General features: G+C 41.3%; 4 protein-coding genes and 1 long non-coding RNA gene across 6 annotated transcripts; 2 read left to right on the top strand and 3 right to left on the bottom strand.

Annotated features, from left to right (window-relative positions):
* Window positions 1–18,633: 18,633 nt before the first annotated feature.
* On the bottom strand, window positions 18,634–24,100 carry LOC306996628. 2 transcript variants are annotated; one of them, XR_013797132.1, is made up of 4 exons: window positions 23,147–24,100; window positions 20,636–22,506; window positions 19,658–19,677; window positions 18,634–19,283 (listed from the first exon to the last, which is right to left on the bottom strand). It is a non-coding gene; the product is annotated as an uncharacterized lncRNA (long non-coding RNA). The 2 variants fall into 2 exon arrangements; XR_013797131.1 differs by having other exon boundaries at window positions 18,634–19,677.
* Window positions 24,101–34,374: 10,274 nt separating this feature from the next.
* LOC306996836 (olfactory receptor 52L1-like) lies at window positions 34,375–35,052 on the bottom strand (the record flags this gene model as incomplete). Its single annotated transcript, XM_079609740.1, has 1 exon — window positions 34,375–35,052. One exon carries the CDS (start codon window positions 35,050–35,052, stop codon window positions 34,375–34,377), a length of 678 nt encoding a protein of 225 aa, XP_079465866.1.
* A 6,171-nt stretch (window positions 35,053–41,223) lies between these two features.
* or60a1 (odorant receptor, family 60, subfamily A, member 1) lies at window positions 41,224–42,213 on the bottom strand (the record flags this gene model as incomplete). Its single annotated transcript, XM_079610667.1, has 1 exon — window positions 41,224–42,213. The coding sequence occupies one exon, from the start codon at window positions 42,211–42,213 to the stop codon at window positions 41,224–41,226; it is 990 nt and encodes a 329-aa protein (XP_079466793.1).
* Window positions 42,214–57,533: 15,320 nt separating this feature from the next.
* On the top strand, window positions 57,534–58,511 carry LOC306996835 (olfactory receptor 6N1-like; the record flags this gene model as incomplete). The annotated part of the gene is made up of 2 exons (XM_079609739.1): window positions 57,534–58,209; window positions 58,498–58,511. 2 exons carry the CDS (start codon window positions 57,534–57,536, stop codon window positions 58,509–58,511), a joined length of 690 nt encoding a protein of 229 aa, XP_079465865.1.
* A 5,156-nt stretch (window positions 58,512–63,667) lies between these two features.
* On the top strand, window positions 63,668–64,621 carry LOC306996834 (olfactory receptor 52K1-like; the record flags this gene model as incomplete). The annotated part of the gene is made up of 1 exon (XM_079609738.1): window positions 63,668–64,621. One exon carries the CDS (start codon window positions 63,668–63,670, stop codon window positions 64,619–64,621), a length of 954 nt encoding a protein of 317 aa, XP_079465864.1.
* Window positions 64,622–72,089: the final 7,468 nt, after the last annotated feature.

The following is a 72,089-nucleotide window of genomic DNA, read 5'->3' as shown; positions in this document are numbered from 1 at the left end:
AAATTTTCTTTTTTTTTTACTGAACATTAATAAAACTTGTACACAGGCTGAGTTTAGCTATATTTATAATGATGTATTTAAATGCTAAATAAATAATATAGAAAGATTGATTGATTGATGCCAGAGAACCCATTTCATCACACAATCAAATTGAGCAAAAATAAGGGACTATAATATTTCATTTTCATGAGTGTTTGTGGTGCTTAGCTTAAGTTAGCCAGCAGGTTGTTGCATTGTGCTATAATGACATACTACTGAAAACAAGAAGCATATTATAATAATAAAAAAAAGTCCTTGATAACCAACTTTCTTCCAAAAAATTAAAATAATTAAGTAATGTATTATACTTACAGTACATCACATAACAAAAAGAATCTATTTTGAGTTGTACAATACTTTCTATGTTACAATAAGTTTCTACAGATATCCGTTCTGGATGTTTAGAAAGAGAACATTTTATTTCAAAATATATTAATGATTAAAAAAATAATAATTGTAACATTTGAATTACTATTTTGATATATTTTCTGTGAATTTATCACTGTGTCCAAACGCAAACATAAGGCCCTGCAGGTCAAAGATCACTCTATGTTAATGGTACAAAATGTGTATAACACACCACCAAATGATGTAACTCAACAAAGATAAACTCGTTATTAACAGGTCGTTAAGTTGTGTTCACTTCTTATATGTTCCCTTGGCCATCCCAGGAAAGAACACTGTTAACTACGTCTCCCAGTGGTCCAAGGTAAATGGACCTCCAGGTTAATTAGATGTAAAACATTTTAATTAAGTCCCTTGGTCAAAAGGCCAAGACTAGTACCAATAAGGCTTGTGATTGTTGTGACATTAAGAGGAGAATGGTGGTGGAAAATATGAAGACTGAAAATCATTTTTGTGACTTAGTACAATATCTTTCTCCAAACTATCTGTTGTTGTTGTTTTTTAAAGACAGATAGTTTGTGTAGTATTCCTATATTGTGCTATAAGACAGTCAGATGTCAGAGGTAACATATGTTTCTCAAAATAAAACTGAACACCTCAAAATTGCAATAAATCATGGTTAACACAACAGTCTCTTAAATGCCTACAAACACTCAAGCTCAAGTGTTCAAAAAGGTCATAAGTATATCCTTCAAAAATGTATCTTCAACATAATGGATAAATAAAAAAAATTAAAGTAAAGTTAAACAGTCAAAGCCTACGTGCCGGTTTTGGCCTCATTATCGGCATCATTAAAACCTACTTATTCAAAAATAATCAAGTAGAGAGTAAAAGTTGCTAATATCTTTGATACTCAGTCAAAGTACAAAGTAGCCAAAAATTTATTAAAGTACAGTAACTAATTACATTTACCCAAAAACTTTACACCACTGCAAAGATGAGTGTGGTGATATGTTTTCCTCACATTCATGTCTGGTTTTAATGAATCCATACAACCAAATGGATACATACAAAAAAGTACAATCAAAACGTGCACTAAAGGAATAGTTCATCCTAAAATGATAATTATCCCATGTCCCATTATACACCTAGGATGGCATGAGGGTGTATAATACCATATATTTTCTTAAACTTTCAGGAGAAAGCAAACTACTAGCCATGGCCTACACACGATAGCTCAGAAGCGCCTGAACATACAGCGTCAATGGCAAGCTAAGTTCTCTCAAGTCCCCCACCACTGCTTGCTGAGACAGCAACCAAGCATTACAGCAGGCAGAACGACACCAAATGCTGGGAAATAACACTGCCACATCTTTTCTTGAAGAGGAAGACCACCTCCCTCAAAGGTTGGGAAGAGCACAGCAAGTGATTCGGTGAGGTCTGCAACAATCTGACAGACCTTTTCCCAAACAGGGACTTGAAGATTAAAAGTCTGATGCTCCACAATTTATAAAGGGATGAGAGAGATAGGCTGCTCCTGGCAAGCTAGGAACACTGAAATTGAAAGAGTGGGATTTTTTTTGTATTGCTCACTTCATGCTTGAAAAGAGATGTGGGATGCCCAATTTCCGTGTTAGAGAAACAAGCAGCTCTTACAAAGCTCCTGGATGTCACAATTCATCTCGCAAACAGACAAAGTGACAAGGAGCCACATAGTCGGCAGGGGTCGAACTTACACAGGGAGACCCCAATGGATTTCAAGTCCATCGCCTTACATACGACTACTTTTTCCAGTGCTAATTTCTTTTCAGGATGTGAGCAGCAGAGGACACCAGGGTCAACCATCAATGTGTATTAGAGGATGGATACCCGACCCGAGCCCGACGGGACCCGCCGGTACCCGGGCCGGGCCGGGTTCGGACAGATATTTAGAAATGATGTTCGGTTTCGGGTCGGGCTCGGTCACATCAGCGCGATAAGGCATTGAACTTTTTAAATTTAAAACAGCTTATTATGTAGGTAGCCGATGTGCCTGATGCTTTCACTTGATGCAAACGTTCGTTTTTGTGATTAAAATACATGTAAAATATTACCATAACATCCGTCTTCCTGTGTGCGGACATTTGTTTATGTAGCCGTGACAACGAAACACGTGCATATGTGCGCGCGCCAGGTGTTAAGAGCGCTTGTTGCTCCGCGCGCTGATGCGCTTGTCCTGTTGACATTTCCAATTGCCTTCCTACTTAATAAAATAAAAGTTGCTTAATAAAAGCGGGCTTTCCACACAAACTAACGTACAATTGTCATTAGTATGAGAAAAAAATGGGATTTTAACTGCCGGTCTCGGGTCGGGCTCGAACATAAATATCTTTATGCCTGTCGGGCTCGGGTCGGGTTCAGTTACTGCTCTGTCGGACGTGGGCCGGGCTCGGACTGAAAAATTCGGCCCGATCCGCACTCTAATGTGTATGTGAGCAGCAGAGGATGCACCCAGCTAAAATATTGTGTTGGCAAAAAGGAGTTCAACAACGTCTTCCTCTACACGAAAAGACTGCCATGACCCAGATTTGGACTGGGGATGCTACGGGCACAACGTAGAGTACTAAATGCTATACAGAGGAAGGAGAAAAGACACCTTTTGTTGAGATTAAAGTCTGTGTGTCCAAAAAAGGGTTTTTTGTTTTTGAGTGGATCAGCTCAACTCTTTCCACTTCGACAGCGTACAAGGCCACAGCCCTTCTCTCTCCCGTCTCTCACTCCACAGCGGCTTATATCCGGTCTCTCCATGCCAATTACTGCAACAAGACCGTCATTTGCACTTGACCTACTTACGCACCGCTCGTCAACTTTCTCTCTCTCCCGTTACAGACCTCGCGGAACCACGCCCCCCTCGCCACAAGTACCTTAATGGGAGACCTCCTGGGGGAAACTAGGTTGCTGTTGGAAGAGGTGTCATTAGGGGCTTTCGCACCGGAAGAACCTTTTCATAGTTAGAACTACCGGTATATTGACGGAAGTTTTTGGCTATTGACACGATTATTGGCGTGTTCGCACCACAGGAATTAGGAACTATTTTAGTTCTAGGAATTATATTTAGATTATATTTAGCCTTTATCCTATAGCCTTTATATTTACTCCATAAACTAACTCTACGAACATAGGAAACAGTGATAGATGGAACTCTTAACATTTACGCTGAGGAGAAAATCCGTATTAGACAGGACTGTTAGACAGATCGTCAATTAATGAACACGTAGAATGTGTGGCGTTCTCAGAGTTGTGAAAATAAAGGTCTGCCGTGCCTTACGTCACGTCAGAGTTCTACTAGTGGTGCGAATGCAACCAGGAAAATGTTTTTAAGGGAACCATTAGTTCCTGGTGGCTAGTTCATAGAACTAAGTTCCTAGAACTACCCGGTGCTCACCCTGTGGTCTGTGTGGGTCCTAATATGCCACAGTAAAGTGACAGGGACACTATACTGTAACAAGCACCATCCTTCGGATGAGGTGTTAAACTAAGATCCTGACTCTCCTCTGTGGTCATTCAAAAATCCCATGGCACTTCTCGTAAAGAGTAGAAGTGTAACCCGATGTCCTGGCCATATTCCTTTCATTGGCCCTTATCAATCTTCTAATGGCCTTCTAATAATCCCCATCAACAGAATTGGCTCGACCACTCTCTCTCCTCTCCACCTATAGCTGATGTGTGGTGAGCACACCGGCGCATTGTACTATGGCTGCCGTCGCATACGCATGGCATGTACCCATGCACACTAGCGGTGGTTAAGGAGAAACCCCTAACATGATTGCAAAGCACTTTGGGTGTAAAGTGGTACATAGGAAAGGGGCTATATAAATACTTTGTTTAAATATCATATCTTGTTAGTTCATTCATTCATTCATTCATAATAACTCAGGTGAAAACATACAATATAAACATATTTCAGGTACATTTGTATTCACTTGAAATTTCTAAGGGTGCTAATAACTAGCACATTTTTTGGATAAAAAGTGTTTTTACAAAAACAATCCTGTAATTTTGCTTCAATTGAACATGTGATTTTAGATGTTAGATCAATTAAGATTAAAGTTGAAATGAAAGATTCAATTAATTAGAGATATATTCAGGCTGAAGAGCACACAACATTAATAGGCCGTAGTTTATCAGCAAATGATGTAACAAAGAAAAACATGTTATTAACAGGTCGTTAATTTTTTCCACTCTCAATATTGTCCCTTGGCTATCACAGGAAAACATCTTCTCCACCACATATTCCAGAGGGCCAAGATAAATTGACCTTCAGGTTTAATTAGACTTTGCAACACTTTGATTAAGTCCCTTTGGTCAAAGGGCCAGTCCCAGCGAGGCTTATGACTGATGTTGTAATTAAAGAAGATTGCATCATTTCAATGGAAGGTCAAGCACATGACACAGATATGACAAGAGCGTTGACAACAGTGCACATAACAACTGTGGTGGAAAATGATGAAAATGAATCGCTAGTTAAATAATGTACAAACCAAGGTGACATAAAAATTTCAAATCAAAAGTTTATTTCAAATCATGTATAAATGAAGATGTTAGTGTGTCCCATGTATTGGATATTGTATTATCTTTTGCCAATCATATTCGCAATCTAACATTTTTGAACATTATTGCAATGAGCTTCACATGCTTTCATGTCATTTTGAGTTTATATTACTTCTATTCAGCACTCCAAATAAAATGCTATTGTCTTGCGAGGCGCATAGTCTGTTTTGTAACACTTTTATTAAAATAAATGTTGTTTCTTCATATTTGAAAGGATGCTGTCTAAAGGGATATACAGGGGAAGCTTGCATAATATGGAAGATTATTACAGAATAATGGCTTACCGTAAACAAGTTTTAATGAATGATTAACCTCCTTCGATTTTTTCACTTAACCCTAATGTTGTGTTCGGGTCATTTTGACCTGGAGAAAATTTTATTTACTAGTACTAATACTAGTTAATGTTATTATAGGGTTTTGAACACCACACAATGGTTAAGCCTTTATTAACCTGCTAATTATGTGCATGCAATCAGCCTGTCAGGGCTCTCAGAACTACCAAGTCGTTACGTGGAAGGGCGAAGAGGATTCAACCACCTCGTACCTTTCAGGAATTTACTCACTGACTGTATCATTGACTATGATAAACGTATAGCGGGCAAATACATTTGTATTAGTGTAGAATGTGCACAGCTGCCACTCTTGTGCTTTCCACTTCTGAGCATAAAGGCGCCTGGTTGAATGGGCCTGTTCCTCCTTTCGGTGCTACCAACCAAGACCCAATGCAAGATTTTCACCAGAGGAAATTAATCGGTGATGGGAAGTCCAGCTCTTTTCAAAGATTCGCCTCTTTTGGCTGGGCTCCCTGAGAAGAGCCGGCTCTTACGGCTCCCATGGCTCTTCATTTAGATTCACTCGGAGGCTTCTATTTTAGCCCAATTTAGCAATTGTGAATGATTTGTGTTGGTTTGCAATTTTTTATTAAAGGTGGGGTATGTGATTCTCTTTTTTGTCATTTTTTTCAAAATAACTTGAAATCCTATTCCTAACCCATTTACAGCCACTGAGTTAGCACTGAAATGAAAATTAAGCAATTTAATCATCTGTGGAACGGGCAGGACTCATTTCCAAGACCACCTAGAATCATTGCACAGTAAGTTCGTCAATCAAACGGTCGTACCATACCCCCCCCTCCCCCTCGCGCGCGTGACCCCTTCGTGCGTATACTCAAAGCTCGTGACCCAGTCACAGTAAGTGCAAGTCGCCCCGTTACATCTGAGTTTTCGCTCATGAATGATTGTGCGTCCATATTCTTCGAATGGGTGGAGTCAGGGCCAGTGTTGGAGGAAAGAAGGTAGGACCATTTGAGTCATTTTGCAAATCCCATACCCATACCTTTAAGTGTTTTCATAAAAGCCTTATTTTTATGTATTTTTTTCGTCACCAAACACACAGTTACTATTTAACATTTGAATAAATATTTAACTGAACAATTGAAAAGAACCACCGCAACCACAGCAAACAAATAAAGTAAAATAAATAAAGGCAAAAGTCTTAACATTATGACACATTAGTCTTTAGTGCAGGTTGGCATTCAACAATTTGCAAAGGTCTCTCCCCTATTGTGGACCTGGGCCTGGACCCATCCCAACGCATCCCTGAAGTGCCAGCCTCATCGACACGAAAGCCATCGGCACTGATCCTCAACAACTCGTCTCCATACCGACTTCCAACCAGATTGAAATGAATAAATACTCTGAATGTTCTGATACAATATGACTTCTGACCTGTAATGCTGCCCGAATCATAATCATACACTATTCGTTCGTTGGCCAGAGGAGAACTGGCCACCGACTGAGTCTGGTTTCTCCCAATGTTTTTTTCTCAATTCCGTCACCTGATGGAGTTTTGGTCCCTTGGCGCTGTCGCCTTGGCTATTGGCTTGCTTAATTGGAGACATTTAATAATCAATAATATTATTGATCTGCCTAACTTAAGGTGAACGATGATGCAATTTTTTTCTAGAAACAAACTTTGTTGTATTATTTTCATGTTATCATTGTGAATCTGCTTTGATACAATCTGTATAGTAAAAAGTGCTGTATAAATAAAGGTGACTTGACTTGACTTGACTCCTGTTGCTCATTTGTCAAAGATCCTCCACACAGCAGAAGCTTATGGTTCCTTTGAACCCGCCCCTGCTCCAACTACTTCTGGCCCTCTGATGGAGCAGCCCGGCCAGCCTGGTCTCACCCTAAAACGTCATATACTGACGGGTCTTGACCATACGTCAACATACGATGAAAAGGGTACCCCTATAACGTCAATATGAGACGCAGACATAAGCGCACCAGCAGCGCCTCCTAGCGGTACCCTAACGCATACCTAAACCCAACCATACCCGAATCGTCACATATGGACGTTAAAGGGTACCCTTTTCGCCGTATGTTGCCGTATGGTCAAGACCCGTCAGTATGTGACGTTTTGGGGTGAGACTGTGTTAGATGGAGGAGCTGACAGGCTGCTGGGGTTGCATCTTGCTGCCTCTGCAGTTATCCTTTGAAGTGCCTCATCCAAAGCTTTGTTGCCGCTAAATGCTAAGTTTTTAAACCGTGGGTCCAGTGCAGTGGTTTCTGAAAGCACAGTGTTTTACTCCATTCTCAGAAATTTTCTGTCAATGGATGAACAAAGAGTGTTGGCCAGCTCCTACTTTATCCATTGTTACACACCGTTGGTGGTGGGCTGTTACCCACTGCAGACCCTTGCAGAGAGGAAGCATTTTGGAGGCTGTGACATTGCTGAAAAATAGAAAATTGGAAATATGAAAATTAGGCTTTGTTTGTTATGTGATACATTGCTCTTTTTACAATTAAGAAATAATTTGTCTGTTATAGTATATTTACTACAATCTTTAACTGTAAGTAAAAACCAAATTGTTCAAGGTACCTTTCTGTACTTATCTCCACAGTTACCTCCTCAAATGGATCCAGAATGGTGCAGACCTCTTTCATTGTCTCCCATTCCTCTTGACTTAGAGTATCAACAGGAGCGCTGATGACAGCCAGGGTGGAGATGGTGGCCTCTCTTGAGTCAAGGATGCGTTTTGACATGTAAAATGTTGAGTTACATCTTGTAGCACACTTGTTTAGGCCTTAGCTCTGGCATCCCCATCTGGCGTTGTGTGGATTTCAGCTTCTCTGAGGCGAACTTGCTTTTGTGTAAAAACTCTACAAAAGCCTTCACCTTGTCTACAGTTGGTTTCAACACCTTCCGTGCATCTTTAATCATCAGGTTTATTGTGTGTGCAAGACATGGGTGGTGGGTTCACTGCAAAAATGTTATGGCTTTTGTTATGTTTGCTGCATTATCAGTAACACAGCTCTCCACTTTGTTGTCTACTTGCCACTCTTTTGCCACTTTTAGTAGCTCCTCTGCCAGATTTTCTGCTGTGTGTCTCTCTCTGCAAACTCAAAACAGTCAAGAAGGCAAGATGTTATCTTAAAGTTTTCAATAAAGTGACAAGTGAACTAACGGATATGTATGGATGTCCAGCAGTCAGTTGTCAGCCAAACTGCTGAAGCTTTGTTGACCCTGTCTTACCACAATGCACTCTCTGTGTTATATAGTCGTGGAATAATTGTTTGGGACAAGGTTTTTCTACTGGGGAGAACATACATGGGGTTTAAGGCCTGGACAAAAGGTTTAAATCCTTTGACCTCCACAATGGAAAATGGCTGTAAGTCACTGGCTATAATTTTAGCCAGCTCCTCATCAACACTTATCCGTTTGGCTGGGGTCATATTTGTATACATTAGAATAAATGAGCTCATCTGAGTTTGACTTGCAGAAGGACATAGTCAATCTACAGTTTTCTGCAAGACAGTGCACCACAGATGCTGCAGCAGAAGTACTTGCTCTCTCTCTCTCCTCCAGCTGCACTGATAGGTGGGCGGTTCTTAATTGCCCGGGGAAGGTTTGTTGTTGACCCTTCTCTGATGGATATTTTAATTTGACAAATTCTGCACTCAGTCTCCAATATCATTGAAATGCAGCCGGATGCTGCTTCTTTTTCGGTTTTTGCTCATTTCTTCACTTTATCCCAACACGCTTGTATTTAAATCTGGCTCCCCCGCCTCTCTCTGTTGCTCTGTGTACCTAGCCTGTACCACTACACTCGCTATTTTCATGTGCCCATCCAAATAAAGTCCCGCCCCTGCCTACGGCTGAAGATTCGGCTCTCCCCGACGGGAGTCGGCTCTTCTCGTTTGCTACAAAGAATCTGCTTTTAGAGCTGGCTCGTTCGCGAACAACACAATACCTAAAATTAATACCACCGGCCAGTGGTGAGTGAGCGCATGGTTTCGGCCTCATAAATCGCCACCACCGCCATGTTGTGTGTTTAATGAGAACATGGTGGTGATGAACATCCGTGAGGAAGCACCTGCTTCCTGAAGCCATGCTTTCTCCGCACCTGTTCAGGGGGCGAAAGCTGGCCTGCCATCACAAAGGGCTCCCCAGCCCATGCCTGATGCATCCATTGTGACTGTTTTCTATTTGCCCAGATGTCTTTGTCCCTGTTCCTGGAGACCCACTGTCCTGCAAGGTTTGTATCCAACCTGCTTCCGCACACATTTTCAAGAAATCCTGATGAGCTTGATTAGTTGGTTCAGGTTTGTTTGATTAAAGTTGTAGCTACACTACACTTTGTAAGACAGTGGTTCCCCATGTGCAGGGTTGAAGACCTCTGCATTTGACAGTCTTTCCCATCACTACGCCCTGCATTTGACAGTCTTTCCCATCACTACGCCCTGCATTTGACAGTCTTTCCCATCACTACACCCTGGCTGTACAATGCCCTGTTGTACCAGGGAGCCTGAGCATCAAGTCCAGGGTTCCTCAAATCCGGAGAGCCATTGCAAAATAGTTTTGTTACGACTCTAATCAAAGACACCTAAGCAAGCAAATAAAGGTCTTCAGAGATACTGCAAAAATACAAGTTAGAGAATTTTGTTATATTATGCTGAAATATTAAACCTGTTAGAGCACAATATATGGATTTATTGTTATTATTATTGGGACATAACAGGCATTGACTTTATACTGTATCCTACTGGCAATAGCTATTGGTTCCCCTGGACCTAGAATGTGGTGTGCCTAGAATCAATCTTATGTTTGACCTACATGAACTGTAAAAATAGTCTACTTTTAATTCACTATTTACCAGAATTGTCAGACACTGGAATATCTTCTCCTTAATATATCAAGAAACTGTACCCCAATGGCATATCGCATAACTGTTAGTTACTGTGCATTATTTAATTATGCATTATCTAAGACAGAAGCATTGTATTTCATCTCATAACCTTATACTCCAGTTATATCAAATGCACTTGATTAAGTGTTTTGCTAAATGTTATGAATAGAAGCTAAGCTAATTATTTTCCATTTGCTTTTCTGTTTTATCTCGGAATATCCATCCTGAGGTAAGTAGAGAGTATGTCAGCTCCAGTTTGAACCCAGCCTCTTATGAAGACTTCAGATGCCCCACCACCTGTGAAGTGAAGAGAGAGAGCCAACTCCTGCGAAATATTTAAGTAGACAAAATAAGGAAATACAAAGAAAGTACTACACGAAGAGTGTAGGTCACATGGTCAAGTGTGAATGTCAAAATGTCAAGTCATCTTCATTTATATAGCGCTTTTAACAATGTAGATTGTTTCAAAGTGGCTTTACAGTGATAAGCAGATAATTTAAGGTAACAGAGATTGTTTTGTCTTTATAGCAGTTGTTACATGGGTCAAATACAATCGGCTTTGGAAAGTTCAATGGAACTCCCAATGATGAAGTTCAATAATGCCATTAGATGTGGGACACATGTGCTAAAGATTTTGATTTGTCCTCTCCTTGTCAGTTTTAAACAGATGAAGATGATCCTTGAATATGAGTAGAAAATTATTTAAAAAATGGGAGTACAACTGAAAAAATATATAAATGTTGTGCCAAATATGTTGTAATATGAAATATCAAAGCATGCTAGTTTCACTACTGAATAATTGTCACAGTAAACTTTTTCAATGATGATACAACAGATGTAAATTTTTGCTGTAAGTAAGACAATGATGGTACATCGGAAAAAAGGGAAAAGCCAAGTGAATGCAATACCTATAATCACTATTGTAGGAGTGACTTTATTTTCATACAGTAAAGGATAACATAGAATATATTGATCATAAGCCATAAGTGTTAGGTTTGTTATGTCACATCCACCATATGTATATAAAAAAAGATATGTACAATACAAGAAAGCCATGATATTTGATAATCCTCTATTTATAAAGCCCAGCAAGCACATATGCAATAAAGTTCTTTGGCATAGGCCCCGTCCGTAACTCGCAATCCGAGGGTACAGATTCAGCATTTCCCGCCTGAAGATGGCGGGGGCGCAGCCGACCCCCTGTGCGGTATTGTAAGGGACCATCCTGGTGGTGGTGGGGAGGTTGAAGGGGGAATCCTATGGTGATAGGGAGGATAGACGGAGGAACCCATCTTTTTGGTGGAGGGGAGAAATCATCTTGTTGGTGGAGGGGAGAAATCATCTTGGTGGTGGAGGGGAGAAATCATCTTGTTGGTGGAGGGGAGAAATCATCTTGGTGGTGGTGGGGTGGGGTGAGTGAAGCATCTGCGAACTCAGACAAGTGTAAGTACGGGTCTTTTATACTTCTAGTATAAAAACGTGATTGGATAGATGAGAAGATAATAAGTGACGCAACAATTGAGTCTTCCCGGCAGAACTTACGCCAAAGCTTTCATTTCATGAGTTCTAATGTATGCATCCAGTATAAAGGAGATATTAGACTTTGTGATTTGTGTCATGACCCTGCAATATCAAGAATGGGAAGGAAAACAGTGCATAATTGTTATTCACACATATTTCATACTATAGCAAATCTATAAATCAATATAAAAAATTGATAAAGCAACTTCGGACAGAGGACAACTCACCTTGCCAGTTTGAAGATGGATGTAGATAATGTGAGATGGGGCTGCACTTAAAAGACATGTCCCCCAAAGACACGGTTAATGCTAAATGAATCGTGTTGGTCACATGGTTGTAAAATAAGTATAACATTAATTCAGCCTAACATGGTGACTTTTAAAAATACAAACTGTCAGAAAGAATTCACTAAGAATAAATTCATAATTGCACTTGTTATGTTCATGTTTAGTTTAGTTACATTATCTTGCTCTGTTTAGTTCTAAATCAGTCAGTCACGTTCAACGTTAAAGGAGAACTCCGGCGTAAAATGAACCTTTGGTCTAATTACATATTGTTACCTAGTCAACCGTTATCTGAGATTTGTTTTCATGATTATCGAATGTAAATAGTTTTATCTCTAAAAACAGTTTAACCTATAACGCTAGTATAACGCTAGTATATAGGGCATTGAGAAATGACAAATAAAAATCGCTTGTTAATACCACTAACAAGGCTCAAAATAGCCCCACACTAACACGGTAGCAGAATGAGGGTCCCTACCTTCAAACCGAAGCATTGAGAACTGTGTAAGTGTACAGACAATTTAATAAGAAGATATTTTATACATACAGTCAACTTCGCGAATACAGGCAGAAGCCATCTTTGAAAAACAGTCTCTATCAGTCGATCTCCGAAACGCCGATCCAAATGCGCTGGACCATATGAGATTCTACACAGTTCAGCCCATTTGGATCGGCGTTTCGGAGATCGACTGATAGAGACTGTTTTTCAAAGATGGCTTCTGCCTGTATTCGCGAAGTTGACTGTATGTATAAAATATCTTCTTATTAAACTGTCTGGACACTGTCAAAGTTCTCAATGCTTCGGTTTGAAGGTAGGGACCCTCATTATGCTACCGTATTAGTGTGGGGCTATTTTGAGCCTTGTTAGTGTTATTAACAAGCGATTTTTATTTGTCATTACTCAATGCCCTATATACTAGCGTTATACTAGCGTTATAGGCTAAACTGTTTTTAGAGATAAAACTATTTACATTCGATAATCATGAAAACAAATCTCAGATAACGGTTGACTAGGTAACAATGTGTAATTAGACCAAAAGTTCATTTTGCGCTGGAGTTCTCCTTTAACGCCAGTGACTGATGAATTGGGATCTCGCCTGAGACACACTTGTTCTGGATGAGTTTGACTTTGCGTCACAAGATGTGGGTTCTCAATTCTCATTTGGGTCTCCAGATGAGGATGATGTATCGATAGCAGCATCTGGTGGTGGGCATTTGCCTTCTGATGCTGAAGACTCGGCTGACCCACACTCCTTCGGGAGTAGCGGCCCAGTTTAAGTCAGATGCTGAGTTGGCAGCCATGCTTGCCTGGGCTGCCGTGAGGATCAGACTAGAGTGGAATCCTTTATCCTGTCCTGAACGCTCACGGTTGGATGACTGATCTGAACTTGGAGCATGACTCACAGCCGTGCCCCAATGCCTTTCTTTCCAGAAATGCATGATGAGCTCAAAACATTCTTGAATGGCACCCTTCACTGCCCGGTCTCACTTTGTGAGCTCATCCACACTCACTACCCTTGATGGTCGGGCAGCCAAAGGATACACAGAGGTTTCCCAGTGGAATCTTCCGACGTGGCAATCGTCCCTCCACTTTGCAGGCCATCACTGTCAAGCACTTCCAAAGAGTTCTGGGGCTCCTAGTAGCAGCGTCCAACGCAGTACCTGACTACCTGACATCCATGACTATGGATGCATCCCTCACGGGCTGAAGAGCGGTCATAGAAGGCCGCTACACCAGGGGTTTATAAAAATACCATTATCTTTTGTGGCACATCAATTGCCTGAAGATATTGGTGGTATTTCTGGCTCTGAGACATTTCCTTCCAGACCTCAGAAGCCATCATGTTTTAGTTCAAACAGACAATATCGGTAGTCTCATGTATAAATCGGCAGGTGGGTCTCAGGTCGCGCCCTCTATGCAGACTGGCGCATCAGGTTCTTCTGTGATCCCAGGGCAAACTACTCTCACTCAATGTTTATTCCCAGGGACAAAAATGTGGGGGCAGACATCCCGTCAAGGCAGGGGCTGAAAACTCTGGTTTTCCCTCACACATGGCCGAGGCAACGTTTGTACGCATTTTCCCCGATCGCTCTGCTCCCAAGAGTTCTAGAGAGGGTCCGGCATCATGGGGTTAGTCTTTTTCTAGTAGCCCCGAACCGGCTGGCCCGAGAATGGTTTTCAAACATCATAGCAGGCCCTCCGTGTCAGATTCCAATCAGGGTGGATCTTCTTCCTCAGGCCGAGGCTCAATACTTCACACTGTCGTCCAACCCAGGGTTCTTTTGAGGGGCAGTATTTCTTAAAGGGTTATCCCTTGCACCCTTCGAACCCATTGACGAGGTGTCTGATAAATTTATATCCCTGAAAGTAGCCTTCCTGCTAGCCATTACGTCCCTTAAAAGAGTTAGGGACTTGCAGGCGCTTTCTGTCACTCCCTCTTGCCTCGAGTTTGCTCCTGGCTGAGTGAGTGCAATTCTCCACCCTAGACCTGGCTATATGCACAAGGTGCCATCGAGTGTGGTATGGTCTGTAATCCTGCAGGCTTTTCATCCTCCACCATATGTGTTGGCTGATCAAAAAAAGCTACATTTGTTATGCTCTGTCAAAGCCTTGGAGGCCTCCTCGGGCTGGAGGAAGTCGGACCAGTTGCTCGTATGTTTTGAGTTACCTAAGAAGGGTTCCACTGCCTCTAAACATACTATTAGCAGGTGGATTGTAGAGGCTATCTCTTCAAGGCTGTCACCTTTTTCACCTTTGTTGCCATTGGCTTTTGGCTTGCTTAGTTGGGGACATTAAATTTAACATTCAATTGAATATTCAACAATAATATTTGTCTCCCTGCTGTAGTGTTACAAATGTATTAAATGTTTAATTTAGATTCCAATAGAATCGTATATAAACTAAGAAAGTTCTGTTCATTGAATTTAGCATTTAAGATTATGATGATGGTATCAGCTGAGATTCCTGGCAGTCCTGTTCTCTCTATTGTGAGTTAAATGAGTCAGATTACTCACCCTTTGTCCTTTGCCCTGGCCCAGTCATTGACTAGTTAGGCTGATTGCATCATTTGAATGACACTGTTATTCTGATGATATCAGGAAATCTCTGTAAATGAGCTGACTCATGCAGACTACTGTAAGATGCAACTGCTGTGCCACAATATACATTTATACATGTAAAATGCTTTGTTCTCATCACAATGTAAATCCCTCCCCCTTGGAATGTATATAAACTACAATGTATACTGTTTTAGATTCAGACTTTTGGACGACCTGCAGCAACGCACAGCGAAGTCCTCAATAAAGAATAACTTCTGCTTGAAAGATATCCCAACGTATCCTGGTCACTGCTTTGACGAAGGAAAAAGTTTCCTACACTGCATTGACACCATTATATGAGAACTGAACTTAGCTGGACGATGACATCACGGTTTTATCCAAAGCGGCTATATATATGTATTAATTAACTAAATGAATAATTTTTTTACAACAAAATGAAACATCACTGAACTTACTTAAGCTGGACTGTGACGCTATTTTCTTCTAGAAACAAACGTTGTTGCATTATTTCCTTGTGATCTCTGTAAAGCTGGTTTGAAACATTCTGTATATTATTATTTATTATTTCTTTATTTCAGACCCATGGGTCCATATAAACATACAACATAAATTAATTGTATAGTAAAAAGTGCTATATAAATAAATGTGACTTGACTTCAGCATATGGTGGTGCGCGATTTGCCTTCGCCTCTCCTGATAAGAGCCCACTCGACTAGAGGAGTGGTATCCTCGAAAGCCCTGCTATCAGGGGTCTCCCTTTAAGAGGTCTGTGATAATGCTGGCTGGAACTCCTCACACACCTTCATAAGATATTATATTGACAATAGACTTGACTTGACTATTTCGTTCCCCAAAGTGTTGTCTTTCGACACAGTCCGAGTTCCCTCGAAAGGGAACGTCTCGGGTTATGACTGTAACCCTTGTTCCCTGAAAAGGGAACGAGACGCTGTGTCCCTTTGCCACACTTCCTGCGTGCCTGAGAATAACTTGCTTTGACCTATCAGAAGCTGATGCTGTTATGAGCCGGCGTCTCTTTATAGCTTTGCAACGCAATCACATGTGACATCATGATGCAACACCAATCGAGGACTAGTGCCAACAGGCTTCAGACACAATCACGCTAAAGGCGTTCCCCAAAGTGTCGTCTTTCGGCGCAAAATCTCGTTCCCTTCTCAAGGAACAAGGGTTACAGTCAGAAATTCAAATGTAATCAAATGTAAAATAACACTGCATATTTGGCTGTGTATATTAAAGTTACAAAAGCTATTCAATCAAGAGCAGTGAGTGAATTCCTTGTCTCATAAAGACGGACATGCCGACATAGTTTTTGTGTGAATTTGTCCATTTAAGCGCAAGACTCAAGTCCATTGAAAGAGAACTCAATATTTGCGCCAATTCTCTTTCACGTCTTCCTCTTGGAAGTCACAATATAGTATTTGGCTTTCATCTCTCGAGAAGAAAGTCAAGGGCGTGAGGCTGAAACACACGACGCACGGCTGCGTCGAGATATTTCTCAATGAACACAGCCAGCACCCTCAGAAGCTGACTGTGCATGCCTGCCTCGCACCCACACATAATATTTATTGCAGAGTAGACCCATAATCTACGCGCTGCCTCGGCAAACGCGAGATCCCAGCTACAGAATCTTTATTGCAGAGTAGACGCGCAATCTACGCCCTGCCTCGGCAAACGTGAGATCCGAGCCACTAGATTCCATATTGCAATGCAGACCTTTATTTGGGACAATTCGTATTGGACAAACAACACAAAATATGACAGACAGTTTGACACAGAGCACTTGCTGAAGAGCAAAAAGCTCTGTTGTGTGCCGGCGTCCCTTTGTAGCTTCCGTGTATGCCGTCACATGATGCAGCACCAATCAGGATTGGATTAGTTTCATTCATACTTCAGATGCGTTACGCTAAGGGCATTCCCCAAAGTGTCGTAGTCGACACAGTTCGAGTTTCCTCCAAAGGAAAGAACTGAGTCTGAAGTAGCTGCTCGCTTATAAGAATTTGCTTGCCTCTAAATCATCCAATTATCAAAACGGTTTTCACAGGATGACTTTTGAGTTTTGAGCTTTCGAATGATGCTTTTCTATGATGATTACTATATGTGATATGAAAAAAGGCAATAAAAAAAATAGCGCCAATCGTCCCGCTAGCAGGACGTGACAGTTAATTAAACTTGTTTTTCTCAAAATTCGATTCCTGAAAATCATAGCGATCAGCCAACTTCAGATAACCATAACTTTTGTTTGCGACAAAAAAAATTTTATTGCCTTTTTTCATATTTTTTATTGCTTTTTTTCAAGCTCTTCCTGTCATACAGTTGTAAAGCACTGCAATAGTATTTGAGGGAGAATAATTGAGTCATAAAATATTGTCAAAGGTTGTACGCTTACAATTATATGTCTGATGCTTTCGATTTCCTCAGTGAAGAAATTCATAAAGTCTTTACTACTAAACTATGATGGATTATCTAATTCAGGTGACAACTGCTTATTTATTAATCTAGCCACTGTACTGAATAGTGTTTTGATTATTTCTTATGAGTTTCCGGAGATGCTTGGCCCTTAAAGCTTTTAGATCCTTTTCATAATACTTCCTTTCCACACGATTCTTAAGACCTTGAAATTAGATTGTTTCTATTTGCGCTTTAGGTTACTTTGTCTAACGAATCAGCAAGGTGCTAATTTGCATACACCATGTGTTAAGGACCCTGTCATAAATACAACCCCATCCTTTAATCTCCACATTCATTTTTCAACAGATAAAGAACAACTGTCTTCAAACTGATGCTTGATAGACACATGATAAATTGTAAGATGTATATACTGTATACTGCACTGTGTATTTACTGTATATTTATTCTGATTTTTGTTATTCATATTTCAGCCTATTGTGGTGAAATTATATGCTCAAAATATTGTGCACAAATGTTTTTCTCTGTTCCAGTAGCATTTATTTAACCTGGTTTTTCTTCTGTTGTTCATGTTATTACAGGGCCATGCTGAAAAGTACAAATATTTCCTTCACACTGGATGCATATAACAAAATACATGACTTGAAATTTGTTTTTGTTGTTGTGCTGGGTTTACTTTTCCCAGTCATCATCATTGCTAATGGACTGATCATCTGTGTAGTATGTCTTGAAAGAAAACTACATAAGCCAATGTACGTCTTTATCTGCCATCTGGCATGTATAAATGTATATGGTGGCACAGCAGTTGCACCTTTTATCATAAGTCGTTTCTTGACGGAGGATTATCAAATAACATGGCTTTCTTGTCTTGTGCAAATCTACTTTATATATTCCTATGTTAGTTGTGACATAACAAACCTAACACTTATGGCTTATGATCGATATATTTCTATATGTTATCCTTTACAGTATGACAAAATAGTCACCCCCACAAAGGTGATTTTGGGTATTGTATTCACTTGGCTTTTCCCGCTTTTCAGAGTGACCATATCTCTCTCATTTACAGCCAACATTGACATTTGTGGAGTTATCATTGAAAAAGTATATTGTGATAATTATTCAATAGTGAAACTAGCATGCTCTGATATTTCTACCAGAAAGACTCGGGAGAGAAAATATAGTGACAATTATCCATTTATTAACAACCCAGCAAGCAATAAAGTTCTTTGGCGTAGGCCCCGTCCGTAGCTCGCAATCTGAGGGTCCGGACTCTGCATATCCTGCCTGAAGATCAAGGCAGGGGCGCAGCCGACCCCCTGTGAGGTATGGAAGGGACCATCCTGGTGGTGGTGGGGAGGATGGAGGGAAGGATTCCACTTGGAGGTGGAGGGGAGGATGGTGGTGAATTGGCGCGTCAGCATCTGCGAACTCAGACAAGAGTAAGTGACCAATCTTTTATACCACGAGTATTGGAATGTGATTGGATAGATAGATAAAGGTAAAGTGACGTAACAATTAAGTCTTCCCGGCAGAACTTTATGCTAAGCATCCATTTCTACCAGAAAGACTCGGGAGAGAAAATATAGTGACAATTATCCATTTATTAACAACCCAGCAAGCAATAAAGTTCTTTGGCGTAGGCCCCGTCCGTAGCTCGCAATCTGAGGGTCCGGACTCTGCATATCCTGCCTGAAGATCAAGGCAGGGGCGCAGCCGACCCCCTGTGAGGTATGGAAGGGACCATCCTGGTGGTGGTGGGGAGGATGGAGGGAAGGATTCCACTTGGAGGTGGAGGGGAGGATGGTGGTGAATTGGCGCGTCAGCATCTGCGAACTCAGACAAGAGTAAGTGACCAATCTTTTATACCACGAGTATTGGAATGTGATTGGATAGATAGATAAAGGTAAAGTGACGTAACAATTAAGTCTTCCCGGCAGAACTTTATGCTAAGCATCCATTTCTACCAGAAAGACTCGGGAGAGAAAATATAGTGACAATTATCCATTTATTAACAACCCAGCAAGCAATAAAGTTCTTTGGCGTAGGCCCCGTCCGTAGCTCGCAATCTGAGGGTCCGGACTCTGCATATCCTGCCTGAAGATCAAGGCAGGGGCGCAGCCGACCCCCAGAAATTTAGGTGGAATAATGCTTCCACCAGGACGGAGCCTACCCCCCAAAACGATAAATAAAATTGACCCACCATTCTGTGTCCTGGAGTTCCTAGAAAGTAGAAGAACAAGAGTTAGCATGGTAAGTGTGGACATAGAACGCCATAAGCTGGAAGCTACATTATAGAAGGCCATTTCGTAATTAAACGGAACCTGAGGATAACATGTAGAGTGTAGTAGACGAGGCCGCAGGGCCACACGGCCTTTAAGACAATGGGACGAAGACGGTCTGATAGACCACAGAGACATACACGGTCTGTTAGACCGCAGAGACAAGGCCGCCGGGCCACACGGTCTGTTAGACCACAAAGACAAACATGGTCTGCTAGACCATAGAGACAAGGCCGCCGGGCCACACGGCCTTAAAGACCACAGAGACAAGGCCGCCGGGCCACACGGCCTTTTAGACCACAGAGACGGTCTGTTAGACCACAAAGACAAACACGGCCTGCTAGACCATAGACAAGGCCGCCGGGCCACACGGCCTTAAAGACCACAGAGACAAGGCCGCCGGGCCACACGGCCTTTTAGACCACAGAGACGGTCTGTTAGACCACAAAGACAAACACGGCCTGCTAGACCATAGACAAGGCCGCCGGGCCACACGGCCTTAAAGACCACAGAGACAAGGCCGCCGGGCCACACGGCCTTTTAGACCACAGAGACGGTCTGTTAGACCACAAAGACAAACACGGCCTGCTAGACCATAGACAAGGCCGCCGGGCCACACGGCCTTAAAGACCACAGAGACAAGGCCGCCGGGCCACACGGCCTTTTAGACCACAGAGACGGTCTGTTAGACCACAAAGACAAACACGGCCTGCTAGACCATAGACAAGGCCGCCGGGCCACACGGCCTTAAAGACCACAGAGACGAGGCCGCCGGGCCACACGGCCTTAAAGACCACAGAGACAAGGCCGCCGGGCCACACAGTCTGTTAGACTACGGAACAAACACTTTTTTTTTTTTTTTAATAACCACCACCACCAGTAGTTGCATAGGGATTTACCTGGACCATTTACTGGAGAGCTTGCTGAGCTTCAAGGATGATTCTTGAATCAGGTCTTATATATGACTCGAATGAGGAGGAAGACCATCTGCCTAGGATCTTGATGGCTGCAGTAGAGATGCCGCGTTCGGCAGCTGTAGTGGCTGCCCCGATCCTGAAGGAATGTCCGGTATACTGGGAGGGAGATAGGCTGCAGCTTTTGAGGACAGCAACTAAATGAGCCCTGAACCAGGCTTTAGATAGAGGTGCTTCGTTAGGTTGGAAAATAGGGGGGGGAAAGATCTGAGAATCTTGGGCAGATTTTTAGGAATTTAATCAGAGGAGAAGGAACAGAATTTATTGCTAATTTTTGAAATTGTTAATGTGATAACATAACTTGAATCATTCTAGAGTACATTCTGCAAAGTTACAATACTCAAGGTCAACCATGGAAGATTTTCATTTAACAAGATTGCTTAAGGACTACGACAAACGCTGAGAGGGACTGAGCGGCATTCCTCCCGGGTTAGTGGCATCACAAACCCTAAAATACATGAGACCAGCCCCCGGAATATGATTTACAGAATGAGCTGATCAATGAAGATAACTACAATAAGCTGCATAATCATGAAATAACCATCCTGAAGTGAGGTCTACATGTTTACACTTCTTGGTTCTCTCCGTCTTTGACTGACTCTGATTTGAACAAGCTAAAAGTTTTGAAATTTGTCTGTGAGGGGTAAGCGAAGCTGTAGTACGAGCGGTTGAAACTCCGCCCCTGTGCCGGGAGCAGCAGCCTGACTGCATCCGAGGGATAGACAAAAACTATGCACTTCACTCACCCTCAAATGACAATTACGGCATCCTATACAAAAATAACTGTGGGGCTTTCCGAGCCAAACCCCTCGCACACGCCCTGGGGACACCGGAGACCTACCACCACATAGATTTCGTAATTGTAGACGAGGAAGGAACACCCAGCCGGGATCAGGATGGGAAATAAGAGGAATCTGAAAAGAGAACCGAAACATTATAACAAATACGGAGTTAAAGTATTGAGCTTTTAAGGTGTTGGGAGTCACGCCTTCAGTGAAATATGGTCTAGCTGGATTGACTTAATTTACATGATCTCTGTTAGAGGAGGGCAGGGTGATGGATCCGGGTTGCTGAAGGCGAAGCCGTCTGAAGCCTGAAGACTAAAGCTTGAAAGCACGTATATGGCATTGGAGTGGCCATGAATGAGCGCGACCTTAATCATGAAATTAGAGACTACTGATTGCCAGATACACGTTCAGAGATAGAATGACCGCCTGACGAGAAGATCTGCCTTAATGACGCAACAGAGCTTTAGCACATACAAGTTTTACCGCCACTTCGACCCAAAGGATGTTAGCAGCCGCTATAGGATAATTATGTGAAGCGTGGATGAACGAAGCCTGAGTAGGCTTGGTAATATGTCTGACCTTTGCTGTTCCAAATGCCCAAATCTGAGATTGGACATGCACCCTTCGTCTAGCTGAACGGGTCGCTTAATTAGCCACTGAGTGGGCCAGCGTTAACAGACAAGTTAGATGCCCGGCTTAGAATGGAGATACTCAGTGAATTTCGATGACCGAGCAGTATACAATACAATTATTATTATTTTATTTTATTTATTTTTTTATCACTAAATCTTAATCTTGTTCATCTTAGTACGATACTTACCTGAAGTAAGGTAGCGGTATACAGATTAGATACTACCTCAATACACTTGATATTATGTTGTTGACTTGAGCGTAGAATCAATTTCTCAGCTGCGCAGCATATACCTGACATTACTCTTGAGTTGCTCTTGTAGGAATTGAGTTTTATACACGGCCGGGAGATGCTGGCCATGACAACCAAGTGAGTCCCTTGGATAGGAAAGAAATACATTAACATTTAAATCATGCAGAAGAGTAAAACATAATGTCACTTGAGTCTCTTGACTGTGATTTGTTCTGGTGATTGGTTTGATAAAATAGTCTAACATATAGCGGTTAGTTATACGGTGTTAAGCATGTTGACCTTGACCTGAGCATCCTAAGAATGGCTTCTCTGTAAATTCGTATCAATTACATAAATATTTCTATGACACATGCTATCAGTGAATTAGTCACCAGAAAAACTTGTTACAACGATTGTACCATATTTCTGTTATTGTAGAACTTAATTTTTGGTATTAAAAGATTTTAATTTAAAAAATATATATATACACTTTTTTTTTTTTTTTTTTTTGCACTTGTAAATGTATAATATACTGTCTTTGTATAACATACTCCTACTATGTACACATACCTAAATAGCCATATTACTACTGCATATGCATAAATATAAGACCAACTGTTCTCTTAAGCTCAGCTTAATATATATGGTCATATATATTGTCATATATTAACATGTAAAAATAAAATAGCCGGACATCTCTGTAAATGAGACCCACCGGTGCACACAATCCAACAAAGAACTGAGCCTACTTCCTAAACAAGACATTACAAGCATGTTCAAACTTACTGTACGAACGATTCAGACTAGAGGTCACTCCAGACATGGAAAGACAAAGCTTTTTCATATGCACAAATGATGAATTAAGAGAATACATGCGAGTTGAATTAGGTAGGCTACTGCTCCTTTAAGTGGAACGCACTCTCTGGTGAGTGGGCAGACGGTATGAGAGCGCGAGCTGTGAATATAGCATAATGTAACCCAGTTAATATTTTGGTTACTCTTATGCTGGATTATTTCTATTCAGTAACGCAGTTGTCGTGAAGTATTTGCTAACTGTGTGCATGGGATCGACGACGATGCTGAAAATACATTAACACTGCGCTGCCTGTCTTGCTTACGCATGCTACAACCATTCAGCGAGCTATCCAGCCCTACTGAAAAGCGTTACAGTATGTTGCGTTGAAGACTGCAATCTATATCTGCAGTTAAGAAAACTGCCACGTCACCACAGTCACGAATGAACTCTACCGCTGGTGAAGGAAGCAGCAGAAAAGCCAAATTAATATACTTACCTGAATGAAGTTTGAATGTTTGATCATAAGAGAGTACATGTTAACGTGGCTGCTGGAAGCGCAAACGTGAGAACTGTCTTGAAAGCATTGAAAGTGAAATTTGAACTTGAACTGAAAACCATGTTAGAAGATCGTCTGTCATGAGATTATTTAAAAGGTTTCCTACACGCGCTGGTTTCCTACACGCGCTGGTTTCCTACACGCGCTGGTTTCCTACGCGCGTGTCTCGCGCGCCGTCAGAGTTGGTAAAATCAACAATAAGATTTTGTGTTGTAATGATTGGAATCGAGACGCAGGTGAGGAATTGGCGCGTCAGCATCTGCGAACTCAGACAAGAGTAAGTGACCAATCTTTTATACCACGAGTATTGGAATGTGATTGGATAGATAGATAAAGGTAAAGTGACGTAACAATTAAGTCTTCCCGGCAGAACTTTATGCTAAGCATCCATTTCATATTACAACATACATAGCACAATAATATTTTTCTTTGTGGTTGTACTCCCATTTTTTGTAATATTCTACACTTATTTAAGAATAATATTAATCTGTTTGACACTGTCAAAGAGAGGACGAGTCAAACTCTTTAGCACTTGTGTCCCACATCTAATGGCACTATTTAACTTTATTATTGGGACTTCTTTTGAACTTTTGCAAAGCCGATTTGATATGAGACACGTACCCTACATAATTCGTGTAATACTGTCTTTGTATTTCCTTATTCTTTCCCCATTAATAAACCCAATCATTTATGGGATGGGAACTCAAGCAATAAAGGAAGCTATATTGAGAATGCTTTGTCATAAGTTTTACCAAAGGCACGCTGTTGTAAGATGTGTAACTTAAAACACTTTTTCACGGAGGTAACAGTAAGGCTAACATATTCATACTAAAAGCCAAAAAAAAAAAAATTTGATTTCATGGGGACTTTAATCTGTTTGAAATTGTCAAAGAGAGGATGAGTCAAACACTTTAGAACTTGTGTCCCACATCTAATGGCATTATTTAACTTTATCATTGGAAGTACCTTTGAACTTCTGCAAAGCCGGTTTGATATGAGAAGTTCCCTACATGCTTCATGTAATACTCTCTTTGTATTTTCTGATTTTCTTATCCATTATTAAACCTTGTGATTTATATGGTATACAAAGTCATGTAATAAAGGAAGCTATAATTAGAAAATGTTATACCAAAGGCAAGCTCTGCAAGTTGTGAATGTTAAATACTTTTTATGTGCTCCAAATCATACTGTATGTAGACCTATTGATATATTATAATATATTATACACTATCATGTGATTAATTTTCAAAATAATTAATATAATCATACACTACAGTTAAGAGCGATCTGCTGTGATATCACAATCAAGTTGAATTGTGGGGTGAATTCTGGAGTTGACTCGGTCCCTCTGTCAAAATCGAGGGGCCGAGGGCCTATCCACATAAACTATTATGTGCAGTGGTCCCCAACCTTTTTTGCGCCACGGACCAGTTTAATATGAGACAATATTTTCACGGACCGGCCTTTAAGGTGTGACAGATAAATACAACAAAATAAAATGATACAACCTGCATAAAAACTGGGGTATTTTTAAAATATAATAATAAACGTGAATCCAATGTGTAGGCCTACTCGTAACTTTATTAGCAGCGTCATCGTAACATCGCGCCAACAACATGAGTAACATCCTCTCTGCCGCCTAATGCCTGGCTCACACTACAGGAGTTTCGGTCCGATTTATGCCCGTTTTACCCCTCCCGAGAATCGGAGAAAAAATCTTGACGAGGACCTCGATCGGTTCCGATGTTCGGCGCAGATTATCTGGTAATGAGAGCCGTTCAAAGATCGAATCTGGCCCCTCCCGATCTTCTCTCACACAAATCGGGCCTGCCCCGATCATATCAAACACATGTTTGATATTTATCAGGATGAGCAAGATTGTGATTATGTCCGTACTGTCAAAATAAGAAACAATAGGGCTGTGCGATATGCGGTATTATCTCCATTTATTTATTTATTTATTTATTGCTAAATAAATATGTGTTACGCTGTGGTCATCAGGCACGAAGTAATGAGACATAATAAGTCGTTATTTCGACATAATATCTGTTATTTCGACATAATAAGTTGTTATTTCGACACAATAAGTCGTTATTTCTACATAATATCTCTTTATTTGGACATAATAAGGGGACATTCTGCATTAAGTCTTATAAATAATGGTTTTATATAGGAGGAAAATGCTTAACGTGTAATTAAACACGTTGCGTTCATATTCAGAGCTCATCTGAATTTTTTGTGCATAGCATACTTTATTTTGATTTTAGTATCATAATAATTAATTAATGCACGCACAATTATCCGTGAACTTGATAAATGTTGCATATATGTTTTTCTATGCAAGTAAAAAAATGCCTTTCAACTTATGAAACTGTCTCCTCTCCACCAGTAAGCTGGTGTGTGGTGGGTGTTCTGGCGCAATATGGCTGCCGTCGCATCATCCAAGTGGATGCTGCACATTGGTGGTGCTTGAGGAGATCCCCCCCTTCCATATGTGAAGTGAAAATTATTATTATTATTATTATGAGTGCAAAATTCCGAATTAAATGAATGTGCAGCAATTTGTACAAATAGAGTCTGTAGGCCTATTATACGTGTTGTAGCCATTAAATAAGCGCATTTAGTTTCATATTTGTTAAAATATTATTTTTAATATAAATTTCATCTGATTATCTATGTTGATTATGAAAAGTGAACCGCATGAGTAGGATGCGCAATATATCGGGAGGCATGGTGGGTCAGATATGATTTTGACCACTTCATTAAGTTTTGTTTTGTAGAAAGCCTTTCTTTAAAGTGAATTTTGTTTTGTATAAATTGTATCTTAATTTTAATATTTTTTTCATCAACCAATTGCCTGGATTTAATAAATAAGATGCAAATATATCAGACAATATAGCCTAATCATGACGGAGACGCGGGCAGAGTCACTTGCATTGCATGTGAACTGGAGCGCACCTCATCATAAATTAACCGAAACTCAGCCTCACAGACATAATGCATATAAAAAAAGCATATAAAAAAGCTTGAAATGTCTTTAAACGAAACAATTCAAAACGAAAAGAAATAGGCTACTCTCTGAATAATCCATTATGTGCGTTTCTATAGGCACATTCACTATGGAGATGGCGATCGTCCACTTCATCTTTGCAGCCGACACTGACTCAAAAACCTTAGTTTATTAATAAAAATCAATGCACTTGTGTAACCGGATTTACAAATGCACATCTTGTATAATAATAGGCTACGCACATATTATGTCGAAATAATACTCTAATAAATAAAACGGAAATAATGTAAGTTATTTATTCTTTTTGTGCGGCCTGGTACCAAATGACCCGTGGCTTTAGTGGCTGCGTTCCAGTCTACTTTTAGACATGCACTTGCGAACTTCCCTAAGCACTTCCCCTCGGGGGTATCCCTGCCCCCATTTTGAAGTGTGTTCCACCTCGTGAAGTGGACGAGGGAAGTTTATATGGACAGACCCTTGTTTTCTCGATTTTTACAGAGGGGGCGAGTCTACTTCATATGTACACTTCAGGAAGCTCCATATACCACAATGTAACACGATTGTGACATCAACGCATATTGCGTTTAATTTACCCCACCACAAACAAATATCACTCTATGATATATATATTTTTTTTTAAACAAGTCAAACAGACCTATATACATGTAGCATGCTGCATTAAACAATTTTGTAAGGGAAAAAATAAATCAACCCCATAGTGGATTCCAAGGTATCAAGGGCTTAGCACGTTCCAATTCAGCCTATTGAAAAGGTTCCGCCAGTAGTGGGCACTCATGCAACGTAAGCAATGACAAACATCCAAGTGAACGATGCATTATTTAAGAAGATACAGACTAGAAACAAGTCAAATTATCTGCCAGTGCAGTAAGATAATTACACTTGGTAAGATTTCTTGAAATAAGAAAAAAATATCTAGGCTACAGAAAAGTGTAAAATCTCTTGAAAGTAGTAGTAAAATACTTATTCCAAGCAGTCCATTTAGTCAAAATAACTTAAAACTAGCTTGCAAATTCTTTTTTCTTTTCAAAAGCGTTTTTTTATTTCTTAATTTGTGAGAAAATATCTTAAAACCAGAGCCACTGAACAAGAGATTTCTTCTTAATTTAAGAATAGTCAAAATTAGCTTTTCTGTCTTAAAATGAGTCAAAGCATTTAAACTTAAAACAAGATTACTTAATCATTAGCTAAAGATTTGCAAATGTATCATTATGTTATGACTTTACTTGTTGAGGCACATGACTATTAACTAATTGTTAAGTAATATGTCATTTATGGGTTTTGACAGTTGCACATGCAGTGAATGTAATGTCAGAGAATGTGTTTGAAGGATGGGTGAGTTGGGCTGCACACCAGAATCTGAACTCCTGACCGCTGTTACACTGTGTTTAAACTGGACACGAGACCACCTCTACACTGGACATGACAGACCATTGCAAGTCGTCCATCGTAACAGAACTAGCGCAAGAGCTCGGAGTACGTCAGAAATAGAGTGTGGCATCAGTTTACTGTCGGGGTTTTGTCGTGTAGCGTCATGCCGCATCCAGTGTGGTATCACTGATTATAATGGGTACTATTGTCTTTGTCCAGTCTAGACACAGAGTTATGAAATAGCAGTGCTCGGCTGCATGTTCTCTGTGTTCCACGACCTCAAGCTTAACCTGATATATTCCTGTGCATGAACAACAAGGTACTGGATGCGGCAGGTCATCGGACTCAGTGAAATCTTGGTTGTAGATGGTTGGAAATTGAAATCCATGGCTTAGTGTGTCAAAACCAAAATGACATTAACAGTTAGTTAATAGTCATGTGCCTCAACAAGTAAAGTCATAAGATAATGATACATTTGCAAACCATTAGCTAATGAATAATTAAAGCAGACAATGCGAAGTTGAAGTACATGGCTTACAACCCATTGTGGTAATTAACGCATTAATTTACACTATTAGTTTATAAAATACGTTATTAAGGAATTAATACATTATGACACATTTAATTAATAACAATTCATATATTACTTAATCTATTAAACATTTAGAACCTTTATTTGTTACCGATGCAGTAGTCAGGGTACCATGCCAGGGTACTGGAGAGGAGAATACGGCCGTGTAACAAGGTTAGATGTTATGGGAAGAAGGAGGCGGGAACCGGCGAACATTCAACAACTTTAATTAATAGATAAATAAACAAATACAAAATGAAAGTATAAGCCAGCCGTCCCTCGCGGACGACTGCTGGCTACAGAAACAAAACATAACATAAAATCAGGCCTGTTCCTCTCTCGATCTTCACTGTCATCGCTCCTCCTTTTATTCCTCCGCTCCTCCGTGAGAGATACGAGACCGGTGCGTCGCGCAGGTGTCGCTCATCAGTAATCACGCCACCGGTCTCGCGCCGCTCTCACGTCCCTCGACCTCGTCCTGCTCGCCACACACCCCCATTGCCCCTCGCAGGCCGGGGGGTACCCACGAGACTGCGCTCAACTCCCCCCCTCCCCCTCCCTCCGGGGGAACCGATCACGGTGGCCGCAGGACGTGGGGGTATGGATAGACGAGGCGAGTGAAAGGAGACGGAAGCATGGAGCGACAGTGACGAGAGGGGAGAGAGGAAAAAAAAAATATTGGTCCGGTTCCCACAACGCGCTGTCATCTGGACCTCCACCAGCTGGGCGATCTTCTCCGCGGTGCCTGGCAGTGACGCTGGATAGCCCTCAGTGGACGGCTCGACACTCCGGCCGCTGCCTGGTGGACGGCGACAGCTCCTCCAGATTCGGGCAGACGGCCGGAGTCCCCCGTTCCCTGCTCCTCCCCGTCATGGCGGATGGCAGCAGGCTCCGGCCCACGGCGAACGGCGGCGACCCCTCCACTCCCCCACGGACGGCAGCAGCCCCTCCAGCACCCAGGCGGCCGGCGGCCGGCTGCGAGCTCGACCGTCTCCCCGGCAACTCCAGCGCGCCGCCTCGAGCGTCCATGGTGACGGAAACTGCCCACCATGCTCGATGGCACCGCGGATTCCACAGCGGCGAGGACTCTTTGACAGCACGTTCCTCCTTCTTCCCGGGTTTCGGCACCAGTGTAACAAGGTTAGATGTTATGGGAAGAAGGAGGCGGGAACCAGCGAACGTTCAAACACTTTAATAGATAAATAAACAAATACAAAATGAAAGTATAAGCCAGCAGTCCCTCGCGGACGACTGCTGGCTACAGAAACAAAACATAAGATAAAATCAGGCCTGTTCCTCTCTCGATCTTCACTGTCGTTGCTCCTCCTTTTATGCCTCCGCTCCTCCGTGAGAGATACGAGACTGGTGCGTCGCGCAGGTGTCGCTCATCATTAATCACGCCACCGGTCTCGCGCCGCTCTCACGTCCCTCGACCTCGTCCTGCTCGCCACAGGGCGATAGTAGAACCTCGGATTCAGGAGGAACAGTGCGGTTTTCGTCCCGGCCGTGGAACACTGGACCAGCTCTATACCCTCTCTAGGGTGCTGGAGGGTTCATGGGAGTTTGCCCAACCAATCCACATGTGGATTTGGAGAAGGCATTCGACTGTGTCCCTCGTGGCGGCCTGTGGAGGGTGCTCCGGGAGTATGGGGTCCGGGGTCTTTTGCTAAGGGCTGTCCGGTCCCTGTACGACCGAAGCAGGAGCTTGGTTCGCATTGCCAGCAGTAAGTCAGACTTGTTCCCGGTGCATGTTGGACTCCGGCAGCGCTGCCCTTTGTCGCCGGTTCTGTTCATAATATTTATGGACAGAATTTCTAGGCGCAGCCAGGGGCCGGAGGGTGTCGGGTTCGGGGACCACACAAATTCGTCTATGCTATTTGCGGATGATGTTGTCGTATTGGCCCCTTCAGACCAGGACCTTCAGCATGCACTGGGACGGTTTGCAGCCGAGTGTGAAGCGGCTGGGATGAGAATCAGCACCTCCAAATCCGAGGCCATGGTCCTCAGTCGGAAAAGGGTGGCTTGCTCACTTCAGGTTGGTGGAGAGTTCCTGCCTCAAGTATCTTGGGGTCTTGTTCACGAGTGAGGGAAGGATGGAACGGGAGATTGACAGACGGATCGGTGCAGCTTCCGCAGTAATGCGGTCTTTGTACCGGTCTGTCGTGGTGAAGAAAGAGCTGAGCCGCAAGGCGAAGCTCTCGATTTACCGGTCAATCTACGTTCCTACTCTCACCTATGGTCATGAGCTTTGGGTCATGACCGAAAGGACAAGATCCCGGATACAGGCGGCCGAAATGAGCTTTCTCAGCAGGGTGGCTGGGTGATCCCTTAGAGATAGGGTGAGGAGCTCGGTCACTCGGGAGGAGCTGAGAGGAGAGTCGCTGCTCCTCCACATCGAGAGGGGTCAGCTGAGGTGGCTCGGGCATCTGTTCCGGATGCCTCCTGAACGCCTTCCTGGGAAGGTGTTCCGGGCACGTCCCACCGGGAGGAGACCCCGGGGAAGACCTAGGACACACTGGAGAGACTATGTCTCCCGGCTGGCCTGGGAACGCCTCGGTGTCCCCCCGGAAGAGCTAGAGGGAGTGTCTAGGGAGAGGGAAGTCTGGGCATCTCTGCTTAGACTGCTGCCCCCGCGACCCGGCCCCGGATAAGTGGAAGAAGATGGATGGATGCAGTAATCATTAATTAATGGTTTAGTTATTCATGAGTAATACATTAACACATGATTATCTGTGCACTAGTTAAGCATGAATTAATGCATATTAGTGCACCTGTATTGTAAAGTGTTACCGTTTTTTTATGTAAAGAAAATGTGTAGTTAGATTTCTACAGTTAACTTAAACTTGATTTTGTGAATAAACTACAAACAATGCATTCAATCATTAAGTCTCCTCACATTCATTCTCTGTAGTTCCCTCTGTCACATTCCTCATTGATATTCCTAGGGGAGGGTCTTTGTCTCTTTAGGTGTGAATCACTGCATTATTAATGATTTGTCACGCCTCCTCGCATACAGCCATTCTGAAACTAAAAGTGTCTTACAAAAGTTAAATGACTATATTGTTTTGTATGAGTGAGTGCTCAGAATAATTTTCACATCATTTTGAAGAAAAAACTCTAGGCTACATGATGCAGTTCTGAAAAGTCTTGTGAAAAAATGTTTACTATGTGTTATATGGCATTATTTCAGTGACTTAACATTTAGTTGTTGTTTTTTTCAACAAACACACATAAACATTATTTTCTCATAAATACACACATGTACATAAATGCTGCTCACATATGATTGTAGCCCTGTTTGTGCTGAATACAGTGTAATTAGATTAGCCATTAATATGTTGTAAAGCAACTGAAAAAAAGCACAAATGTCAAAGCATGTCAAAACTTCTCCAGGGCCCCAAAACCCCCTCAGACCCCAGAGGGTTAATAAAACCGACAACTGGAAGTTGAAGTACATTGATTTGACCAATAGTGGAAATTAACGCATTCATTTACACTAGTTAATAAAATATGTTATTAAGAAATTAATACATTATGACATATTTAATTAATAATAATTCATATATTACTTAATCTATTAACCATATATAATCTTTATTAGTTGCTGATTAATGGTTTAGTTCTTCATGAGTAATACATTAATGGGTGGCAGAGGTACATGCATTGACACTGCATCAATAGCTGACACACAGGAACTGTATGTCGCTCCCACCTGTGAAACAGACCAGCTGCCATTCAGATGACTGCCAAAGGGTTGGTTGATTAGGGTTGGAGCTAAACTCTGCAGGACAGTGGCCCTCCAGGGCCGGTTTTGAGGAACACTGATGTACCTTTCCAAAACCAATTGTAAGTGTTTTCATGAAAGTGCAATCTATTAAATGTAATGTACAACAACTATGTACAACTTTTTGTAGTGTATTTTTAGGCAGGGTGGCTAACTTGGTCAATTAGCAACAATTAACTGCCACTTATCCTTTTTTTAATTACACATACATGTGAATTAAATGTATTTAATAATTAAAGATGAACCTTATTATAAAACTGACCAGAGATCAGTTAAATCATAGTGGTTTTCAATCCTGGTCTGGACCCACCCCTCTGCACATTTTGTATGTCTACCTTATTTAACACACCTGATTCAGATCATCACAGCATTAGGAGAGAGCTCCATGAACTCAGCTGAGTGAGTCTGGTGGGTCCCCAGGACCATGAAAACCACTGATATAATAGACACTGGTTCATGGGTTCACCAAACCAATGCCCACTAATGGCAAATCATCAAAAAAGTTTTGAAACTGACCCTGCATCCCAATTTGCATATCAATCACCCTAAAAATAGTAGATTAGGATTAATGTGTCTCAAATCATATTATGTTGAAGTAAGTATGAAAAAGATACCCCAATGGTCTAATTTCTGTTGGTGTTTCTGTGCAAATACATGCACTCATTAATGGTTAATATTTCCCAAAACCCACTGCACACCGGAGGCAGAGTTGGGTCAGAACTACAAACATGGTGAGAAAACTAGAACATCACAAAAGTGTAATGCTTGAATGTTGTATACAATACACTCAAAAACATGTACATTTTCTTCACAAAAATAATATATGTATACCTTTAGGGCATAGAATATATAGGGCATATTATAAAGAGTTGTAATGGGTTTCATGAAGGAGGGGATTACTGAGAATATATATTGCAAGTGAAGGTCTCAAAAATTAAAGTGGATTTTGTTGTTTTATGGACATTTGAAGAAATTTGAATTTCATTACAATATATGTATCAACAATAACTATAATGACAACCTAGTGTGCTCTTTCCACGAGCCTGAGGCCTATTTTGAAATGAGCTGGTTGGATTTACCCAACACTAGCCCATGCTATAGTTGTCTCAAAAAGGTGCGACGATTTAGAATTATAAGGTTTTATTTTAGAAAAAGTACATGAGTATTCCTATTATAGGCATCTATTAACAACATTAACAACATTACAGATATCTTAAAAAAATCTAGAACATGTTTCAGAAATTATAAATTAAACCGTAAAGTTTGTGGTTTAAAAAACAACAACTGATCATGCAATTGACATCAAAAGTTTATAGTTTGAAAATGCTTATACTACAAAACAATATAAATCAGTTACACAACAAAAGCACTCTGTAAGGCATCTATGTAGACATAAGCCACTGGTTCTGATTTGTGTAAAAAAAATAAAAAATAAAAAAATAAAGGCAGATTGACAACAGTAGGTAATAATACACTCTAAAAAATGCTGGGTTATTTCAACCCAAATTTGGGTCAAATATGGACAAACCCAGCCGTTGGGTTAATTTTTTTTTATTAAAAATGTTAACCCAATGGTTGGGTTAGTCCATATTTGACCCAGATTTGGGTTAAAACAACCCAGCATTTTTTAGAGTGTACAGTGAGTTATACAGTATTTGTCAGTGCACTTCTGAGCAAATTATGTAAACCTCAAAACTGCTCATCAACCCTTAGACTGTCGAAATAACAAAGCCCTTACACTGCATTTACATATAACAGACTCAAGTTTTATGTACATTAAGTTTTAGGTAATAGCAGAAAACAGTATGCTATCACTTATTTGTTTTACCATTTACAAATAAGTTCATAGCAAGTTTCCTCGGAGATAGAGAGCACACAGAACTTGTTCCACAGATTCCAGAGGCTTCCTTAAGTGTAACTTACAACAATTCTTTTAATTATGTTCTCTCTTATTTTTTTAGTTTTTACTCCATACATGATTGGATTTATAATAGGGGACAGAATAAGAACATACAATGACAGTATGACACGAACAGTGTAAGGCACATGACGCATATTGAATCGACTTTGGAACAATTCAAAGCAACTACCAATTACAAAGTTTAGTAATGCTATTAAGTGTGGGACACATGTGCTGAATTTAACTCGACCTCCTTTTGACAACTTCAAGCAGATAAAGATGATCCTTACATAAGTGTAGAAAATGATGACAACCAGCAGGGAGGTAAGGAACATCATAAATGCACCATATATATTATTACTTAAAGTGTCAGAGCATGCTAGCTTCACCACAGAAAAATTATCACAGTAGACTTTTTCGATAATTACTCCACAAATGTAAAGATTCGCTGTAATTGAGATAGTGATAGTAGATCGCAAAAAGGGCAAAAGCCAAGAAACTGCAACACATATAACCACTTTTTTAGGTGTGATTATTTTGTCATATTCTAAAGGATAGCATATAGATATATACCGATCATAAGCCATAACTGTTAAGTTTGTTAGGTCACAGCCACCATAGGTAAATATACTAAAGATTTGCACAAGGCAATTGAGCCATGTTATTTGATAATCTTCTGTAATCATCTTAGTCAAAATAAAAGGGGTAACAGCAGATCCGCCATATAAATTAATACATGCCAAATTGCAAATAAAGATGTACATGGGCTTATGTAGCCCTCTTTCAACACATATTACATAGATGAGTACACCGTTAGAAATGATCATGACTGGGTATAGTAAAGACAGCACAAACACAAAAATATATCTCTGGTCATATATTCCTCTGTATCCGTCCAGTAAGAAAGAAATATTTTTCATGATAGCTTGATTTCCTAAATGAAGAGACAAAATAAATGAGAAGGAAGCTTAGAGAAAAGAGTTATTGAAAAGCTGTTTTTAAACAAATGTACATCTCATTCTTTGCACAAAATGTCAATGTGCATGTCAATACAATAGAGTGTATACAATAAATGTATACACTAAATAAATAAAAATATAACTTCACATATATCTTGCTTAAAATATTAAATAAAAAAACTAACCCTAACCCTAATTCAAGTAACACAATATAACATATTGACAATGTTTCTTTAAAAATTCATTGAATGTACCTTGCAATATTTGTGTATTTGTATATTTTTGCTGTATGTGCAGAATGACTGCCTTCAACCTGAAACAGGTCTATTTATACTATGGCAACTGGGGAATTTTTTTTTATGCAAATCTGTGATGCCTAGGTCACAAAATAAAGTGCCTTTCAATCATGTAAAGCCTCAAAATGTCTTCTCCCTAGTTGATTTAGTTGCATCATTACATTTGCTCTCCTCATCATCAACTTATTCCAATCATTAAGGGAAATAAGCTTTGTCAAAAGTGTATGATGTTTTGCCGAATGTTTTGAATAAAAGGAAAAAAACATACAAAAAGCAACAATACAAAAATAGCCCCATACTGTAACAGAGAATGCAAAAACAAAAATAGTGTCCAGTAAAAACATAAAATTTACATTTAATCGTTTAGCAGAGGTTTTTATTCAAAGTGACTTACAAATGAGGAAAGCAATAGAAGGAATCAAACCAACAATAGGGCAACAATATGCCATGACCAGTCCCAGTTAGTCCAGCACAGTTAGTGATGTTACATTATTGAATTAATCGTTCTTTTGAACAAATCTTTTAACGAATCGTTCTCGGTCACGTAATCCACTGACTCGTATTTCTCGTTCACTGAAATTCCTCCCTCCACATGGCACTATTAGCAGCGCATGCGCAGCGCAGCTCAGTAGATCTTTGGGCTTTTTCAACCTGTCAAAGAATGACTAAACCTCGAGCCAATAGCCTTCGAGTGAAAGAATGCGCCCTTCATTGACCATGACCGAGTTGCTTTTGCTAAACGAACTGGTACATGTCGTTCGTGAATGAAAATAACCAGTTGTTTGAACGATAATGGTGGCGAACAGATAGAGCTAGGCTCGTGTAGTTGGCATATTATATCAAAGAAATAAATTTACACTTTACCATTGTAATGAAAACTGTTTAATAATGCAAGCTGATGGTTAAATGTAACAAAGACAAATTAATATTGTATTTTTTTACTTGGTTTGAGCTAAGTGGGCAGGGGGCACTTGATTTAAATTTACACTACTCTTTACCTGCTTTTCTTATATTTTATGTGTGTGTTTTAGACTTAGTTTTGTGGTAGGCTATTTTGCACGTTGAACAATTTACCTGACTACTGTAGGCCATAGTATAGGCTATGTAAGCACTGGTGTTATAGGCTATGTGTTCATTTTGTATTATCAAAAAATGAATTAATTAGCCTACGTTTTATTCATGTCATGCATTTCTCTAAAAACTGTAAAACAAACAAAACAATATGACAGTATTGGTTAGGTCTCATTTGCGTAACGTCAGCAAATAGCATTTCAGTTCGGGCTGTGAAGGGGCATGTAATTGGTTGGATCTACTGAACGAATACGCCCATCACTCACTCAGACTCTGTTTTGAGTCTGAACAGGAGAGAGATATCGTTCGTGAACGAACTGGTAGGCTACATTTAATTTGTGAATGAAACGAATGAGAGTACCGGGTAGATCGGTCATTTAGCATGTGATTCAATCTCATTCAGCAATCAGCAGAAAGCGGATGTAAAGCGCAGTTATAGGTGTGCACATACGATTGTTCATATTTAACATACAGAACGTAACTCAACGTTTAATATAATCCCAGATTTATGAATGTGTAAATATCTGACCAAACAATTAAAATGTTATGCAAGAAAACCTTGTGCTTTGGTCATCTGAAGCACTTATTTAGACTTATTTGATTAATTTAATGAAATGATTTAGTAAATACGTTCGTTGAGACATACTGTAGCACAAAATACACTCTTTTTCGCCAAGAAATTTTCTGAACCCCCACCGTGTGCTAGCAATCTTCCGTCTTCTCCCTGTCATCGGTTCCGCCTCTGTCTGTCATCGCCACCAAACCCCTTGCACTTCAGCCTCCGTGGCTCCTCCCTCCATCGACTCCACCATGGCCGCCCGAAGGGTCATCTCCGCCATTGTCGCCTGCACGGCCTGCTCCGCCCTTTGATGGCTTCCTGCCTCAGATAGGCCACCCACTGGTCAGCCTTCAGGCCGTCCTCCTCTTCTTCTGCATGCATACACCCGTGATACTTTCCACATTGCCAGATATGGGCCGGATCTGGAACCTCACAATGTTGTTATGTGGGGACAGATTTTCCCAATGGCCAACCTCCAATCTCAAACAGTGGCAATAGCACTGGTTTGTGTAATGTCTGTAGATATCCTATACAGGCACATAATAATACTTAGAAGACAACCACACGTGAGTTCTCTCTGTGTCCATTAGCTTGCCAGCATGAACACCGTGAACCTCAACAACCAAAAAATCCGGTCTCTCTTCTTCGGCTCTTCATGGCCTAGGTTATAACAATGACACCTCTAGGTCACTATTTGTAGTGACAACTGACAAGGCACACTATTTTATCATCTGCTTACCTTGATTGTGATCCAAACTTTCAAACGCGCATCAGTGGCTCCGACTCCGAACCTATGCTCTGAACTTTTCACACGCAACTGATGTATCAGGTGCAAGGGTTTCAGCAAATCAACGATCAGAGAATCCTGCCGTGAGAACGTTGTAGGCTGATGTTACAGCTGTGGGCTCCTCTCCTGTTAATACGCTGTGGTCTAGGCCCCGTTTACATGTACATGGTTATTTTGAAAAACGGAGACATTTCCCTTCGGTTGTGCCCATCGTTTACACGCAAACGGAGAATTCTCCTCTGAAAACGATTCTTTCTAAAAACTCCGGCCAGAGTGGAGATTTTGGAAAACTCCGTTTGCATGTAAACTGAAAAAAAAACTGAGTTTTAGGCAGTCGACGTCACAGTATGCGACAGAACTTTCACTGCGTCAAAAGTGCGACCTATATTTTCGGGATTCTGATTGGCTAACGTGAGCTTGAGCTTCTCGTTACACTGCCACCTATAGGTTTGGCATGCTCTTGACGGCATATACACGGGTTCGTGTAAACGAACACTTTTCTGAAAACGGAGAGGGTGAAATGTCAGTTTATGAAAATAACCGGCCACGTGTAAACGTAGCCCTATTCATCAACAGAAAATGTATGGATTGATAGGGAAGAAAAATGGAATTTGGCGTGACATTTCTTGTGTGAGAGCGTGAGATTGATACTGAAAGTGTGAGTGTCACACCAGATGCGTGAGAGTTGGCAACCCTGACACTGTTGCCAGCAGTTTACTGTAAAATTTAGTTTTTTGGGGTCACCATTGTGCTGAAGAGTAGAGGCTGTGTTTGAGTCCAGGAGAAGACCATGAAACATTGATGATAAGCTGCATGTTGCTTTATTTAACAGGCGGTGACTGTGTAGTTGTTGGTCCAGTGGAAATCTCTTTATTTACTATATTTTTCATTTTGAATGGTTTTAAATTAAATAAGTTCACAGTAATACTTTGCTCACATTATTAGTGCATTATAAATTTTAGATAGTAGCGGGAAAAAAAACTTATAGTCCATTATAACATCAACAAAGACACCATGCATGCTTTCAATATGGAACTAGGCAAAGCTAGACAGACTTTCTTCTGAAATATTATAAACAGCAACTTAAACAACACACACACTCTTTTTGCTACTGTTGAGAGATTAACAAACCCCCCGAGCCAGATTCCCAGTGAAATGCTCTCAGACAGCAAGTGCAGTGAGTTTGCTTCTTTCTTCTCTGAGAAAATCAATAATATCAGAAAGGTGATCAGCACATCCTTGAGTTGCACTGGGGTCAGACAGATTAGACCACAACCTGAGAAAGTAGTTACTATGTCTGATTTTGAAGAAATTGATGGCAAAATTTTGGAAGAAACCGTACAGCACCTTAAAACATCAACCTGCGCCCTTGACGCTCTTACCACATCTTTCTTCAAAAGTGTGTTAAACAGCTTAGAAGCAGATCTGCTAGAAGTGGTAAATGCCTCACTTCTCTCTGGTAGGTTTCCAAACTCCCTGAAAACTGCAGTTGTCAAACCCCTCCTGAAAAAGAGCAATCTGGATAAGACTATATTAAGCAACTATAGACCGATCTCAAATCTTCCTTTTATAGGCAAGATCATTGAAAAAAGGTACTCTTTAATCAGCTGAACAAATACTTGCTTAGATGCATACTTTGAAAATGTTCAATCTGGTTTCCGATCGCATCACAGCACAGAGACAGCGCTCATAAAGATAATAAACAAATAATGAGAAAGAACCAAATCTCTTACCACAGCTCTGCAGACGACACACAGATCTACTTAGCCCTATCGCCTAACGATTACAGCCCCATTGACTCCCTGTTCCAATGCATTGATGAAGTAAACAGCTGGATGTGCCAAAACTTTCTTCAGTTAAACAAAGACAAAACTGAAGTCATTGTGTTTAGAAACAAAGATGAAGTTCTCAAGGTGAACGCATACCTTCACTCTAGAGGTCAAACAACTAAAAATCAAGTCAGGAATCTTGGTGTGTCTCTAGAGTCAGACCTTAGCTTCAGTAGTCATGTCAAAGCAATAACTAAATCAGCATATTATCATCTGAAAAATATTGCAAGAATTAGACGCTTTGTTTCCAGTCAGGACTTGTGCATGCTTTCATCACCAGCAGGGTGGATTATTGTAATGGACTCCTCACTGGCCTTCCCAAAAAGACCATAAGACAGTTGCAGCTCGTACAGAACGCTGCCGCCAGGATCCTGAGCAGAACCAGAACATTTTAACATATCACACCAGTCCTCAGGTCTTTACACTGGCTCCCAGTTACATACAGTATATGATTGATTTTAAAGTATTATTACTGGTATATAAATAATTTAATGGCCTAGGACCTCAATACATTGCAGATATACTCACTGAATATAAACCCAACAGATCACTCAGATCATTAGGATCACATCAACTAGAAATACCAAGGGTTCACTCAAAGCAAGGAGAGTCTGCTTTTAGATATTATGCCAGCCACAGCTGGAACCAGCTTCCAGAAGAGATCAGGTGTGCTCCTACTGTAGCCACATTCAAATCCAGACTCAAAACACTTCTTCTTTAGCTGTGCATTTACTGAATGAGCACTGTGCCACTGTTCGTCCGACTGTTTGTACTGTATTTTATTTTATTTTTTGTTTTTTTAATTCACTTTGAATTACCATTGTGTATGAAATGTGCTATATAAATAAACTTGCCTTGCCTTAACACAAACATTTGGATGCCAGTATTTTACTGTAAAAAAAGTCTGGTATGAGGTCTAACAGTGCGGGAATAAAAAAAAAAACAGAAAAGCGGTTACATAAAAAGATGAACAGGTTTGTAGAATAAAGTATCAAAGTTTTGAATATGAAAAGAATTGTTTTACATTCTTTTTTTTCATCTGTGTAAATAGGTGTCTTCTCACCTATATAAACATTTGAATAACATTTTCTATTTGACACATTTTAATAACACTACAAAGGAGAAGGAATCTATGTGCAGTATGCATATAAATATGTTGCTTTTATAAAATGGCTGCAACATCAATAGGATAAAAGTATGTGAAATTTGTTCCGAAATTTAAGGTAATTTGAAGTGGATTATTTGCATAGACCAATGTATATAAGAGTTATGTAAATATCAGCAACTCTAATGCCATTAAACAATGTACACAATGTAATATAAGACATTCAAATGTGTTCATATAGGCATTGCCATTTATTTAGTAGAAATAAAAAGTGCATCATTACACCTTTGTTCAGTCTTTAAATTAAAACCAAGTGCAAGTATTTTTCTGTGTAACATTTTTGTGAGGCTATTGCTGATCTCCTTTGTTCTAATTCCATAAATAAGTGGATGCAGAAGTGGAGGGATCAGGATAAAATGAATTGACATAAACACATTAACTTCTTTTGAAAGACTGAAATTAAATCGATTGTATATCACAGAAAAAAGAGAGGCCAATGAAAAATTAATAAAAGTAATCAAGTGTGGTGTGCATGTTTTTAGAGCCTTCTTTCTGGCGTTTTCTGATGCATTCAAAGAGACAAATAATATCCGCACATATGATAAGATGACAAAGATTAGAGGTAGAACAACAAAAGCAAGTACCAGACATATGCCATACAGATCTCCCCAGGTATTTTTGGCACAGGAGAGATTAACAACAGCCAAATTGTCACAAAACAACTTGTTTATTGTATACCTGCACATAGGTAACCTTGATGTAAGGTACACCTGTACAGCTAGAGAGCAGATAGGAACACAGTACACAATAAAAAGCAGAAGTCTTATTTTACCCGGAGTCATGATATTGTGATATTGTAGAGGTTTGCAAATTGAAACATACCTGTCATATGCCATAAGTGTCAGTATTGCATAAGCACATGTTCCATAAATATTAATAAAAAAAACTTGCAGAATACAGTCAGTATACAGAATGTCTTTCATATCATCAACAAGATTCTCCATTATTTTAGGAAGTACAGCAGATGATCCGATTAGTCCATTAATAGCTAGGTTGAATAAAAATATGTACATGGGCTTATGGAGAGATGTGTCCAAGCAGATCACCAGCATCAGTGTAACATTTGCAAAAACAGTTGTAAGATAGACTGCCAGAGAGATTACAAAAACTCCATAATTCAGAGCACCAGGTGGGCCATAACTGGTAAAAATCAGAGTGATGTTCAAACTTGGCAGAATCATTTTCCTGGTGGAGAGAAAGAAAGGCATTTCACTTATACAACAAATATGCAGTAAACAATTGTATACAAAGTATACAAAATTAACTGTAGGATTAAATTCTGAGATATCTATTTACGTACCTAATGTTTACAGACTCTCTTGTCTTCTGAGGATCTGAACTGCTGTAGCTTTATACTGTTTTATTCTACAAGGCCCACCTCCAGTGGATGTCATCTGCTTAAAGGCCCTACTCCCATTTTTTTTTTCAATAAATAATAATAATATTGTTATTATTACTATATATCAGTGTTATTAAAATGGTGCAACCATGACTTAGTTCCATCCGTACCGCGAGACATAATTGCGGCATTTTACCGTTTCTATAGATTAAAGTGAGCAGCGGGTCAAAACAACGGAGCGGTTCACACCACAAGAACTCAGGGTTGTTTATGGTAATGATCTTTCGGAGCTATATCTATAATATTTTTATCTAGAGCCAAAAGTGCTTTATTCAAGCCCTTTTCCACTCTGTATATCTCTCCCTCGCTAAAGAAGTAAAGCGCCACATTAAGAGCTGCAGATAAAATGGTTATTTTAATAACAACAGTAGCAGAAACATGGTGAGCAGCAAAATAGATACTTTCACTAAAACACGGCAGAAAATGACAATAGTTACTTTTTCATGTTTTTCGGTCAGAGTTTGTATTTATAAAGGAAGAAAGAAAGACACATTTGTTAAAGGGGTGGTATAATGCCCTTGTCCCCAGAGTGCGTATGTGAAGTTTTAGCTCAAAATACCCCACAGATATTTTTATATAGCATGTTAATTTTTTTTTAGGGTGAGCAAAAACACACTGTTTTTGTGTCTGTCAATTAAATGCAAATGAGCTGCTGCTCCCGGCACAGGGGGCGGAGCTTCAACAGTTTGGGTCCTTGTACCTCACACAGACATGCACTGAAAATGTCAATGTTTATGTTCAAACCGGAGTCAGACAATAATGGAGAGACTCAAGAAGAAGTAACAACATGTAGAAGCAACAGAACATTTCTGAATGGTTAGTTGATAAATTTATGTAGCTTATGGGTAGTATATTCTAGTCATTGATTAGCATATTCTGTCATGATAATCTAGAAATTGCGTTCCTGGGATCGGGGTTTATGTAAATTTTAGGGTTAGTGATGTCACTAACCCGGGAGGACTGTCGTGTAGTTGTCACAGGTCGAGGTGGGCCAAGCCAGACTGCACCCACCCCTAGACCAGGATCACCCTGAGGAGCGTGTCAAAGGAGGAGGCAGGAGACAGGAATAAAAAGAATGACAGGCTTTATTAAATATAAAAACAATTTGAAAATCCTAATCTAAAATTCCTCTTCCTTCCTCTTCCCAGGAATCCAAGGCAAGTGGGGGGTCAGGCTCACTTCCTTCTGGCGCTGGTGCCAACTCGCAGTGGTAGGTACTGAACAGGTGGGTATCGCAGGTGAGTAATTGAGTCAAGCTTACTTCCTTCTGGCTCTGGTGCCAACTCACTGAACAGGTGAGTATCACAGGTGAGTATCGCAGGGGAGTAGGTGGATCAGGGCTCACAGGAGTTGTAAAGGGTGGGCACTTCGCACCATACAGGTGGGTTTCAGGGCTACAGCAGACTCAAGTCGCAAGCGGAGCGGGGCTTTGGCTGGCACAGACAGAATCAACACTTCAAATAGAGGTGAATAGCTCTCACATGGGTGGCAGGAGACAGAGTCAATAGCTGAACAGGGCTTTCACTGGGACAGACAGCATTCAAACTTCAAGCAGAGGTAAACAGTTCTCACGTGTGTTGCAGGGGACAAAGTCACAAGCTGAACGGGCGTTCACTGGAACAGACGGAGTCAACGCTTCAAATAGAGGTGAACAGCTCTCACGTTGGTGGTAGGAGACAGAGTCATAAGCTGAGCAGGGCTTTCACTGGAGCAGACAGCACACAAACTTCAAGCAGAGGTAAACAGTTCTCACGTGTGTTGCAGGGGACAAAGTCACAAGCTGAGCGACGTTCACTGGAACAGACGGAATCAACACTTCGAATAGAGGTGAACAGCTCTCACAGGGGTGGCAGGAGACAAAGTCATAAGCTGAGCAGGGCTCTCACTGGGACAGACAGCATAAACTTCAAGCAGAGGTAAACAGTTCTCACGTGTGTTGCAGGGGACAGAGTCACAAGCTGAGCCGGGCTTCCACTGGGACAGACAGCATACAAACTCCAAGCAGAGGTAACCAGTTCTCACGTGTAGTGTGCACACGGGGGCTTTTCCTTCTGACATCCACCAGGTGACTGCAATCGATCTTGCTAGACTCTTATGATGGACGGTAGACCAGCATAACACATGGGGAGTGCACGGCGATAAAAGGTAAATCTTCCACACACACACGACAGTCCAATTCCAAACATGCAACGTGATGGGAAACGTCAATTTCAGCACTACAAATCCACTCTTCAAGTGCAAAGTAAGGCCAACACTCACCCAGAGGTCTCGATCTGAAGAGCCGATGATAGTCAGAGTTGGGACAGATGCGGTGAATAATTTCCTCACCACTACAAGCGGCTTCACTTCGCTGGTTTCAATGGCCGAGGGGGAGGCTAGAGATCGACAAGGAATCAGTATATTTCACTCAGTGCGATGTATACAACGTGATCCAAGCACTTCAAACCAGTATCCAATTTAGTGTAGAAAACATGCGGTTATGAGATTCAATTTGTCAATCGCTCATCTCACTCTTTCCCAGTCCAGACGACGAATTCCACTCTTCAAAACTGCCCTCGGATCCCACAAGCAACACTCCTCTTCTTTCACGATGGTCCTTCAGCTGCAACACTCCACAAACATTTCCCAACGGGAGAGAACCACACCAGATCGCCGGGGGAAGACAAAGAAACAACCACACAACGCGGAGGGAGAACACACAGCCTTCTCTTTCTCTTGTGTTTTATCCTCTCCAAACACTAGCGCCACCTCAATCAGGCACTCAAAGTGAAGTCCCCGCACCTGTTGCCAATCTGCCATTTAGTTGTCATGACGACAGACACACACACAAGCCCGGGGACAGTGTTACACTAAAAGTGTCCCGGCGGGAACACTTCTCTGATGGGATTAGTTCCGGGGGTTATTTGTCACCCCGTGACATACCCCCCTGCCAAACCGTTCTAGTCCCGAGAACGGTCTCCAGTCACCCAGTCTCCGTACCTGGCTGGAGGCTGACCCCGATTCTCTCGCTGAGAACGTCGTGGTGGGGAGATGGGTGCTTCAGGTCGTGGTCCTAGGCCTAGGCCCCTCGGGATCACTGCCCATCCTACCAGCGGGGGCATCCAAGGCGTCTCGGCCGGTGGGTCCTCTACCACTGGCTTTGGGTAATTCGGGCAAGGGCGGATCAGGTTACGGTGTAACACCCGTTCGGGGCCCGTCTTCCCTTCGGGCCGTAGGGCATATACAGGTTGGTCCGGATGGGGTTGTCGCTGAACGACGTATGGCTGGGCCTCCCATCGGTTGCTCAATTTTCCCTTCCCTTGTCGGCGATTGTCCCGTAGCAGCACCCTCTCCCCGGGCAGTAGCGGGGCTTCTCGGGCCGTCCTATCATACAATCTCTTGTTCTTTACCGCCGCCTGATTAATCCGGCCAGCGACCTGTTCGTATGCGGACTGGAGGCGTCGGTGATGGTTCGCTACCCAGTCGGACAGACTACTTCCCTCTTCTCCCCCAGTGGTTCCCATAAGCATATCCATTGGGAGCCTCACATGTCGGCCGAACATCAGGTAGGTAGGGGCATAACCGGTGGTACTGTGTATGCTATTGTTGTACGCCTGCATCACGGCTGGGAGCCGATCAGCCCAGTGGCCCTGCTGCTCTTCCTCCAAGGTTCCCAACAAGCCCAGCAAGGTTTGATTTAATCGTTCACACCCCCCGTTCCCTTGAGGATGATAAGGGGTCGTATGGGTCTTCTTACATCCGTACAGTTGGCATAATTCATGAATCACCCTTGACTCGAAGTTGGCCCCTTGGTCCGAATGGAGGATTTCAGGGCATCCGAATGGCTGGATCACGTACTTCCAGAGGGCGTTAGCAGTGGTCAGGGCAGTTTGGTCCATAGTGGGGATGGCCCAAGCATGTTTGGTGAACAGATCGGTGACAACGAGAATATTCTGGATCTGGTCCACCGGCCGTCCCAGGGTGAGGAAGTCCATTGCCACCATATGCAGAGGTGCCCTGGCCTGAATCGGGACCAGCGGTGCCCGTTTCTCCCTCCTGGACTTGAACAAGGTGCAACGTGGGCATCTCTGAAGGTAAGTCCTGGTGGTACCCTCCATCCCAGGCCAGTAGAAATGTCGTCTCAACAACGCCAATGTCCTCTCCTGCCCTTGATGTCCCATCCTAGCATGGTACGCCTCCAGTAACGCCTGCCAACGACCTGCAGGGACCACGATCTGACAAACCTCCTCTCCTTGGCCGGGGTCCTGGAGCGTCCTACAGAGCACCCCATCCCTCAAGTAAAGCCTTTCCCTCTGTCCCAGCAGGCCTCGCACACTTCGGGTCTGAGTTCGACGTTCCGCCCCCTCGGGCCAGGTCTTCTGTTCCAACCATGTCCGTACCCGCAACACATCTCCATCTTCGCCCTGCCACAGTCTCCATCGTTGTGGGTCCCACCCCCAACACGGAGGGGGGTCCTCAGGCGTCTGCCCTGGGGCCTCTACAACTCCCACCATTAATCCCTCGTCGGAACCCAGTCCTGAGGCCGGTGTATGGCCTGCCGATCCTTCACCCGGTAACCTGGATAGCACGTCAGCGTTGGTGTGCTCTCTCCCTGGCCGGTACTGGATCTGATAGTCAAAGTTGGCCAGTTGCGCCACCCAGCGTTGCTCCACTGCCCCTAGTTTGGCCGTTTGTAGATGCACCAGCGGGTTATTGTCCGTGACAACTCGTACCTTGGCTCCCCACAAGTAATCTTTAAATTTTTCACCCAGCGCCCACTTCATGGCCAGTAGCTCGAGTTTAAAGGAGCTGTAGTTCGAGTCATTCTTCTCTGCGGGGGGGTAAGCTCCGGCTTGCATAGGCGATGACTTTCTCCTCTCCTTGTTGTTTCTGCGCCAACACGGCTCCCAACCCCAGTTGACTAGCATCGGTGTACAGGATGAATGGTTGGGTAAAGTCGGCATAGGCCAGTATCGGGGCTTGTAAGAGCTCCTGCTTGAGCTGCTGGAAAGCGGCTTCACAGGCTGGGTCCCATTGGATGGAGGGGGACCCTCGACCCCGTGCTCGACCCGTGCCTCCCAACAGCTGGTTGATGGGTTTGGCGATTCTGGAGAAGTCCTTAATGAAGCGCCTATAGTAGCCCACGAAGCCCAGGAATGACCGAACTTGACGCACCGTCTGGGGAGCGGTCCACTCTTGCACCGCCCTCACTTTTTCTGGATCAACGGAGATCCCTGTTGCACTGACCACGTGCCCCAGAAACTTGACCTCTTTACGGAAGAGCTGGCACTTGTCGGGTTGTAACTTCAGTCCGTAGCGCTCTAGGGAGCGGAAGACTTGCCCAAGATGCTCCAGGTGGGACTTGAAATCGGGGGAGTAAGTGATGATGTCGTCAAGGTAGACGAGGGTGGTATCCATCACTTGGCTGCCCAAACAACGCTGCATCAGCCGCTAGAACGTGGCTGGAGCGTTGCAGAGGCCGAACGGCATCCGGTCCCACTCATAGAGACCGAAAGGGGTGGTAAATGCCGTCTTCTCCCGATCACGCTCGTCCATCTGCACCTGCCAATAACCGCTGGCCAAGTCGAGGGTAGAGTACCAGGCAGCTTGAGTGAGGCTCGTAAGAGAATCTTCAACCCGCGGCAACGGGAAAGCATCCTTCTTGGTCACCAGGTTCAGCCGGCGGTAATCCACACAAAACCTCCAGGAACCCGTCTTCTTGCGGACCAACACTATCGGTGCGGCCCAAGGGCTGCTGCTCTCACGAATAATCCCTCGGTCAAGCATTCCTCGCAACAGGGTGCGGACCTCGGTGTACAAGGTCGGTGGTACAGGTCGGTAGCGCTCTCGGCTTGGTGCAGCATCCCCAGTTGGAATCTGGTGCTTTACCACGTCAGTGCGGCCATAGTCCTCCTCGTGAGTAGAGAACAGATGTTGCCATCCCCTCAAGAACTCTTGCAGTTGTCCCACTTGTTCTTCCTCCAGTCCGTCACCCCGTAAAGACTCTCCCTTTAAGTGAGCAGGCAATCCTCCTTCTACCTCCTCCACTCCTGGACCGGCCCGCGCTAAAGCCACTTCGACCACTGTAGGACTCACCCGCTTAAAGTTAACTTCGCCCTGCTCACGAACCTGCTGTGGTCTTACTGAGGTCACCCGGGCCAAACATTGGTGATGATACAGGTGGACAAGGAAGGGGTTCGTGTTCCTCACCCTTACTGAGACTCGGCCTCCCTGAACAGTTGCCAGTCCTCGAGCTATCTCCACCTTGGGACCCTCTTCGTGGGGCTCCACCATCACCCACTCTTGCGGATGGTAACGTCGAGGGGGCAGCCTGGCCCAGACTACAGCCTCACTTCGAGCTGGGATAGACAGGGCGTAGCGGCAGGCCACTCTTCCCGTGCTCTCCCGGTCATGCTGTTTTTCAGCCAGACATATCCGGCGGCAATCGGCCCTGATACGGTCCCACTCCTGTCCGGCCGGGGTTACAGCTGTTCGCGCCGGTCTACCTCGGAATAGCTCCTCCCAGCAATCCGAGATGACATTCATCCCAATCAGGGCACGATGGGACCCTAGACACGGGTCTCGGACAACTACCACCCCCTTCTGAGGCACTACAACTCCATGGATCTCCAAATCGGTCACAAGGTATCCTACGTATGGTATGTCCAGTCCATTTGCCCCACGCAGCGTCAACCAGGGAGCATCCACAGGCGATCTACCGTTGGTGCCAAACAGCTCATGGGCCAAACTCTCAGAGAATAAGGTCACTTGGGAGCCTGTATCCAAGAGACAATGTATCTCCTGACCATTAACTTGGGCCACCACCACTGGGCAGCGGCCTATCAAGCGACCCTGAGGGGATGTGGAAGAAGAGGGGTCTAATACGGGGGTCCCGACCACTTGACCCACAGTGGCCGGAGACTCTAAAAACCCCCTTGTGATGCCCGTCGGGCAGAGCATTGGCGAAAGTAATGCCCCGACTCTCCACAGCCATTACAAATGGGCCGCCCATGTTCGTCCCACTGGAATCGGGAGCCCGCTGGCCGGGGAGGACGGCGTTCGGAAGGGCGATTCCCGTCGGAGTAAGCCCGTTCCCGAGAGTGAAAAGGTGGCTGCAGGCGCTCCCGACGAAGCTCTTCCATGACAGACTTGGACAACTCGGACATTTGTTCCTGAACATCTCGCCTCAGTTCTTCCCGGAGGGCCTGCTTCCAGTCGGGTGCCGCAATGGCCAAGGGGGATTCGGCGACATTGGTAGCCAAACAGCTGGGGGTTTCCACATGCTCCGCCTGGTCGCGCTCAAGAGCCAGGGCTTCTTGCCTCAGCTCTTCGAAAGTCATGTCTGGCCCTCTCCGAAGCTGCACCCGCAGGCTCTGTCGTACGGGACCCTCTCGCAGCCCCAACAGGAATTGATCTCGCAGCAACACCTCTCCTTCCCCCAGGCCATGGTCCCGCCTTCCCGTGAGTCTGGAAAACTGCTCCCGCAGTTGCAAGGCGAATGCTCGAACAGATTGCCGGGGACCCTGGCGAGAATTGAAAAACTTCGTCCTCAGAGCGGCTACCGGAGTGGTATCTCCATACTGCCCCGTAAGAAACTCAAAGATAGCCTGGACCGTCGCACGGTTGGCTTCTGGTGCTACCTGAACTTCTCTTCTCGCCTCCCCCTCCAGAGAGTTCAAAACGAACTGGACCTTCTGCAGAGCACTCAGACCTTGAAGCCCCGCCAGGTATTCCACCTGGGTCTTCCACAGGGACAGACTTACTTCGGACCCCGGGCCTCCGTACCTCGAGGCCCATGGGGCACCCATGAAAATCGGCATGACAGGTTGCCGAGCCCCAGGCTCTTCCTCCTCCGCCATCTCAACCTCTGATCGCTCAACTCAAGGCGAACCCTGCCGACTACGCCAAAATATGTCACAGGTCGAGGTGGGCCAAGCCAGACTGCACCCACCCCTAGACCAGGATCACCCTGAGGAGCGTGTCAAAGGAGGAGGCAGGAGACAGGAATAAAAAGAATGACAGGCTTTATTAAATATAAAAACAATTTGAAAATCCTAATCTAAAATTCCTCTTCCTTCCTCTTCCCAGGAATCCAAGGCAAGTGGGGGGTCAGGCTCACTTCCTTCTGGCGCTGGTGCCAACTCGCAGTGGTAGGTACTGAACAGGTGGGTATCGCAGGTGAGTAATTGAGTCAAGCTTACTTCCTTCTGGCTCTGGTGCCAACTCACTGAACAGGTGAGTATCACAGGTGAGTATCGCAGGGGAGTAGGTGGATCAGGGCTCACAGGAGTTGTAAAGGGTGGGCACTTCGCACCATACAGGTGGGTTTCAGGGCTACAGCAGACTCAAGTCCAGGGCTCCAGACTAACTTTTTTCCCTAGGAGCACAGTGGCCCCTAACTGAAAATTTTAGGAGCACAACCAGGAAATTTAGGAGCACACACCGTAAATCAACATACTAACCAAATATTCACATTTCTACTAATTTCCAGTGTATTACTAATAAATACTTTGATAATAGATGCAGAAATTACAATGCCTTTGCGCTCTGATTTAACGTTACAGCCTCTTGTCTTCTAAAAGCAACCGGCAATTGATTTATTAACACCGCATAGGCTACTCTATGCTTTGTTATTAAATAGAGTATTGTGTTTAAACTGTGAAGTGCCTGCACTGTCGGCAAACTTTGTGTTCCCCGCAGTTATGGGGTAGCGACTGCAACATTCGCAGTTCATGGTATTTGTCTCCTTACTACCTCAACCAGCTGAATTCTCGCAGCCAGTCTTCCCGAAAATGGTGGGTTCGGCCTTTTTTGCCACTAAAACCTCACTCTGAATCATCATCCGACTGTGACACTGTACTAGGGCTGCAACATTTCAAATAGCTCACAGTTCAGTTTGTATCACGGTTTTAGGTTCACGGTTTCGGTATGATTTCGGTGTTATGTTCAGGGGAAAAAAAGACTACTGTCAAAAAAATTAAGAAATAATCAAACCACAAGCAAAAGCACAAATAAATACAATAGAGCAAAGATAGCCTAGCCTACTAATAAAATAAACTATGCTTTTCAGGTAGGTCTAACATTAGTTTTCAGGTACAGAAATTGAATAAAATAATCAAATGTAAAATAACATTGCATATTTGACTGTATAAATTAAAGATGAATCCTTATTAAAGTTACAAAAGCTATTTAATTCAGAACTGATTCAGTAGGCCTACACCGATAGAGTGTCTTTCTTCATACATGTTCACTTAAGGCATAACAGATACTATGTCTGCTAGGATACTCATCAAGACGGACATGTTGACATACTTTTTGTGTGAATTTGTCCATTCAAGAGCAAGACTTGAAAGATAACTTGAAAGATAATATTTGCGCGCTGTCCGAGATGAGTAACCTACGCATACACATAGACACGCGCGGGCGCGCACACACACACACACACACACACACACACACACACACACACACACACGCGCACAAATCTAGACGCGAGTTCTCTTTCGCGTCTTGCTCTTGAATGTTTGCATTGGCAAAATAAATGAGTTTAGTTTAAACACCGATGGTAACATCTGCAGTTCAGGTCTCGCCTGCGCTCGTGCGCTATCAACTCCCGGGTGATGACGGCGTAAATGACAGGTCATGTTCGAGCATTTGGCACTCACATTGAACAATGCACAAAGAGTAATCGTTTTCTTCACGTTTTTTTATTATTATCGCTGTTGTAATGTTTTATTTTAGAAGCCAGCAAGTGAATTTAACTGGCACACTAGCCGCAGAACGAGTCAATAGTTCGCTTGCTCGTGGCTCAGACGCACATAGCAGGTTGTGATATTTGTCTCCGTCTCCTTCCTACAGACGTTTAAACGCGCGCTCGATTATCTCTAGGACCCTCCCCCTCCACACATTAGCCACTTACAGTGGCCATTCCCTATTCTTCTTGCACTGCCACACATTCCGGATTCATTGATAAGCCCCTTCCACGTTTAACGTGTAGAAAAAAAAGGGACTAATTTACTGGTCGCACATGTGCGACTGGATGTAAAATTCAGTCGCACACTCTCAAATTTTGGTCGCAAAATGCGACCAATTGGTCGCAGTCTGGAGCCCTGCAAGTCGCAAGCGGAGCGGGGCTTTGGCTGGCACAGACAGAATCAACACTTCAAATAGAGGTGAATAGCTCTCACATGGGTGGCAGGAGACAGAGTCAATAGCTGAACAGGGCTTTCACTGGGACAGACAGCATTCAAACTTCAAGCAGAGGTAAACAGTTCTCACGTGTGTTGCAGGGGACAAAGTCACAAGCTGAACGGGCGTTCACTGGAACAGACGGAGTCAACGCTTCAAATAGAGGTGAACAGCTCTCACGTTGGTGGTAGGAGACAGAGTCATAAGCTGAGCAGGGCTTTCACTGGAGCAGACAGCACACAAACTTCAAGCAGAGGTAAACAGTTCTCACGTGTGTTGCAGGGGACAAAGTCACAAGCTGAGCGACGTTCACTGGAACAGACGGAATCAACACTTCGAATAGAGGTGAACAGCTCTCACAGGGGTGGCAGGAGACAAAGTCATAAGCTGAGCAGGGCTCTCACTGGGACAGACAGCATAAACTTCAAGCAGAGGTAAACAGTTCTCACGTGTGTTGCAGGGGACAGAGTCACAAGCTGAGCCGGGCTTCCACTGGGACAGACAGCATACAAACTCCAAGCAGAGGTAACCAGTTCTCACGTGTAGTGTGCACACGGGGGCTTTTCCTTCTGACATCCACCAGGTGACTGCAATCGATCTTTCTAGACTCTTATGATGGACGGTAGACCAGCATAACACATGGGGAGTGCACAGCGATAAAAGGTAAATCTTCCACACACACACGACAGTCCAATTCCAAACATGCAACGTGATGGGAAACGTCAATTTCAGCACTACAAATCCACTCTTCAAGTGCAAAGTAAGGCCAACACTCACCCAGAGGTCTCGATCTGAAGAGCCGATGATAGTCAGAGTTGGGACAGATGCGGTGAATAATTTCCTCACCACTACAAGCGGCTTCACTTCGCTGGTTTCAATGGCCGAGGGGGAGGCTAGAGATCGACAAGGAATCAGTATATTTCACTCAGTGCGATGTATACAACGTGATCCAAGCACTTCAAACCAGTATCCAATTTAGTGTAGAAAACATGCGGTTATGAGATTCAATTTGTCAATCGCTCATCTCACTCTTTCCCAGTCCAGACGACGAATTCCACTCTTCAAAACTGCCCTCGGATCCCACAAGCAACACTCCTCTTCTTTCACGATGGTCCTTCAGCTGCAACACTCCACAAACATTTCCCAACGGGAGAGAACCACACCAGATCGCCGGGGGAAGACAAAGAAACAACCACACAACGCGGAGGGAGAACACACAGCCTTCTCTTTCTCTTGTGTTTTATCCTCTCCAAACACTGGCGCCACCTCAATCAGGCACTCAAAGTGAAGTCCCCGCACCTGTTGCCAATCTGCCATTTAGTTGTCATGACGACAGACACACACACAAGCCCGGGGACAGTGTTACACTAAAAGTGTCCCGGCGGGAACACTTCTCTGATGGGATTAGTTCCGGGGGTTATTTGTCACCCCGTGACATAGTCCCTACCAGCCGTTTGTTGTAGTCTTTAAAAAACGATTTCTTTAAAAGTAAATATCTTCCTTTGCTTTGAACTTTGAGCGTTGTAACTTTGCAGATGTTGTTTATGCTCAAACAGCAACATTACACACTAAATTTAAAAAATGAAATCATAATCAACCACCCCTTTAAACTTATTTAAATTAGTTTTCTTTCGAAGTAGAACTTTGACACCGAAAAGATGCCCAAAATTTTTAAGATATTAGGTTAAACTTATTTGGCTTGCCTTCCACTGATGAGGGGCTCGATGAAGCAGCTTCAACTCAAGCTCTAATATACCCCCCACAGTGGCTAAACATAGGATATGATTACGAAGGGCAGGGTACCTAAGATGAAGGTGGAGTTTGGGGAGGTGGAGGGATGCTGGAACAGCGGATGCTAGAGAGAGTTAAGCAGCTGCTTATATACTCTGGCTGTTGATTGAAAGATTAGATGGGCTCACTCCTCACTAACTTATGTTTAAGAACTTCATAAAGTTCAGCCGTTCATCAGTGGACCACTCCCAGCAAGGGGAACAAATAGGTTTTCACGGTTGCTTGGGCTTAACCAGCAACATAAAAGGAGTGAACTTCATTGACAACTTCAGTCTTTTCTGGAGTTAGAGATAACTGTTTAAACAGGATGGCCTCCACCCAAACAAACTTGGTGCAAGAGTGCCAAAGGACAATATCTACTTCTCCCTCCATCATCATTCAGCAGTGTGTGCAAATCCACTCAATCTGAATGGAATAGCTGCTTACCACATTCCTTTGGTTGGAATGTCTTTGGGGAGAAACCCTTTGGTATCTCGTTTCCTCCATGGTTCTCTGAGGCTGAGGCCTGCAGCTCGTACCAGGGTGCCGACATGGGATCTGGCCAATGTCCTGCAAGGCCTGTCCCTGGCTCCCTTCGAGCCTATTGAGGAGGTTCCGACCAAGTTTTTGACCTTATAAGCGTTGTTCCTTCTTGCTTCCACTTCTCTTAAAAGAATCAGAGATTTGCAAGCCTTGTCGGTTTCACCTACGTGCTTGGAATTTGCACCTGACATGGTCAAGGCCTTCTGTCCTCCTCCTCCTCCTGTCCTCCTCCTGTCCTCCTCATGATCCAGAGCAGAATGAACAAGTCGGTGGTCGAGGCTATCACACTGACACATTTGTGAGGTTCTACTATTTGGATCTGGACTCTACACCAGGGTCCCAGGTGCTCTTCACGTAGTGCTGCTCTTCACAATTTCACACAGGACAGTCACTTCTCGTTATGGTGGCGTTGGTATAGATGTTCCCACTGCGTCAATCGATGTAGCGCGAGTTCCCGTGCCTGTCAGCGACTTAATTCAGACTATTACGAGTGTACGCTGTTTGTTTTGGGCATGCTTTATAGTAGAGATGCACAGATTGATCGGCTGGTGACCGGAACTGTCCGATTTTCACGTGATCTGCCATGACCGGCGACCGGCCGGTCAGTCTGACATATGCCTATTTTATGCTGGTCAAATGTACTCGGCCGCCGCATTAATAACCTTTTGAGCGGTACAGTCCCATATAGCTTATGGGATTTTAATTTCTGTGCCCCTGAGAGTACGGTGCCACATGTTCAGTGACGTCGCATAACTGTCAGATTCAAACTGTGCTACCACGCGTTGGTTTGTGCTGAGCCAGAGTCGGACGAGCTCAGCCTCAGCGCTGTCATATCACAACTATGCAGTGCTTTCAACCACATATATGTTTATTTTAATTTTCAGACATTTAAATACACATGTAAAACAATACATTTAGAGTTTGTAAAATACACACTGATGTCTGTGGAAGGAGCAATAACAATCTATTCAAATATAATTTGCCGACGTGTGTTATTCATATCAGACAAACATAGTGTAAGTAACTATAAAGTTGACTCTATTCTTCTCACAGTTCACCGGCCACTTTCTTGCATGTATTTCGGGAGAAACTGATGAATTATTTATCAAGATTATTTATAAAGGTTTTTAAAAGACCTAACAGTTACCTACACATATTTGAGAATTGGAATATCAGATGGTTGATGACATGGTAAGAAGTTTGTGAATATTTTGAATAAAAAAAGAAAAAACTAAATAAAAGCAACACATCTGTCATAGAGTGTTATTGTGGCTGCGGCGTATAGCGTAATAAGTCGCCATGGAATTGATGGAAACATTAAAGGGAACGTTCTAAAATAACGATCGCCTTGAAAAAACTCACTCTGGGGGGTCTTACTCGTGAAAGGGTTAAAGAAAAGATAGAAAATAAATATTTGTGTGTGCTGTAAAGTGGTTAGAAAAAATGAAATCGGAATCGGCTAAAATCGGTATCAGCAAATCAAACTCAATGAAAAATTGGAAATCGGAATCGGCCTAGAAAATTGTAATCTGTGCATCTCTACTTTATAGTTTCCTGGTTTGTGACGTCACCCGCCTCTGACGTTCTGCCACTCCATTGGACTGATTTCACATGTGTTTCAGAACGAAAGTAGAAAGCATAACTCTATCATAGTAACATTCAACTTTATCCAACCATCAATTTATCAATCTCATGCACTTTAATTCCTTACTCATTTAATATTAGTTATTTTTTGTTAATACAATTATTTTTATTACACGTGTTTTCCTTGTGTTGATGATACAGATAGGCTCTATAAGTTACTGTCATCTCACAAATCCTTCAGATTGTTCAGCTGATAAACTCCCTCCAGTTTACATATTTCTTATTTAACAATCTTCCTTGGTTGTACTTTAGTATATACACCTTAAATGGTGTATGACCAAAACTCACAATATTAATATGGTTCACATTGCGTTGGCCTGTGTGAGAAACTACTTTTCCTTTTTTCCTCTCTTTTCAGACGTAACGTTTTACATGTGTACATCATACATAGTTTCATCTCAATGGCTGATGTTTATTGAATGACCTTTACCAAGTATGCTCTGTAAAGTGAAGATATTTTTTAAGGTTATTAAGTTCCCCATTTCTCCAAGCCAAGAATAAAATGTTCAAGATACATGGATGGGAATTTGCTCCCTAAAGAAATCTCTGCGAAATTTGTTGACTTCTCCTCCAGCCAAGCAACAGAAGGGCTTTATAAAACAACAGTCCATGAACTGAGCCAAGACACAATGTTAGCAGTACACACAGAGCCTGGTCTGTATTAACAATAAGGTACAACAGGAATTTTTTGTTGGGTATTATATTTGCAGGTCCTACATGTTACACAATGCGTGCAGAGATATATTTAAAGTTTATGTAACAACTGTTTACTTTTACTAATAATACTATAATGTATAAGCAATTCAACAAGACTGTTTTCATGTTTAATTGTTTGCTTTTCCAGCCTGAAGGATGAACAAGTCTACTGCTTTGGATCTGGTATTTTCATCATATGAATCGCTGGGTCCACGGAAATATGTATTGACTGTTTTTATTTTCTTAGTTTACTCAGTTGCAACCTTAGCAAACATATTTATAATGCTTGTTATCTACTTAGAATCAAGTCTCCATAAGCCAATGTATATATTTGTGTTTAACCTGATGTGCAGTGGACTGCTCGGAAGCAGTGCTGTTTGGCCAAAAGTTCTTTCAAATCTCATAACTGATTGGCACACTAGTTCATATGAGGGGTGTCTTCTCCAAGTCTATTTGCTTAGTATTTATGGTGCTTGCACTTATTCTACTTTGACAGTAATGGCCTACGATAGGTATGTATCGATTTGTAAGCCATTACAGTACCATATTATTATGAATCCCAGTAAAATTAAAATGTGGCTTATGTTAAGCAACTTAGTTCCTGTTTTCTCAATAGCTGGTCAAATATATTTGACATCCAGAATTCCCTTATGCAGCCGTACTCTTAATAAACTATTTTGTGATAACCTTTCAATCATTAACATATCATGTAGTACGAGTAGTCTTGGCTTTTTAAGCAATGTGTATGGTTTACTGATAATAGTGTGTTTATCTGTGCTCCCTACATGTCTTATATTGCTGTCATATGTTAAAATACTTTCCGTTAGTTTAAAAGTGTCAAAAAATGGTCAAACCAAGGCACTTGGAACATGCCTTCCTCATTTGATAATCTTCATAAACTTTTCAATTGCCACAGTTTTTTCTCTTATATATAACAGATTTACTGTGCTTATATCTAGTGAGATGAATGTCTTTATATCAGTCCAAATAACACTTTTGCCACCACTTTTGCATCCAGTAATATATGGAGTTCGAACCAAAGAGATCAGAAAATGTACTGTTAAAATAACCCAGAGATTGTGTGCATCAACAATCTGTTATTATACTTCAATACTAAAAGTACCTAAAATATTTGCAATTTCATGATCTTTATGTACTTTTTGTGTTCAATTATATGTAAAGCTATAGACAACCAAAGACATGATTAAAAGCAAATGCTCTTGTATAATGTTTTGTCTACTTTCAGATTTTGTACAGTAGGATTCAAAGGTCTGATCCTACAAGTGGAAAAACCTCTAATGTTCATTATTTTTAAATATACTAGTGTTTTTCATTATAGATTATATTATCATCATAACGATCTGAGGGAAAATTAGATTTTCACAATTTCCTAGTGTTTAGTGTGTGTCCTTGACAGCAGGGCTCAAGCGGGCATGGGCGCTAAAGCATTTGAGAATGTTCCAAGTATCATGTGCTTCAGTTCAAGAACGTACAGAGCAGTTCGCTTTCTGGATAACACTTTTTTTTCAGGTTTAAGGGGGGTAAAATCCTAATGTGTTCAGAAAATTTCAATGTGGTCTTAGCCATTTGAACCCACTGCAAGCTCATTTAATTTCATCCACAAAAAAGTTAAGGTTTAGCATCTAAATATGTTCTCACTTGTGCACACATGTATGTATCAAATGTATAGGCTCTGGCCTATTTATAGCTTTACCTGTTCATTTTGTACTGGCACTTGTTTCACTATAGGCTACATTTTTTAATTACATAAAAAAATTTATTTATACTGAGTAGAGTAATTATAGAGTAAAACAGAACAATGAATATTATGAAATGATATCTAATTTGTTGCGTCATGTAAAAATCCCCCATTTTTCAAAAATCTTGCCAAACAAATGTCCTGATTTAGTGGTGATGTGTCACCATCTAGTGTTATCTTTGAGTTGGGTTGTTCTTTTGTTCCACAATGTTGAACAAAGAGACTTTTAAATCAGACCCAAACTTTATTTCTTTCTTTAGCAAATGTGTTCTTATTTTAGGATTGCTCTTTACTGTAGATTAAGCTTTAAAATGTAGCAGCCTACCTCAGCTCTTAGTTCTTATTGACAGCACATAATAAAGTAAACAATTCAAAATATCTCTCTAATATTACCAGTTTATAGCTTAATCGCTGGCATATTTGAGATTCAGTTAATGGCTTTTTTTAACATACCAAATACATTTTCTCTGACAGAATATGAGATACTGTACTTTTTTAAATATAAAAACTCCCATTTATATATGCAGAATTGAGATTCGTTTTCCTTGTTTTGGTAAATGCAATAGCATCACCTTGTCCACATGGTGGACCACTTGTATAAGGAATACTAGCCTACAACAATTGCTGAAAGTATACTATTGTGTACTGGAGCTTAGAAAAAAAAAAAGCTTTGTGGGTTTTCAAATGTGTGTGTGTGTGTGAGAGTAGACCTTGTAATACAAGGCACTTTATGATTACTTCACACTCACAAACAGTGAGAATGAACTGCTTTTTAATATAATAATAAGCATAAGTTATTGAGAGTTACTGTTTCCATATAGATTCCTATTAATGGTGGTTATGTTTTGTTTAACTATATTTACAGAGGAGAAGTGGCGCCGCGACTGAGTCTGGATTCTTCCAAGGTTTTTTCTCCATTCTGTCACTTGATAGAGTTTAGGTTCCTTGTCACTGTCGCCTTTGGGTTTCTTAGTTGGGGTTTAAAAAGACAGATTATATTCAGTAATATTATCGGTATGAGAAAAAAAATTGAGCTAAATGGTGACACTATTGTGCAGAACTTCTTTATAGCTGTGTTATTGAACTGAGCTGAAAAACGACACTGTTGCCTTCTGTAGAGCTGCATATAGCTGATTTGAACTTCTTTCATAATTGATAACTGAATTAACACTGAACTGACTTGAGATGAATAATGACACTTTTATCTTTTAAGAGCTGCTTTAAATCTTCCTAATTTAAATTTCTGCCATTCACAATTCAACACATTTTGGTCTATTAGAGAATGCGTTCTGCTATTGAGTGTATGCTTTCAAAAGTGTTTAACTCATTCTGAAAACAGTGTGCTGTTCCATATAATCCTACTATACAAATATAGTTTCAATGATGTGCAGCTGTGTTCACAGACACACACAAAAAGATCTGGAAGAGCTCCGATTAGATTGATTGCTCCTGTCTGCATTCCTGCTGGTTTGTGTCTGTAAGCTCCGTATAGTTTTCTGTTTTGAATCTCTATTTACTATCATTCCTTGTTGTTTTTATTTTACTCATTACTCAGTAAATTTAACTTACTCATCAACATATATTAGATATTGTCTAATATTGCCTATCACATTAATCTGACATCGCTAGCTTTTATCTAAATCGTTATCGCTAGCACAACACGCTAGTATCTCGCTAGGCTGTTAACCTGCCATCTGTGCTTGCCGTCTTTTTTTTCTCTCACGCACTCGCGCCTTTTACAAGTCTATCAAACAACTGTGGTAAGTAGGATCAGTCAAAAAACACGGTCAGGTAATGTCTTCTGTTATTGTCACACTTCGTGTCACATGTATAGTATAGCTTTCTCTGTCAGCACAGGATTTACATGTGATAAACTCAGGGAGACAGTCAGGCAGACGGAGAAGATTTCAGAACAAGAGACACGCATCCAAACTTTAATCGAGGATAGTAAGAGTGCAAGGGCTTTAGATATTGCTTTGGATGCGACTAGCTTAGTGAACTCTTTACATTGTTCGGTTCCGGCTGTAGAGCCTGTGCAGCAGGGCAACTGGGTGACCGAGAGACGCTGTAGTCGCGGGACAAAACACCGCTCTTCCGTTCCAATTACCATAACAAATAAATTCTCCCCACTCAGTGAAACACCCACTTAGCATCCTGTTGAAAGTGCCCTAGTTATTCAATTACACGGAACGTGAAAATAGAGACACCATGCAGCCACCATAGTCGCATGTTTGCAGGAAGCCAGAGCGTCTGACATCATAGCAAATTTAAAAGTGCTGGCTAATGCTAATCGTAAAGTCTCTAAGATTATTATTCATGTCGGCACTAATGATGTTCGACTTCGCCAGTCGGAGACCACTAAAATCAACGTTAAAGAGGTGTGTGAACTCGCAAGTACAATGTCAAACACTGTTGCTCTGGCCCCCTCTGTCATGTATTTTGTATGATTATGCTACCCGTACCTGAGTGACGTCATGAACAGTCGAGTTAAGTAAAAACACGAGACCCTGCTGTGAAAGTCATCTCATGTCTGTGTCGTATTATTCTTCACCTTAAGTATATAAAATACATAATGGGTGTCAGAAGACATGTCAATTTAAAAAAGGAAAAAGAAAAAAGAAAAGAAAAGCACAACTGAAAAGATGTTGCTACTCCAACCATCATCAGCTTTGTCTATTCACGGCAATCTGGCGGAGAATTGAAATTGGAAGGTATGGCTTCAGAAATTTGAGTTGTACCTCATTGCGAGAGGCGTGGCAGAGAAATCAGAGACAGTGAAGTGTGCTACTTTTCTTCATGTTGCGAGTGAAGAAGTGTTTTTTTTTTTTGCCCATAAATGTAAGTCCCGTAAAACATAAAAGGTTGCCACCATATTTTTTAAGGTAAAATACTGGCTACCACAGCTACCGTTTTTTTACTGTAAATTTCACAGGTTTTTTTTTACAATGTGCTGCAATCGTTACTTATAGTCAATAGAATGTTTAAAGGGAACTAGCAAAATAAAGCATAACCTCCCCTGCTGGTATAGACGGTCCTTTCCTCTCACTCTGGTGCATAACATACATGCTACATGTAGTTGGCCGTTGGCTGTAGTCTTTGTAGTATAGATGCATGCGATGCGAGGTGACAACATAGTTGGCTTTCATCGCCACCAGTTCTTTAATATCAATTTGGTGTGAAACGGCCTTTAAAACCAAATCAGACATTCAAACTGACCCATCAGTAGATTACACTTTTCTGTATATTCAGCATTGATATTTTCACCAAATTTGACACACACATGTATGGGCTCACTCTGAGAACACATTAAAAAAAGCAGTGGAACTGCACCACTTGGTGGCGCTATAATAGAACAAAACAAGGACATTGCCATTAATTACAATGTAATATCATTATAATAAATGCTACACTTTACGAATGCATTGTGGCTCTTCATCTATCTGGTTAACCATAAGATACATTAGTGTTAAGATAACTTAGCATGCTAATCTGGTTTTGTGTGGTAATTCTTACAATGAAGCCTCTCCTCTGCAAGTTGGTAAGTCAGCGTCAACTGAGTGGTTCAACCTGCTAAACCACGTCACATGAGTCCCGAACCATTCATAGGTACTGTGGCCAGAAGTGGTGCAAAGATGCTTCAAAGATAGACAAAACCATTTGTGTACACCGCAGCAGCAAGTTTGAGGCATGATGCAAAATGACTATTCAGGCTTTATATTTGCAATGCCTTGACATATTGACACTAAACTTTGTTTGTGTAATTTTCACTTCACTCTGACCACATCACTTTGATTTCGTAACTGCGCCAACTATTGGTCGAAAGTGATAAACCATTAAATCATCTTATAAGTTACTGTATTGATTTTTCAGCCATTTGGCCAAAATCCTTTGTAAATGTCTTTAATTGCTCCTTGCTGTAGTTGGTCTGACACTCCTAGCCATGTTGACATGTCTTGTCGTCTTCTTGCGCTTGGCCCCGATAACTGCTGCTTGCAGCTATATTTTAACACTGTATTTGTGATTACTTTTTTTGATTGTTAGTCACAAAAATCCTAGAACTCAGAAAAAACTTTAACACAGAAACTGAGACCCCATGATACAGGAGGCGTTGAGCTCTGTTCTTCAATGGGAGTAGCACACAGACTCATGGGAACACAACACAGTGTTTATAGAGACGAAGATATGAGTCAAGTCTTCATTTCACTCTAACAAGTAAAACATAACACATCTGAAATATAATAAATTGTATCTGTTCAACAATCCAATGGGAAGAGCTCAGATTAACGAGTATATGGGTAGACGTAATATATCGGATTTACTGCAGTTACATATGAATACAATGAATTATTCAATTTACTTCTGATTGAAGTTTCAAATGTAGCATGCACATTTGCATTACAGTTCAACAATACAAAAAAAGTAAGTAAGGTAAAGGTGTTTTTTCCCCTTTTCTATTGACATTAACAGTACTGGTTCAGCAATGGTTTAACTTCACACTACAGATATGACGTTTGCTGGCACAGTAGAACATATGACAATGCTGTATTTTGTTATTTTAAAAAGTGAAACTTGCTCGACTACAGTATAATTCTCTTCTCAGTTTCATTAACTTCATTTGTTTGAACAGAACACTGTGTGTGCAGAAGAGTTTGTCAGCATGATGGACCTACCTACACAAAATATCTCATTCACAGACTTCAAATTAGTCGGTTTCTACAGCCTAGGAGAATGGAGGCCTTTGTTATTTATCCCTTTCTTTCTGATGTTTTTATTAGCTATCACAGCAAATAGTATTCTCATATATTTAATCAAATCACAAAAGTCTCTGCATTCTCCTATGTATGTACTAATAGGTGTCATGGCAGTGCTAGACTTGATCATGCCTATATTTTTTGTGCCTAACATGCTTCTTAGCTTTTTATTTAATTGGAGTGAGATATCTCTAACGGGTTGTTTGATACAAATGTTTGGCCTTCATTTTATTGGAACATTTCAGTCCACTTTGCTTTTTTGGATGGCACTGGACCGTTACTTTGCAATATGCAAACCTCTTCATTATCATAAATACATGGAAATCTCTAACTTTCTAAAGTTTGTTGTTGTGCCAGTAATGAGAAATGGACTCCTTATTGTCACCATGGTCTGTCTGGCTGGAAAACTGTCATTTTGTGTAACTAATGTCATTGATCACTCTTTTTGTGAACACATGGCGTTGGTTCAGTTAGCATGTGGAGATATATCTGTTAATAATATTGTAGGACTTTTGTCTGCTTTCCTTGTAACAACTGTTGATTTTATTCTTATTACTGTATCTTATGTTGTCATTTTCTCTTCTGTGTTTAAATCTGGAGAGACTCATTTAAAGGCCATTAATACATGCATTACTCACATTATTATTATGACGCTTAGTTTGATTTCTGCTTTGATTGCATTTTTGTCATACAGAATAAGGAATAACATTTCTCCTAGCAACCGTATAGTTATAAGCATCATGTACTTATTGTTTCCAAGTTGTCTACACCCGCTAATCTATGGATGGAGAACAAAAGAAATACGAGTAACATTTCTGAAGTTTATAAATAATGCAAAGGTCTTTCCTTTAAAGAACTGAATGTTTTTTTACAAACTAATGGATACTACAATATGACATAGAACACATAACTTTTATAAAAGGAACTATTGTTTTGATAAAAGCTGAATGATACTATGTAGATAAATGCATGATAAATACAAAGAAAAAAGAATGCAGATAATGTCTTTACAAAACACATCTAAAACATCTAACAAGATGGAAACCTATACACAAATGCAAATGATGTGTAGTTTGTAGGGGTGAGCGGGGCACAAACTAACGCGGGTCTAGTTGTAACACACACAGTTTAAAACTTTCCACACATGCCAGCATGACGAACCTTAGTGTATTTATTAGTTCCCATATTATCAACATTATATAAAGAAAATGCGCCAAAATAAAAAAAATATTTGGAAGATATCACTGAATATTTATTTATTTTATAAGTACATTTTTCATCTCTGTTTTTTGTGTTTATTTAAAATTAGAGACATCAGATATTATTTTAATCTGATATCTGTTATTTAACAGTTGACTTATTTAATGCTTCACTAACCAGAAGACACTAGCAGAGTTTAAATCCCAGTTGCGCAGGTGGGACACGCTATAACACTGCGTTACAACGTGCCCCTATTAGAACTATGATATTCTATTCTATACTTTTATGAATTGAGAAAACATGATAACATGGTGAATTAACACTGAGAGTCAATGTTTAGAAGTGATTCATTATTATTATGTTTTGAACTATGCTGTATAGCTGTGCTTTATGGTGTGTTTGTTGTCAAGAATGTGTTTATTTTTAATTATTAAAAAATGCCATTATTTTACATGGAAAAAGTTAATAATTCTATTTTATTGACAACATATTTTAGTTTGTCTTGTATATATATATTTTATTAGATCAGATAACATTTTAAAGTGTCATATGGTCATGTTACAATGTGCCCCTCACATGTTACAAAATGCCGCACCTGTGGGGCATGTTGTCACATTTCACTTCCATCCTTTCGGGGTAAATTAAGAAAAAAGTATACACTGTATTAATGAAACAAAACCACATAATTGTACTAGACATGTGGGAAAAAAATTAATTATCTGAGCCCCAAGTGAATTTAATCAAACTGAGAAAGTCAAAAAGTTTTAGGTTGTGCCCCGCTCTCTATACATCAGCTAGTAAAGTACAGCATATTATTAAGATTTCATTAAAAATTAACAGAATCAAAACAGAAGGCATGCTTTGCTTTCTTGTCAGAAGCTGCATTGCCGTTACAGATTTGCGCAAAACTTTTGCAATATTTTCTAAATGTCTATAAAAAACTATTACGAATTTTCTGAACGTTTAACAATTCTTCAATAATTATTGAAATTGTTTAACAAATAAAATTGTTGAATTATTGATTTGTTTTGTCATGCATTACAACTCTCCTAATATTATACAGGGCTACCATCATGCATTTAATGTGACTCTCAAGCCAGAAGAATAAAAAATAAAAAAGGAAATTGCTACTTTTGATCTCAGAATTGACCCTTCGCAGGGAGTTTGATTGACATGTGATCTAACCAATCATACTTCGCCATCCGTCATTTTGTTCGACAAAGCAGTCAGGAGAGTTAGTAGATTAACATGGGAGGATTTGAACTTGAAGAGCGGAGTGTACTGACGCCTTTCCGCGGTTAAAACAACATTCCTTCTGATGTTCATTCATGTTTATTTGATGCTATAAATGAACTAGAAGGAAGAGATCAGAGGAAAAGTAAGCAGGATTTGAGGGAAGTGATCCAGCACAGGCGCTCTCAGCACTAGTGAAGCAACCTTCCCTCTGAGGGTCTGGACATTTACCCTCTTTTCTTCCTTATTCCTTCCCCTGGGCCCTTCTTCCTCCACAGGCGCTCATAACATCAGGCCTGAGGCTGGGCCAATGATGAGTGATGAGTTCCATCGTTTGGAACCAATCTGAAGGCCCGTCGCAGGGCTTGGTAGTGAGTGCACCCTTTTAGGCTGCATGGGTATGGCAGGCCTCATTTACATTAAGGCCTCTGGTTTTGAAGTCACAGGTTGAGCTTTGTAGGTCACTTCACCACCGTGAAAATGTATAGTGACCTCAACTCCCTATAGAAAGGGATTAAGGGGATGTTTGTTCATTGTATCAGAAAAATATGAAAGGGTAAAAATTTAACTGGGGCCCTGGAGCTCCCTTTTTTAAGGAAGGTTATCGTGAATATGCCTCTAACTAAGAGTCGTTTATGAGGATTATGAGGAAACAAAACTAAAGAGAGGGCTGCCTTGATAATCATTCTGTTTGAGTGAGTTGGCTTACTTTCGGTTAGAGAGTTATTCTGGAAAATAAGCCACCGCTCTACTGAGCTCCAGGCAAGATCACTATTTCAAGCGCATGGCCCTCAGAGAGGCCTCCTTGTTAAACCACCCTAGGTTAAATTCATATTCAAATTTAATTCAAATTCACATTTCAAAAAGATTGAAAAATTATTGTACAACCACCAAAAATGGCGCGATATCCACCAAGTATGCAAATCAGCATTTAACAAAATAAGTATGGCACACTTTTTCTTAGCGTCCATTTCCATGGTGACTCGTTGATTCGTCGCTCTGTTGAGAATGTCTGGTGTGTTAACCATGAATATACTCTGAGTTGGATGAACTTACTCTCGGATGATTTTTGGAACCAGCAAACCTTGAGTAATCAAAGTTTGGTTTAATCAACCGAGAGTTCAGGGTATGATTGATGGTAAGATAACCTTGCTTTCTGGAATACACCCCAGGTAATTGATGACAATAGCCTACTAGTATGTGAATGTTTTGAATAAAAAAGGAAATAAAAGCAATGCATATGCCATACAGCGCTATTGTGGCTGCGGTGTGTTAGTGACAAGCATGACGCCTCGCCATGGAAATAATAAGGTGATATAAGGTGAACCCCAAAACTCACACATACCAGAAAACCTTTTAAATTCCAAAACAATTGAACATTAAACACTAACAGATATCCCCGATTCCCCTCTATATTAATATTGAGCATAACACATCAAATAATATTTAATTTTATGTTTTATATGCATTTATGTGGGAACATGTGCAACACAATAAAGGATCAAACATACATGGTCGATGCATATATTGCAGTATATTGAACAATATAAGCACTAGTTTTCCATATATGGAAATTATGTAATATATCGCAGTATATTTTGCAGTATTTTCCCATATATTTTTTTTCCGTAAGGGTTGTCTTTGCACTCCTGGATTAAAGGCTGATATTTCCCATTGCACGGTCAGCTAGATTAGAATGATTTTACAATCTTTGGCTGACCACAGGATTTATTTCCACATATGAGTGAAGCCTGAAACCGATCTGAGAAAATAGGAATCCATGTGCCTTTTTCCTGCTTACATGTTCGCCGGCCATATCCGATCTGTGCCACATGAGAGGAAAAAATTGGAATAGGGTCACTTGAACCATGCAGTGTAAATGGGGCCTAATTTCCCAAGATCTCGTGGCTTGCAGCAGGTTGGATTTTGATGATGCCCTGTTTGCAAAGGGCCTGGCTCCCTCCTTGATGAAGGTTTTAGTTTTACTCTCGCCTGTGCCACCTGGCCTCTTCTTGCACCTCTCTCGCTTTAGTGTCTAGTCTCGGCGAGGGACAGGAGCACCTTGTCGGGGTGTCACCTTATATTGACCTTGGGTTAAAGATGTTTTGCACCCGGACAATATGCGTGCCAGTGTCCACTTTTGACCACAGAGCTTGCAGTACAGGTCATCCCTCAACCCCCATGTGTGCAGGAAGGGTGTTGTATGTAGAGCTCCAGTCTCCACAACTCTACCCACGTGATCTTACACTTAGACAGGTCCCATTGTGTCTCTAGTAAATTACATGTTATTTTGTCGAGTTGTCTGTTCAGACTCGACAAGCACCTCTGTTTGAAGCGAACAAATCGTGATTCACAATTTATCCAGAATCGTGCAGCTCGATGAAGTTGCTGAAATGGTACTAAATTGGGGTGTTCCAGGAACTAGAGTTATTAAAGTCATATTTCTGCTTTATCACAGTTTTGTTTTTGAGGCACTTAATCCAAGTTTCCCAGCGGACTGTTCAAGCAGTGAGAACAGTAAATGAGCCAAGGGAACATCGGAGATCCCCGAAGTTAGGTAAGTATCCAAAGAGAAGGCCACTCTTAATCAGCCTGAAGCTAATTAAATCACCAGCTACTGGATACATCTGGACATAATTAGTCACTTGTGACAATAGTTGCTGAGACACTAAGTGTTAGTAAACCGAAATGATTTGGTCTGACTCATTACATAGAGTGACCCATGTGTGTTCGTGTGTTCTTCCTGTTTAATGAGAAGGTTTTTAGTAATTAAACGGAATGATCAAAACAGGATGTGCTACATACAGTAGAACAGCCTTAGTGTTTTGATCATTAGCACTTTACTAACGAGAATGTCCTGTCCTTGTTCTGGTCCCAGGACATCCCCTCAAAATAATTAGCATCCACCTCCATTTGAAACCAAAATAACAACCAAATGAATTTCATGAATAACACAATTATTTTAATTTGTTTATCACAATTATATGTTATTGTTTTTATATAAATAGTATGACTTTTAGAGAATATAAAGGTGTCGGTGTGATAAACAACAACAATAAAATAAAATAAAAATGTAACTCTCATATTCATTAATGAACATGTATTATTGATATGTTTGTAATTTTTGGTGTAAAATTTTTATTTTTATGGGTGTATGTATTTTGTCTCTGAAGTGTGGATTCACCCCAAAGTAATTACAGAATTACAAAATCCTTATTTTTGCCTTATCATATTTGATTTAAGCTACAAGATCAGAAGTTCGGTCAATAAAATTATTTTAAGACCTGTTAACCTTCACCAGAGCGAGGACGCTCTGAAGCGTTTTTTTTTTAAATAGTTCAAGTTACTATCAGATTTAATGTTATTACCTTGACAAACTATACATCATTAAAAATATATAAGTCTCACGTTTCAGTATTTGACCACTATTGTATTCTGATAAACTTATAGTGACAGTTATGTCTTAATTTGTGTCAGGATTTATGTAATGAAAAAATGAGTCGATACCTTTAATATGAATTATGAGCGTCAGCTGCTCCATTCAGAAAAAAACTCCGGTGCTGTTGTCTTGAGAACGCGTGACAAAACAACGTTCCTCAGGGCTTTTGGCTCAAAAATGTGCAGATTTGGAGAAATATTGATATATTATCATAGGTTTACATCATATTTCTATAGACAGGAATAATATTTATTGAATTTATATCCAAATGCGTCGATGTATACATAAAGAGCGCTGGATACTCTGATGTACTGTGTTTTCAATCCATACAGCAGGCTGAGGGCGCCATTTGCACAGTTTTTTCCAAATATGAAAGCTCACGAAGAAGAAATAACCTGTGACCTTCCAGGACATAAACACAGCTAACGTTAGCTTTCAGAGATCGCTATAACATGCAGATAAAGATGTTTTGAAGACAATAAACATGATTGCAATGATATTTGATTTACCTGTGTTCTTCGAGCCATGTCAGGTATTTTTATAATAATAGATTATATGTATAATGTAATGCCAATCGGTATAGACTTTACAATAGTGCAGAATAATATCAAATCATATATTTTCTGTCTGATTTTCTTTTCTGAAGCCAAATAAGCTCATAGAAGATTATTTAAAACACTCGACTTGCACTATAAAGTAAGTTTGGAGCACAAACAGGTTTTTAATCTCATAAATTGTCGTGTATTGATGGTGTGCTAAGCTAACATGCTAGCTAGCTCTCTAGTTGCACCTGCCATCTAGCTGTTATTTTTTATGATTTTTTTTCTAAATCGGAATGCTTACTGAAATATTTCTTTATTTAAGAAAGGCATTTGATACAGTTTCAAATGTGAAGTGAAGATTATGAAAGAAATTAGGGGGTGAAACACCGTGATTAGCCAGTCGTTAGCGATTATAATGGAGACAAAGGAAAATAATATTTATGGCCATAAGCAGGCTGGAAAGGTGTAAATGTGTGCAGGAGAGAGTGACACTGAATGGGGCTCGTTTGCACCACAAAACAATAGAGACAATAGACTGAATAGATGCTAATAGATGACAATAAACACAAGTTTGCATTTTAGAGTCAATTCAAAATAAAGTCATTTGAGATGATCTTGAAAAACATTTAACAAAATACAGAGTTTTAGACTTATCACCTTCAAATTTTAAATATAACATGGTCAGACATGTGTCTTTAGCTGGAGTGCATTTCTAGAGTGCTGACGGGCCAACTTCAATTTAATTTTCATGAAGATGTTTCATAAAAATAAATTTCTAATAACTTACACAACTTTGAAGCTATTCATAATTTTTTTTTCATTATGACAATAATTCATTCTACATTTCCAATAAAGTGGCAGGTGTCAGCTTTCAAATGAGACCATACTTGAGCTTTTAGGACAAAGGGTAAATTAATTGAATCTTTTTTAGGTTGGGTATGCTATTTCTGGGGATTTTTCAAAAGTGGCGCTGAAGGCTAACAGGTTAAACAGAACGAGCAAGTGGCTGGAGTAGCTGTGGAATATAATCAAAAATGTAAACAGTGTCCATTAACTGATGGTGCTAATAAATTAGTTAATTGACCCTTCGCAGGGAGCTTGATTGACAGGTGATCTGACCAATCATACTTCGCTATCTGCCATTTTGTCCGACAAAGCAGTCAGGATAGTTAGTAGAGTAACATGGGAGGATTTGAACTTGAGAAGCGGAGTGTATTGACGCCTTTCCGCGGTTAAAACAACATTCCTTCTGATGTTCATTCATGTTTATTTGATGCTATAAATGAACTAGAAGGCGATTGAACTGAACGGTTCACGAGCAGCTTTAACTGATGCTCTACAGCGATCTGTCAGGCACATTAAAGAGCCACAAAACGCTATTTATTGTTTAAATTTCTTTTTAAAAATGACCAAATTTTAAAGGTGAGACTTTGTTTAATATGTTTAATATAAAAAGTAACCGAAAAGTAAGCTGGTCTGTCCTGTCTGTCGGCGTGTTGTCACTCTCTGCTCCACGATGTATTTGTCACTGCATGAGAACATGGTGTGTGTGAGAGCGGCGTAGCTTGTCGGACATAGCGACAGTAACTAAGGGGGGCGGGTCTTTGCGAACGGTCAATTGACTGGCATTTAAGCAGATTAAAATCTTTATTTTGGAAAGTTTTTTTTTTTTTGTATATAGATGAATGGAACTTTGAGTCAACAAAACATTTTCATTTGTATCTTATAGGTGATGCCTTCAATTAACTTAATAGCACCGTCATTGTACCTAAAACAATAAGGCCTGTTAAGATTGCAGAACATATTCTGTCCTTCCAAAAGTGAATCCTGCCTCAAGCCATACCCATTAAGGAAAACAACAACAACAGCACGATACCAGGGGAGGGGAGCGGGGAATATTTAAGAGAGCTAAAC

This window comes from Phoxinus phoxinus, assembly GCF_949152265.1.
Source record: "Phoxinus phoxinus genome assembly, chromosome: 4".
Lineage (NCBI taxonomy): Eukaryota > Metazoa > Chordata > Actinopteri > Cypriniformes > Leuciscidae > Phoxinus > Phoxinus phoxinus.
The sequence above is the reverse complement of the archived record's forward strand: the minus strand, read 5'-3'. Positions and strand labels throughout refer to the sequence as shown.